This window comes from Dipteris shenzhenensis, chromosome 7, assembly GCF_047967505.1.
Source record: "Dipteris shenzhenensis isolate YYH24624 ecotype China chromosome 7, Dip_SZ_1.0, whole genome shotgun sequence".
In the NCBI taxonomy this organism is placed as follows: domain Eukaryota; kingdom Viridiplantae; phylum Streptophyta; class Polypodiopsida; order Gleicheniales; family Dipteridaceae; genus Dipteris; species Dipteris shenzhenensis.
The window spans coordinates 18,212,286-18,284,374 of NC_141602.1; the positions used below are offsets into that span (position 1 = coordinate 18,212,286).

The 72,089-nt window shown below is 43.5% G+C and overlaps 1 protein-coding gene across 2 annotated transcripts; it reads right to left on the reverse strand.

Annotated features, from left to right (window-relative positions):
- Nucleotides 1–1,428: 1,428 nt before the first annotated feature.
- Nucleotides 1,429–34,403, reverse strand: LOC147900036 (uncharacterized). 2 transcript variants are annotated; one of them, XM_087377460.1, is made up of 5 exons: nucleotides 34,017–34,403; nucleotides 33,194–33,351; nucleotides 32,825–33,091; nucleotides 32,547–32,722; nucleotides 1,430–2,328 (listed from the first exon to the last, which is right to left on the reverse strand). In XM_087377460.1, exons 1-5 carry the CDS (start codon nucleotides 34,249–34,251, stop codon nucleotides 1,845–1,847), a joined length of 1,320 nt encoding a protein of 439 aa, XP_087233586.1. In that variant the 5' UTR covers nucleotides 34,252–34,403; the 3' UTR covers nucleotides 1,430–1,844. The 2 variants fall into 2 exon arrangements, with proteins under 2 accessions (XP_087233585.1, XP_087233586.1); XM_087377459.1 differs by having other exon boundaries at nucleotides 1,429–2,328; nucleotides 32,825–33,351.
- Between the last annotated feature and the right edge of the window lie 37,686 nt (nucleotides 34,404–72,089).

The window sequence follows — 72,089 nt, forward strand, 5'->3', positions numbered from 1 at the left end:
AATAAGGTGGGTTTTTCAAGTACTTTGTATACATTGTGGGAAATAAACTTTGGAAATGTGAAAACCCCAAATGAACAAAAAATACCAATATGTGTTGTTTAGATGAGTTTAAATGAGCAATATAGAGAATGTTGTACATCTTAAAGAAACAAAATTTCTAAGAGAAATCATACGTCATATGGGGCATATTTGGTATTCAAGGCAAAATAATGCATTTTGGAAGGAACAAGCCATTGCTCATAGCTAGATAAGTACATATTCTAATTATAGATGGTATGGATCTAAACACAACACTTCCTAAAGATAAAGGAAAAAACTTTCTTTAAAGCCATTTATGTTTGCATGGTTTCAAATTTAATACAAAGCCATGGATTGATTCCTTAACCAACATAACAAAAACCAAGTGGTAACATCCATTATGCGAGCAATCCATAGCGGTGCATTTAGAAAAGGGACCTTCCACTTGTTTTGAGGATAAAGGGTAGATAATTGTTGGAGAGAAAAATAGGAATGTTTTTATGTTCTCTTTTTGTGCTATGCTCATTGTGCACATTAAATCTTCCCTGAGATCAAATCGGGCTTGTGCTTGGAATCTTACGCATGGGGCCATTGCTTCAGTATTTAGCATAGCATCAAGAGAACTAAGGCAACAAGATCTACAAACAATTGATGATCTCATAAGAGATGTGGGAAGTAGGTGGATACAAGGAAAGCACGCAATGCTTCAAACTCTAATAGACATACAATTGTAAGAGGTTTCTTGAAATACCTACAAAGAGTTGGTGAAGGCATGAGGGCATATTCATCCACACTACTTTCATTCCTTCTTGAAAGATGAGAAGACAATAATGTAGTTGTAGGACTATTCATTCAACAATAAATGGGACCCTGAAAATCCATACTGCATATTGACCTTAATACTCCCCAAAGCACTTTGCTCCCCAATGCACTCCTACCAAGGAGAGAAGCAATAGAGAAATGATGAAAATCGATAGAGAAATGTTGAAAATCGATAGGTTGCATGACTTCATTCAAGAAATTGCCAAAAGTATCCATCTTGGCCCTCCACAGACCACCACTAATGGTATAATCCCTGCTCACACTACAAGCATGTGTAAGTGGCCATCTGCATGGTAAGATCTCTTGGTCAAGATATGGACGTGAGGAAGTACCATACTTGTAGATTGAATTTGCAAGGCATTTCAATGATACATCCAATCTGTTAGATAACATTTCCTCTTCTTTTGAAAGCGAAAGCAAGGCTTCCCTTAGCACATACTTAACACCAAACTCATTTGCTCTATTATCAAAAGTTCTTCAAAAAATCAGAAAAAAGTGGAACATTTCAGCATTCAAAGAACATTCCACCAAACCAGAATGTCATCTATCATGCCATCATAGAACATCACGCCATTTAAATAACAAGAATGGGTAAATAACCTTTGACTATTGACTTCTAAATCATTGAATCAAAATAAAAGGTCCTTTAAAACTGCCCTTCCTGAAGGAACTCAAGAACCATGACATCCACCACAAAATCATGTCATCAGAGCAGACGGAGCCTTGGTGGCTATTTTTCAGTTCAGACAGGCAAATGCCCTGTGCAACATTGGCATGAAGGGCATTTTGATCACCAAGGAGGATTTATAGGCATCAACATATTAAGAAACAAATGGTGTTGAACTTATTATGAGACAAGATCTTCCAAACGTCTCCTATTGTATTGCACAATGCTATCAGCAGACAGCAAGGAGGGAAACTCCTTGCAGTGTGTATGCTGTGGGTTCACATATTGCAAAAGCAGTAAGCCTTCAATAATGGGAGATTGTGCGGATATAGCAGGTTCATGACAGAACCCATTGAAAAAAATTGCATTGGTCACCATCAGTCATAGTCCACATACCACAGGCAAAAAAGAGCTTGCCATAAGTGGGGCCAGGCTTTTTAACCATCCGCTTCCTGCTGCGCACACCACAGAAGCACAGCACAAAATCTTTGACTTTCACAGCACTCCCACTTGCAGTACCACTGGGACTTTGTGAATCATTACCACCCAGCATTACTTGCAAATCTGTTCTAGGCAATTGAGGTCGCCTTATTTTTACGAAGACTGGAGGCTCTTCATCAGCGTGACTCAATGAACCTGTAACTGTTAGAATTGTACCTCGCCTCATAAGCTCTAAGGCAAGCCTGGCTGTGTTCGTAGCATCATCTAATCCACAATGTGCACGCCCTGTCCATTGCAGTCCTGCTAGCTCTACAGATTTCCTCAGGTTGCATTTACGTCCCAGAAAAGCATTTTGAAACAGCAATTTGAGGTTAATCCATCTGCAACAAATCTCTTGTATGTTAAGACGGAATGGCACAACGTCTATGACTATGTTGGAAATCCAACCACATATCCACATCTTCAATTTCTATACTTTCCTTCCTCATGCATCCACACACAAATAGGCAAGCAAACTCACGTGCTACAGAAACCCAAAGGATGCAATCAATCATCACAGGACAAAGCAATTTACACTAGGACACAAAATAAATCTGCTCAGCTATTTCACCGAGATTATGAATATCCAAGCATAGAAACATGTCCTCAAAAAGGTCAAGAAGATTTTTATTTCTCGTAGAAAAGAAGTTTTTTGGACATTGTCAAGGTTAAACACTCCTTACCAGAAGATAGTAAATCCAACAGGGTGTATCATCAAGACAAGCACACAATACTCAAACATAAGAATATGGTTCACATCAATAAGGCAAAGACTCCAGAATCTATTTTTAATAAGTATCCCCAATCCATGATATCATATCTGATCGTGACCAGTTCCTGTTTCTCGATCTAGCTGTGCATACACTGTACACTACTAATCTATCTGCTCCCCTGAATGAGATAATCCCGAATGTCTTTACCAAAGCACTATTAAAGCACATAAAACAGAAAATGCAACTGTATGTTTCCACTTATTATAGCTGGCTTTCTTCCTGCCAGTGGAAACGTATTACTAAAATAGTAAAAGAAGCAAAACATAAGATGCCAGAGCCTAAGTGCCTTTAGCTACATGAATTTGGGAACAAGTCCAACAAAAAGAGCATCTTTAACCTCATGATTGTCACCGACAAGGTAAAACTCCCCAACTCAAGCACGCATAGCAGGGCCTTTCTGTACCTACAAAACGTCTCAAAATTAGCCAAGGACTGAGGAGAAGGTCCCTCTCCTGGTCAGGGGTGGGTCTACCAATATTGCATGCATCATATGTAAGATGTTATAATGGGATCACATATTGCTAACTTCAATCATTTACCTGTATGTGGCAACAAATTTCTCGGTTCAACTGCGCAACAAATTTCTCAGTTCAACTGCTTCTACGAAGCACTTGGAGAGCAAACAGGCTGATAAGTGGTGCTAGGAAAGGTAGACCTGTTTTGTGGTGCCAAGGGTCCACATCTTATCTGCTAGATGGAGGCACACTGTACACACCTTTGTGCAAGGTTTTGTCCTTCTTTGGAGCAATACATATTTACTATTTCTACTCTCATGTGGTAACTGTCTGCATCCATCTATATTCACCTATGTACACAATAAGGAAAAGAGTGAGATTTGAGTTAGCACTGTGTATTGGGCAAACGTTTACACAATCTTCCGTTGTTGCACGAGAGTTGGCTACAGCAAGCAACCTCTATCTTTATTTTCTACCACCTCTATATCAATGGGGAGACAACTCCATGCTCGGAAAGACCTTGGAGGCCATTGTCCCGTTGCGCCCAACCAATGTGCATCCGCTCGCCCACCATGTTGCCCTCTTGTCATGTGCACGGATTGGTATCTCACATGTACTTGGGTACACAAGACTAGCTCAAGTAGCTAGGGAGGCTTAGGGCTAGGCAGGCTTCATTCTCAGGTTGAGTGGCAAGGGTACGAACCAGTTAGAGGTCTTCATTATTTTTGGTGCATTCGGCCCAAGTCTATATAAGGGCCCAAAGGTTCAGTTCTCAGGGAGCCAATGGAAGCAAGTCTCGTTCCCAAGTGCTAGGTCTGATCCTGGATTGATTCGCGGTCGCACACATGCATCTTAGCGTAGCCCAAGGCCCAAAAGCAAATCCAAGGCCTCTAGGCGCCACCTGGTGGTATGGGACACCATGCTAGCTAGGATCAGGTTGGGAGTTCGTGCCAGTAGCTCATCCCGTCCAGATTCGAGATCACATCCCTTAGATGTCATGGTTGGGTAGCGAGCAACTTGCTCAGATTCCTCACGTTTGGTGTGGTCTTGTGTTTGCTTGCAGATTAGAGGTTTCAGGAGTGCTGGGGTCGTGTTAGTTGGTATCAAATCCTGAGCTAGGAATCTCTATTACAAGTAAATTTCGACGTAATTTTCTCCAGGTAGGCCTCAAATTCGAAATTCATGTTCATGCCCTGCAAGTGCTTGTTGGTTCATCGTTTCAAGGTTGTGGTTGTCTGGATTGGGAATGAAGGAAGGAGAGAGAGAGAGAGAGAGACAGAGAGAGAGAGAGAGAGAGAGAGAGAGAAGGGTGAATTCATTGCTAGAGGAGAAGGACTATGTGAGAGAGAGAGAGGTGTAGTTAGGAGGGAGCACTTAGGTCCGAGTGGAGAGGTGCGAAAGGAGCGGTTAGGCAAGCGTAGAGCTGGGTGGACCCAAGAGATCCGTGTACGGCTGGCTACGTAGGGAACGTGATGGCATGCAAAAGGGGAGCGCGGAGAGGTGCGCAACAAGCAAGGGCCAGATCGTGACCTAGGCCGAGAGCTATTCGGGGGAGCCTAGAGGCTAAGAAAAGCACCACCCCTCCAAAATTGGAAGGTGGGCTTTCGAAAAGCAGGGCTTTCTAAAAGCCTGCTTACCCACCTTATAGCTCGGACAGTTAGCCTCTTACCCCAAGCCCATGGACCGCGCATGCATGAAGCCTCTCACCGCCATCTTGTTCAGGAGCCTATCACGTGATACGGCCTATTGCAAATGACCGTACGCCATAGCTAGGGGCGGGATTAGCAGGGTTTAGTGATTCATGGCTGATCGTCAGCTTTGTACCAGCCTATCCTTCCCTCGGCCAGCCTTTCTTTTCTTTCGTCACCTCCTATCTGGCCAACTTTCACTCTGTTCTAGTCTCCTAGCTCTAAGCCCACCTGTTGCATCTCTTCTCTAGACTACTCTCTTCATCAGATTCGATTTCAGTTATGGCTGATTCAGTAGACCCCGGGCTCAGTGATCAAGATATGAATTACCACCATGCAGAGGATTGTTGGAGATATCATAGCCAAAGAGTGTGGTGAAGTGATGTGCTAGTGTGAAGTACTAGGTGATCTAGTACTAGTCTATGTGTATGAGTCATGTGTGTTTAAAGAAGGTCTTGCTGTGAATTACACGATCAGATAACCGTTGCATGCTACATTGGTATCAGAGCTTCGGACTGTATCCAACTTGACTACCGCGAGTGTATGGTGGAAAGGACACACAATCAAGCGCCATGGAAGGGGAGAAATACTACCAACAAGATACCCTTCTGCCAAATGCTCAAGAAGTGATGGCGAACCTTCTAGAGCAGAATCGGGTCCTGCTGCAGCAACTCGAAGAACATTCATCCCAGCTGGAAGAAAGCAGAAGACAGCTGAACCAAACAAAATAACGTCTGGAGGAAAAAGAAGCAGAAAAGCCACTGAAAGAAAGAGGAACCATAGATTTTGAAAAACCGCTCTTGTTGATGTGTGAGGAACGCAAAAATGAGGAGGCACTGCAACGCGCAGAGCTCACCCAGGCAGAGAGGCAACAAAAGCTAGAGCGAGACGTGATGCTTCTCCAACACAAACAGATGTTAGCTGCTATGCAGGCAAGTTTGAGCGCAACGGCCGTCTCCGCCACAGCTTCGCCATCGACAAAGGTAACACCACTCACTCGGTCCACTCCAAATTTTGTTAAGTATGATGGTAAGTGTGACCATTCAGCAATTTTGCAATTTATTCATCAATTTGTAGCTCGTTTTATGTTAGCGCGGATTCAAGATGAGCAAGATAAAGTCCACCTTGCAGCCCCTCATCTTACAAGTGAGACGTGACTTGGTGACAGCATTGGGCTAGTAAGCATACTGACCCAAAAACATTTAAGACGAATTTCGTTTGGGCAACATTTGTGGCCGACCTCAAAGCCCGTTTTCTCCCACCCCAACATATGCTTAACCTGGAGGATGAGTTCGCTAGTCTCTCCCAGAATGGTTTGCTGGTATTGACATACAGTAATAAGGTCATCACACTAGCGCAACAGTTGGGCGTGACGAAGAGCGCCAAGATGAAGCAATTCATTCGAGGTTTGGACACGAACATACATTTTACCATTTGAAACCTCGACCCGCCGGATTATGAGTAGGCGCTGACTCTCGCACAAAATCAGGAGATGATGCTGAACGGGGGAAAGCCCAAGTGAAGGATCGAATGAAAGAGAGAGTGCACGTAGCAAAGAGTCGCACAAGTCTTAGCCGTCATGTCAACTAGGATAATGAAAAAAAAAGGAGTACAAGGTACAAGTACCTAGACCTAGGACTAAGTGTCCTAGGTGTCACATAGGACTAAGTGTCCTGTGTGGCCTAAAAGGCACTAACACTACAAGTGCCTATATTTATGCCTACAAGGCACATACCATGGCCTATAGGGCATCACTAGAACCACCAGGAGATGGCCTACAAACCCCCCTTCATGGGATGGGCTGAAGTATTCTGGAAACGTCTCGGAATACCTAGTATTTTTTTATCATGGTGGCTCATGTTCATCCAAAAGGATATAGCCACCTATGAATGTACAAGGGATGTCAGATCATGTAACAAAGGGAACCAAGTGTAAAGCCTGTCGGAAGACTTCGAACATGGGACGAGGAAGTGCCTTTGTAAACATATCTGCTATGTTGTCCTCTGTGGGAAAATAGGACAACTCTATGTCTCTTGCTGAGAACCGCTCCCGAACATAATGATAGTGAACTTCAATATGCTTGGTACACGCATGAAACACTGGGTTACGCGCAATGGCTAAAGCACTCTGGCTATCAGTGTAGACAATAGTGGAGGATGTCTGGCGAATACCAAGATTTGTAAGTAACTGTCGAAGCCAAACACACTCTACTATAGCGGTGAAAGCTGCCCTGTACTCAGCCTCACAGCTAGATGTGGCAATTGTTGGTTGCTTCTTGCTGACCCAAGAGATACATGAATTGCCAAGCAAAAAACAATTGCCAATATGTGACAATCTGGTGTCAGAACATCCTGCCCAGTCACTATCTGTGTAAGCATGCATGGTAAGTGAACCCTGATCACCATAGAAGAGGACTAAATCATGAGTGCCTCTAAGATATCTGAAGACTCTCTTCACTGCTTGCCAATGCTGTGAATTGGGCATGTGCATGAATCTGCTAAGCTGAGATACTGCATACTGTAAGTCAGGTCTGGTGTGACATAAATAAATAAGGCATCCAACAGCCTGCTGATAAAGAGTGATAACACATGGTGGGCTCCCATCATGAGCTGAGAATTTGAAGCCAGGATCCACTGGAGTAGAGATCGGCTTGCAATCCTCGAACTGAAAACGATCAAGGAGCTGTCCAATATACTTGGACTGAGACGTCATGATACCCCCCTCAACATGAGCAAACTGAATGCCCAAATAATAATGGAGCTGTCCCATGTCTGACATGTCAAAAATCTGCCGCAAATCAGCCTTGAAAGCTGCAATTTGCTGAGTATCTGGGCCCGTGATGAGCATATCATCCACATATAAAATCAGCACTAAAAAATCAGATCCACTCTTGTGGACATAAAGAGTGGGTTCTGTGGGGCTATTCTGAAAACCAAGGGATAGTAACTGTGCATGAATTTTGGCATACCATGCCCTGGGTGCCTGCTTCAAACCATAAAGGGCTTTTCTAAGCCGGCATACCTTATTTTCAGAATTAACAACCTCAAAGCGAGGAGTTTGTGTGACATATACTTCTTCCTGCAGATCCCCATGAAGAAAGCAGTCTTGATGTCAAGTTGGTGCACTTGCCAATGATGATGGGCTGCAATGGCAATGACACATCTAATGGTAGTAATCCTGGATGTGGGAGCAAATGTCTCCTCAAAGTCAATGCCTTGTTGTTGGGCATACCCTTTTGCAACAAGACGGGCTTTGTATCGATCTATGCTGCCATCAGATTTCCTTTTTAATTTGTAGACCCACCGGGTTCCAATGGCATGCTTGCCGGGAGGGAGATCTACTAATTCCCATGTGTCATTTTTAGCAATGGAATGTAACTCAGCTCTCATTGCATCCATCCACTCTTTGCTGTCAAAAGCATCTTTATGGCACAAAGGCTCTTCATTGCAAGCTGTAGCAAGGAGTGCAAACTCAAGAAAGTGACCATGCTGTCTATTCCCTGATCTTGTCCAGGCAGCAAAAGGTTGATCTTGTTTGCTGTCCCTCAATGTATCAAGAAGCCATTTGGGAACTTGCCTTTGCTGTCTATTGACAGCTCTTTCTTCAATGACTGCATCATGAATAGTGGGATCATTTTGTGCCGGAAGAGAAACCTGCAAATCAGCATGAGGTAGTGGCTGATTATTGCTTGGTGGAGGGCCTGCAGGAGGCTCATGTTGCTGGTCAAAGTCCTCTTCTGAGGATGGCAGAGGTAACCAAGATTCAAAGGCATCAAACATGCCAACATCTGGCTTAGCTTTGCAGTCCACGAGGAGAAGCTGAATGTTCAGCAAAGATTACATCTCTACTGACAATAATCTTCCCAGTATTTGGTTGGTATAACCGATACCCTTTGCTCTCCTGGCTGTAACCAATAAATATGCATTTGATTGCCTTGTCATCAAGCTTATGTCTCAGCTGAGATGGTACATGAACATATGCAAGAGACTCAAAAACTCTCATGTGTGAAAGTGAAGGCTTCCTGCCTTTCCATGCTTCATAAGGTGTAAAAGTCTTCAATGCCCGTGTAGGTGATCTATTCAGCACATAGTTGGCGCACATCACTGCATCAAGCCAAAATTTATTGGGCAAAGACTTGGCCTTAAGCATGCATCTGGCCATCTCCATTGTAGACCTGTTTTTCATTTCAGAAACAAGATTCTGCTGAGGAGTGTAAGGAGTAGTGCATGAGTGAATAATGCCCTGTGAAGACAGAAATGCATCAAACTCCTTTGACATATACTCTCCCCCCCTATCTGTGTTGAGGGTGACAAGCTTGCATCCTGATTCATTCTCAACCATATTCAGCCACCTCTGAAAGCATGAGAAAACTTCAGATTTGGCTTTTAAAGGATATACCTAGCAATATCTTGTGAAATAATCAATGAGGGTCATGAAATATTTGTACCCTCCAATGGCATTTGTCCTCATTGGGCCACAGATATCACTGTGCACTAGCTGCAATTTCCTTTGTGAGAGTTTTGGACAATTCTTTTGAAAAGGAAATCGATGCATCTTACCCTTTATTTGCCATTTCAACCATAAATGGCATAGTTTCAAATTAGATAATTGTAGTTTTAAAAGGAGGGATTCAAGGAGAATGGTGACACTTATCCATTGTAAGAAATCCTAGATTTACTATATTTAGAACTGTGCTAAGGAACAGAAAAGAGACTGAGATAGCAGAGAACAAGGAATAACTGTATTGCTTGAATGTCTGTAGGGTGGATGTGATTGTCATCCATACAATTTGGCCTCTCTTATATAGAGAGTGAAGAGTCACACATGAAAAGGTGTGTACTCCAAAGGGTATGTGCATGAAGAGGTGTGTACCCCTTGTGAAGGGTGTGACCCTTGATGAGAGGGTACATTACAATAGGAATGTCTCTTCATTAGAATGTCTCTTGTGAAAGGTTATGCCTCATTAGGAAGTGTCCCGTCGAAAGGGCAAGTGTCCCGTCGAAAGGTCATACCCTTCCACAAGTGTCCATTCATTAAACCATCCATAAGTCTAGAAAGAGAAAGGAATACGTCACAGATCGTGACATCCCCTCCCACTCAAAAGAAGACCCCGGTGGAGATAATGAACTGATGTAGAAAATATCATGGTAGATTCTGAAAATACTGCTGTAAAAGATCAGGGTACTGCTGTAAGTCTTCATCAGACTGCCAAGTAGCGTCGGAGTCGTCCAAATCTCGCCAAAGAACAAGAAATTCCGTGATAAGTCGATGTCGAGTCTCTTGCTGTCGATGGTCCAGAATACGCTCAGGAATAAGGAGAACATAATCGTCTTCGATTTCTGGGACATAATCACCTGCAGGAGGAACTGCTTCATCGCTTGGAATGTACGTCTTTAGCTAAGAAATATGAAATGTTGGATGGATTTTACCCCATGATAGTGGTAATTCCAATTTATAACTTAAAGGTGAATTTTTCTTGACGATCCGGAAAGGTCCATAGTATCTTGGTCGCAACTTAGGAAACACAGACTTAACCGTCTTATAGCGATGTGGGGCTACAAATAATAGCACCATGTCACCAGTGTCAAATTCCAGGTGACGTCTATGTTTGTTGGCAGACCGTTGATACCGCTCTTGCGCTTTTCGCATATGATCCCTGACTTGCAGTAGAATGTCTTGCATTTCTTGAACCAGTTGATCAGCTAGGGCCACTCGATGTTGAAGTACAAAATTTGAGGGTACAATCGGAGTGTGTCCATAAGCTGCTTGGAATGGAGTCATGCTGATGGCACTATGGAAAGAGTTATTATAAGCAAACTCAAGGAGTGGGTAGATACTCTTCCCAAGCTGCTAGGCGTGACTGAACATAATGTCGAAGCATTTCTTCCGGAACTTGGTTGACTCTTTCAGTCTGGCCATCTGATTATGGGTGGTAAGCTGAACTGAACAGTAGAGTAGTACCCAAAGATTCGAATAGTGAAATCCAGAAGTGACTGGTAAACTTAAGATCTCGGTCGGATATGATATTCTTGGGTAATCCATGGTGTCGGAAGATGTGTTGTATAAAGAGTTTGGCTATGTCCGGGGCCTGTGCACTGCTTTTGCAAGCAACAAAGTGTGCCATTTTGGACAAGCGATCAACAATTACCATACTCTGAGTGTTACCTCGGGAAGATCGTGGTAGTGTTGTAATAAAATCCATGGAAATACTTTCCCACCTTTCAGTTGGAACTGGAAGAGGCTGAAGAAGTCATGTTGGAAGTCGTCGACTTGCTTTCATTTGTTGACAGGATAAGCAAGATGTAACCATTTTGATGACATCTCTTTTCATCTGAGGCCAGTAGTATGTTGCACTGAGTAACCGATAAGTCTTATTGATGCCTGGATGGGCAGCATAAGGAACTACATGATGCTCTTTTAACAAAAGACGTCGAACATCCTTGTCATGTGGTACATAGACGCGATCTTGATAATACAGAAGGTCGTCCGTATAAGAATAGGATGAGAAAATCTTTTGTTCGGAAGTCGAAGGTTGATCTTTTGAAAGAACCTGTACTGCTGTGCCGAAGTCTTTATCGTTGAAATACTTTCCTTTGAATGAATTCGGAACATCCACAGATAATGTAGAGATTACCATGGCTGATGCTAGAGGTAACCTGCTGAGAGCATCTGCAACTACATTGCGTAGTCCTGGAATGTACTCAATGGTCATGTGAAAGTTGGCCAAAAACTCAACCCAGCGTGCTTGTCGAGCATTCATGACTGGCTGAGTAAAGATGTACTTTAAAGAATGATGGTCTGTTTTGACCACAGAGTCGGCACCCATGAGATAATGTTTCCAAGAGCGATAAGCATGTACAACAGTAAGAAACTCCTTATCATAGACCGGATATCGGGTTTGGATATCAGAATGTTTATGGCTGTCAAAAGCAATAACTCTGCCTTCTTGCATCAAGACTGCTCCTGTAGCGATGTCGGAAGCGTCGGTCATGACCTCAAATGGAAGATTTGGGTCAGCAATAGCCATAACTGGTGTGGTAGTGAGTGCTTGCTTGAGTTGTTGGAAACTATACTACTCTGTTTCGGGAAGCCACTGAAAAATTGCTGTGCTTTTCAATAATTCGGACATAGGAGCTGCGATTTCGGAAAACTAATAGACCTTTGTATGGTAAAAGTTTGCCAATCCGAGAAAAGAGCGGACATCATGAACATTCTTAGGAGTAGGCCAGTTTCGGATTACCTCGACCTTCTTGGGATCCACAGAGATACCTTGAGCTGAAATAACATGTCCCAAATATTCCAATTGGGTCTTGAAGAACTCACTCTTCTCAATGTTGATGTAGAGAGAATTTGCACGGAGAACTTCAAAAACTTGGTGAAGATGTTGTTTGTGCTCAAGTAGGGATCTGCTGAAAACGAGGATGTCATCGAGGTAAACGATGACGAACTTATCGAGGAAAGGCCTGAAGATGTCGTTCATTAATGTCATGAATGTGGCCGGGGCATTGTTTAACCCAAAAGGCATGACCAAACATTCATAGTGTCCATACTTTGTTCGAAAAGCTGTCTTGTACTCATCGCCTTCTCGTATGCGTATTTGATGATAACCTGAACGAAGATCAATCTTGGAGAATTGTGTTGCGTGTAGAAGTTGATCGAAAAGGTCATCAATGCGAGGCAATGGATACTTGTTTTTGATAGTGAGCTTGTTGAGGGCTCGATAGTCGATGCAGAGGCGCATTGACTTGTTCTTTTTTTCCACAAGTAGTACAGGAGATCCGAAAGGGCTGTGACTGGGCCGAATGTGACCTTTGTCGAGTAGCTCGGTGACCTGTCTTTGGATTTCTTTATTTTGAGTGTGAGAAACCTGATAAGGAGGTTTCGACGGTGGATTACTGCCTGGAATAAGTTCGATTGGGTGATCCACTGGTCGTCGAGGTGGTAACTGCTTTGGCAATTCCTGTGGAAAAAGATCCAGGTAGGGTTGGAAAAAAGGTTGGTTGAGGTATTCAGGAGGATCCTTTGTTGGTGTCTCCTCTACTGCCGTAACCAACAGAAGTGAAGTCTTTACTTGGCGTTTACGAACCCACTTCTTTACTTGTAGGGCAGAGGCAACTGGGGTTGAAGGAGAGTCCCTAGAACCAGTTAGCTCAATAAGTTTTCCCTGGTGGACAAACTGGATAGTATGGCTGCGAAAACTGATTGATGGATCATAGTCGTAGAGCCACTGTTGTCCGAGTATGACATCGTACCGAGAAAGAGGCATGATGTCGAAGTTCAACTTGTCCGTATAATGTTGGATGCGAAAAGACAAGTTTTTAATCCTGGTGTTGCACAAGAAAGTTGTTCCATTTGCGAGTTCAATCTGATAGTCCATGAGACTAGGACTGGTGGTCAACCGAAGTTTTTCGACCACAGAACTGGCTAGGAAATTATGAGAACAGCCACTGTCGATGAGGATGGTGACCGTTGTTCCACGAATCGATCCTTGAACACAAAGTACTTGAGTGGCCAAGGAAGGTTCGGGGTTGCTGGCAAGGCTCAGGTGGATGGTATTCGCCATTCGAACAGCTTTGCCTTTCTTGTCTTGTGCTGAGGTAGCATCTTCTTTTGGGGAAGTGCTAGGTTCCATATTAGAATTTTGCTTTGGTCACTTGGGACAATCGAACCATCTATGGTCGCCTATACAGATGGTACAAAGTCCTTTTGTGCTGGAGTTGTTCTTCTTGTCAGTGGCCGCACCTTTATGTTGGGGCTGTCGGTAATGACTTTGTGAAGAAGAAGAAACACGATCCTTGGGGGAGTGCTTCTGTTGGAATCCAGCAAATGATTTCTGAGGCTTCTGGGGATCTTGAGACTGTCGCTGACCTTGATTACCGAAGTTTTTGCGAAACCTGGTGTTATCATGAGGGCGAGCACCTTTGGCCATAGGAGAGTTCTGTGTGCGATTAGCACTCTGCGTCATCCTCAGTTAAACCATCAATCTCTAGCACCAATGTGGTGAACTGATAGATATAAGAAGACAGGGAACCCGTTTGCTCCAACTGTCGAAGTTTTGATCGTGCTTGGAAGTCCGCATTGGCAGGTACAAACTGCTTACGGAGCACGTGTTCAAAACGTTCCCAAGTTAACACACTTTTTCCGTCCTTTAAGCGTCTTTGCCACCATAGAAATGCTGTATCCTTCAGGAGGGAGGCGGCCAAGGCGATCTTTTTGCCTTCCGTGAGGTCAACAGTGTCAAAATACATGCGCATTTTAGCGAGCCATTGGTCAACAGTTCGGCAATTACGTTGACCAGTGTAGGCTTCCGGAAGTTTGACGTCAAGTCGTTTTGTTTTGGAAGCTTGAAGTAATCGGTAGAGAGTACGCAGTTCAGTGTTTTCTACCTCTAGTGGGAAAGAGTCCGCATCGTCGTCGGGTTGCGTCACGTCGTCCTCTGTATGTGCTGGACTTCGAGAATCTTGGAGTTGTTGAACTTTTTGAACCAGGTCGAAGATGCTGTCCTGAAGCTGAGATATTTGAAGTTGTAATAGAGATTCACTTTGGACGTTGCCTTCAGGGGTCTTTTTGGGACTTGATTCTTTAATCTCGGGAGAGGCTTCACGCGAGCGGTGCGACATGTCGAAAATCCCTGTAAGAAAAGCGCGAACTTGCGCTCTAGTTTGGACCATTCCTGGAAGAGGATTCGGGCTGCTCCCTGAGGTTGCTCATATTGGAGGGGGCAGGCGAGGCAGGATGGAACCACCCGTGGAAATCTGGTAAGGGAGGTCCTCTCGGAGGTAACACTGGAGATTCTGAAAAAGGTGTTACTGCTCGTGATAAGACAGGGGTAGGTAGCAGAGTCCACGGATCTGAAAAAGGGTAAGGAGCTGCTGTCGGAAGAGGAGGATATCCAGGGGAGGGAGTGCCTTCAGGATGTAAATACTGACTTGGAGAGGGTACACCTTGTAGAGGAGGATATCTGGGAGCTGAAGGAGGAGGAGAGTACCCTGGGGATGCCGAAGGTGAAGGGTAAAACTCTCTCCAAAAATGAACAGCAAACTCCTGAGGAATATCGTGTTCCGGATATCTTCGTGTCTCGTGGAACACAACCTGTACTGTGCTGAGGAAATAATGTAATTGAGGTGCCTCACGCAGAAGGTAGAGGATGTGATCCAAGTCACTCGGAGGGCACGTGACACAGAAGACCCAAGATGCAAAGGCTCCAAAATGGGCTGGCTGTGCAATTTGAACATGATATTGTGTAGTAGCAGGTGCCTGAGGTGTCCTTGAATGGCCGGGTGAATTACCAGGGGTTTCCATGCTTTAATGTGGATTCTTTCATTTGCTGTAATTTGTTAAAAAGAATCCGTAAAAAGCAGATTGGAAAGACTCCACCTGGCAATACTTTAATCTGCCAAGTGATTGCGTAGAAGAAGGCTGCAAATCGTTGTCCGGAGGTCCATGTTGCAGTGTTTTGCGAGGAGTGCTCGAGGCTTGTCTGGTCTGGGCTGTCAACGGGCTGTCTTCATCGCGCGAAATGTGGCAACTAGTGCTGAATTGGCAGGGTGAAAATGGCGAAACAAGGAGAGGGCAGCAGACTGTCAGGAAAGGTGGTATCCAGGGCTGCAAATAGGGAGTGGACTGTCAGCGAAAATGGCGAGGCAAGGGCTGGCTGGCAGCGCAAATGACGAAACTATTAAAAATGGCAGCGGAAGATGCAAACAAACTGAAATTATAGAGCCATACAGAGAACACTAGAGATAACAAAATGTGCCACAACTGATCTGCTGTAAATCAGCCCTTAAACCAGGGCAGCAACTGAAATACAAGATATCTTGAATAAGATAAGAAAACAAGAGCTGCAGGAGAGGCTGAACTGAAGCAGAGGAAAGGAGGGGGCACAAGAAAGCTGCAGCCTGAGAGCACGGAGGCAGGAGAAGCCTGAAGCGAAGAGGCAGGGGGCCTGGAGAGAAGAGGCTAGAGGAGCCTGAACTGAGGAGGCAAGAGCCTAGAGAAGAGGAGGCTGAAGGAGCTTGGGTGAAGAGGCAGGAACCTTGGAACAAGGGAACTGTAGAGGCCTGGAGCGAGGAGGCAAGATCCCTGAAGAGGCAAGATCTGCTGCGGGAGTATGGGCAGCCAACTGAGCAGCTGAGAGGGGGCTCTGAGGGGATGGTCAGGAGCAGGCTGTGTACTTGGGCCTTGATGAGCTGCAAGGAGTGGTGAAGGAAGTGAAGGGAAGGAGTCCCTTTTATAGGGCAGGCCAGGGGGGGAGTCGGCCAGATTGCCTAGACCGACCAGCCTGGTCGGTCAGCCAACTGGGCCGACCAGCTGGTCGGCCAGCCTACCCCCTCTGGCCCCCCTGGCTGCGTGGGAGCTGGTCGGCCAGCCACCCCTGGAGATGCCTATTCTCAACACCCCCTCTCAGCTCCAAGGTGTGGCACAAGACCCAGAGAGCTGGAATGACGTTGGAGAAGGGGAGGAGAAACAGGTTTGGTAAATATGTCGGCGACGTTGTCGGAAGTGGTGCTGAATAGGAGCACAATGGTACCGTCAAGAACCTTCTCTCGCGTGTAGTGGTACTGAATTTCAATGTGTTTTGTCCGAGCATGGAAAACCGGATTGCGAGCAAGGGCAATACAGCTTTGATTGTCACAAAAAAGTGTGGTAGGAGTGGGTTGCTGAAAACCACAATCGAGAAGAAGGCGCCGAAGCCACACAGCCTCACAGGTGGCACTACACATAGCCCGATACTCAGCCTCGGTGGAAGATAGGGCGACCGCGGGTTGGCGTTTACTGGACCAGGAGATAGCCGCAGAGCCAAAGGAGAAAACATAGCCCGTGGTAGAGCGGCGAGAATCGGGGTCGCCAGCCCAATCGGAGTCACTCCAACCTCGGAGAGTGAGCGGGAAAGGAGAGGAACCACCGGCAGCATATAAGAGCCCGAAAGTAGAGGTCCCCTGAAGATAGCGGAGGAGACATCGAGCAGCTTGCCAATGAGAAAGCGAAGGGGTTTGCATGAAGGTACTGAGGGTGCCGACAGAGAAGCCGAGATCCAGTCGAGTGTTAAGTAGCCAGAGAAGAGATCCAACAAGCTGGCGGTAGAGGGAGGCATCAGGATAAGCAGTGGACCCAGAAGCAGAGAGTTTAGAGTTGGGATCCATGGGAGAAGTGATGGGCCGACAGTCAGCCATGTGGAAAGTTTCGAGGAGCTCGTGAACATAGCGTTGCTGAGAGACAAAATACCCCCTCTTAGTCTGCCAAATCTCAAGACCCAAGAAAAAATGGAGAAGGCCCATATCCGTCATCTCAAATTCAGTTTGAAGAGCAACTTTAATGGCAAGGATATGATTGGTATGACTCCCGGTGAGGATTAAATCATCCACATAAAGAATGATGAAAGTATGAAGCTGTCCTTCATGAAAAAGATAAAGATTGGGATCAGCCAGAGAGCGAAGAAGTCCTTGGCGGCAGAAGAAGGTATCAATACGCTGATTCCAGGCCCGAGGAGCTTGCTTGAGACCGTAGAGGGCCTTGCGAAGGCGACAGACCATGAAAGGAGAACGAGAATTAATGAAGCCGGGTGGCTGATCCACATATACCTCTTCATGAAGATCACCATTCAAAAATGCAGATTTGACGTCCATTTGAAAGATGGGCCACTGATGGTGGGCTGCAAGAGCAAGGATCGTTCGGATGGTGCTCATCCGGGCGGTAGGTGCAAAGGTCTCCCCATAGTCGATGCCGGGTCGTTGGGCATAGCCTTTAGCCACCAGCCGAGCTTCATACTTGTCGACAGAACCATCAGAGGCGTATTTTGTTTTAAAAATCCACCGGACACCAATTACGGAACGGTGTGAGGGACAAGGGACAAGGTCCCAGGTGTGATTCCGAAGAAGAGCATGAATTTCCGCTTCCATAGCCTGTTTCCAATGAGGCTGGGCCAGAGCCTGAGGAACGGTAGTGGGCTCACGAGTGGCGAGGATGCGAGACATAAGGGCGTAATTGACATGGAGGGGATCAGAAGAGGACGGTGGGAGATGGCGATGAGAGCGACGAGGCCCATCATCAGGGTGTGGTTCGGAGTAGGGATCCTCAAGACCGGAGGAGCGGAGAGTATCAATGAGCCATCGCGAAACACGTACCGAGCAGGGTTCCCAAAGGAGAAGCAGACGAGGGTGGAGCCGGAGAAGGAGGCGGAGGAGAGAGAATAGGAGGTGATGTAACGGGGGACGAGGCAGGTGGAGGGAGAGAGGACTCCGGGGCATCGGACGGATCTCCAAGAACAGGAGGAGAGTCGGAGGATGGCAGAAGGACCTGCTCATCGAAAAGGACATCCCTGCTCACGGAGATAATGCGGCGGCGAGGATCATAGAGGCGATATCCAGTGGAGACGGAGTTGTAGCCTACGAACAAGAGCTTGTGGGACTTAGGATCAAGCTTTCCACGATCAGATTTAGGAATATGAACATAAGCATCACAGCCAAATACCCGAAAATGGGAAACATCGGGCTTAGATCCATAGTAAGCCTGATAAGGGGTCATGCCTGGGACTGCTGATGTCGGAGAGCGGTTAAGAGTATGGATGGCGGTCATCATGGCCTCGGCCCAAAGAGACTGAGGAAGTTGACTGTGAGTGAGCATGGTCCGAGCCATTTCAACACCGGTACGATGTTTACGTTCAACCACGCCATTATCAGAAGGGGTACCTGTGTTGGCAAATTCCCGTTTGACACCATGACTACTCAAGAACCGATCAAACTCGAGAGAGGTGAACTCACCACCTTTATCAGCACGAAGAATTTTGAGGGAGTGATTGGATTCTTTTTCCACCATGGCTAGCCAGGTCTGGAAACGACTGAAAGCCAGATCCTTGTGGGAAAGAAAATAGATCCAAGAATAGCGACTGAAGTCATCAACAAGGAGCATGTAGTACGAGGCTCCCCCCAGTGACATAATCTGCATAGGGCCACATAGGTCGAGGTGAACAAGACCAAGCGGAACGGTGGCACGGCGAGAGGCATGATGAGCGAACGGCTCGCGATGTTGTTTGCCCAATATGCAAGAGGGACAGAGACCTTGGCGAGTGCCGACGTTAGGGAGGCCGAGGACAAGCTGATCACGGAAAGCACGATGGAGAGCATCAATGTGTAGATGACCAAACCGATAATGCCAAAGGTCGCCAAGAGAGGTTCCTGTAAGGGAGGGAAGGGCGACAAGCTTGTAGATACCATTAGTAGAATGGCCGGTCCAAACCGGCTGTCCGGTGGCACGATCGCGGATGGTGACAGAGGCCGCTTCAAACTCAACTTTCATATTGTTTTGACAAATCTGATGAACCGAAAGAAGAAGAAAGCCGAGAGACGGAACATAAAGAACACGAGAAGAGTGTTTACCCCCTTTGCCATCAGGAATAATATCGAGTGCTTATCGCCGATGCAGACACGACCAGAATGAGGAGTGAGATCCTGGAGCAGCGAGGAGGAGGGGGTCATATGCCGAGAGGCCCCACTATCAACAATCCATTCACGAGCATCGGAGCTATGGAGAGCCAATGACTCTGCTGCAGGAAGGGGTACCGAATTCAAGAGCTCAAGGTGAACAAATGCAGGAGTAGGGGTAAGGGAAGCATCAGCCGCAGCGGCCAGGGGTGCGTCAGCTCGTTTGTGTTTGCGGTAGGGACAATTGCGCCAATAATGGCCAGGAGTGCCACAGTGATTGCAATTACCTTTGGGAGCAGGACGGTCACTGGAGGGATCTGAAGGAGATGAGTTATTGGCAGAGGACGGGGCATTCTTGGATCGTGGTTTGGGACGGTGAGCCACAAGAGCCTCAGAAGAACCATCAGAGGTTTTAGTGAACTGTTCCTCCTAATCCATCATCATGGGGACAAGTTCCTCCCAAGTGATGGTGCTGAGGCGGCCAGAGGTAATAAGAGAAGAATAGAATGCTGCATATCGACTGTCAGTAATAACATGAGATAAGAGAGTAATAGCCATATCTTCGGAGGAGATAGCCTTGCCTGCATGGAGGATGTCCTGATGCATGCTCTGCATTTTGTTGATGTGGTCCCGTATGGAGGGGGAAGTAGTCGGATCGAGGCGACGAAGCTGAACTTCCAAGGAAATACGTTTCATGGGAGTGACGCGAAGATACATGCCATCAAGAAATTCCCAAATAGCACGTGCAGAAGTAAGATGCTTGATATGATTGAGAACCCCTGGTTGACAATTGAGAAAGATGAACGAGCGTACACGAGCATTCAATTTATCCCAGATAAGAGAAGCATGTGGCTCCTCCTCAGGTGACGGACGAGGGATCCCGGGATCAACAAACTCAGCAAGATCATAAGATTCCAATACAGACGCCATCTGAATTTTCCAAAGAGAATAGTTGGTCCCATCTAATTGCCAAGCATCTGGAAATGTAGGAAGAGTGGGAATACGTACAGGCTTGTCAAACTCTTGAAAGAAACTGGACATAGGGGAAACGCGAGGATCCGGAGTAGAATCCTTTGTTTCATCAGCCATAACTGAAACCAGGGAGTGGACAGCAATAAGGGGCTGAAGAGAACGGGGCTGGTGAAAAGATCAAGGTCTAGAACAGGGCTGCCGACAGGCAGCAAAAAAAAATATATAGGGGGGGGAGAAGAGAGCTCTGTAGTCAGTGGGAAGGAGAGTTGCTGACGAGGACAAACTTCTTCAACTTCATCAATATAGAAGTTCCGAGATCAGAGAGTATTCTGGTGCTCTGATACCATATTAAAAATGGCAGCGGAAGATGCAAACAAACTGAAATTATAGAGCCATACAGAGAACACTAGAGATAACAAAATGTGCCACAACTGATCTGCTGTAAATCAGCCCTTAAACCAGGGCAGCAACTGAAATACAAGATATCTTGAATAAGATAAGAAAACAGGAGCTGCAGGAGAGGCTGAACTGAAGCAGAGGAAAGGAGGGGGCACAAGAAAGCTGCAGCCTGAGAGCACGGAGGCAGGAGAAGCCTGAAGCGAAGAGGCAGGGGGCCTGGAGAGAAGAGGCTAGAGGAGCCTGAACTGAGGAGGCAAGAGCCTAGAGAAGAGGAGGCTGAAGGAGCCTGGGTGAAGAGGCAGGAACCTTGGAACAAGGGAACTGTAGAGGCCTGGAGCGAGGAGGCAAGATCCCTGAAGAGGCAAGATCTGCTGCGGGAGTATGGGCAGCCAACTGAGCAGCTGAGAGGGGGCTCTGAGGGGATGGTCAGGAGCAGGCTGTGTACTTGGGCCTTGATGAGCTGCAAGGAGTGGTGAAGGAAGTGAAGGGAAGGAGTCCCTTTTATAGGGCAGGCCAGGGGGGGAGTCGGCCAGATTGCCTAGACCGACCAGCCTGGTCGGTCAACCAACTGGGCCGACCAGCTGGTCGGCCAAAGCCTGGCTGGTCGGCCAGCGTACCCCCTCTGGCCCCCCTGGCTGCGTTGGAGCTGGTCGGCCAGCCACCCCTGGAGATGCCTATTCTCAACAGAAACAGGCCTGGCAGCGTAGGCTGATAAGGATCTGTGCTGTCCGTACGGCGTGTACGGTACAGGCTGTACGGCCTGTACGGCAGGCTGGTGCAGGGGTGCGCTGACCGTACGGCCTGTACGGTGCAGGCTGGTGGCTGTACGGAAGTACCGTACGGATTGTACGGTAGATGGCGCAGGCTGGTGGCTGGCCGTACGGCTGACGTAGGCTGGTACGGAAAATCCGTTGCGCAGGCTGGCTGACCAAAAATTCGTACGTTGCAGGTTTGTGGGGAAAATGCTGCGACGATTCGTTGGGCTGCCTAATGGGTTATTTGCCCCAAAAATTTAAATGGGGGTTTAGTTTAACTTAGGGTAAACCTAGGGGTAGGGGATGGGTTTAATTTTTGTCCCTTTTTACCCCTCTAGGTACCCTTTTGTAGGTAGTTGGGGCCTAGGAGGTGTGCCTATTCGAAGGGGTGTGACCCTTGGAATAGGTGCACCTATTCATGAGGGGATGTGTCCTTTTTGTTAAAAAGGGTGTGACCCTGCATGAATAGGTATGTCCCTTTGCCCACGATGGGGTATGTCCCAAGAGTGAGGAGTCGAGACTCGTCACCAAAAGGTGTGTCCCATGGTGGAAAAGGTGTGTCCCTTGGTTTCGGGACAGCCCAAGCACCTGAAAGGACACGATTTTGGTCGTGTCCATTCACATCAACTTGTGATGTGAGGGAGATGGAGAGGCCAGGATGACTTTAGGCCGGGTAGGCGTTTAAAAATTTTACGCTCATCCTCTCCATCTCTTCCATGCACAATGTGCACGGATGTCCTTCTAGCGGCAAAAATGTATCAGATCAGCGCTAGAAGGTGGGGGGCATTTCCTACAGGCAGGAGCGAATTTTACTCTGATACCACTGTAAGAAATCCTAGATTTACTATATTTAGAACTGTGCTAAGGAACAGAAAAGAGACTGAGATAGCAGAGAACAAGGAATAACTGTATTGCTTGAATGTCTGTAGGGTGGATGTGATTGTCATCCATACAATTTGGCCTCTCTTATATAGAGAGTGAAGAGTCACACATGAAAAGGTGTGTACTCCAAAGGGTATGTGCATGAAGAGGTGTGTACCCCTTGTGAAGGGTGTGACCCTTGATGAGAGGGTACATTACAATAGGAATGTCTCTTCATTAGAATGTCTCTTGTGAAAGGTTATGCCTCATTAGGAAGTGTCCCGTCGAAAGGGCAAGTGTCCCGTCGAAAGGTCATACCCTTCCACAAGTGTCCATTCATTAAACCATCCATAAGTCTAGAAAGAGAAAGGAATACGTCACAGATCGTGACATCCATTGTTAAGAAGGACTCCTTTGATATACTAATCTTTAAACCGAAGGTGGTCACTTTGTAAATATGTACAATAGCATCTTCATTCATGAAAGGGGATTATCAATATCTTCCCCTTGAGAATGATAGACTTCTAGGTCCTAACTTTCTTGGCTTCATCTATCTACTCTTGTTTTTGATTCTTGATGTGATTAACGTGGCAATTAATTGATTACAGAATGTACTAGATTCAGTATTTGCTCGAGTGACATATTCAATTGAGCTTTAACTATTGGCTTGAAAGAACTCACCGGAAAGGATAACTTGTCTTTCTGATTATCTACTTCTTTGTCTAGTGGCTTTGAGTCTTGGAACTGGTTTTGAAATCTATATCTTTGCTATATTTGACTTGAGGATGATTAGAGTTACTTGCCTCTTTGTTGCTCTAAATATTTTGAATTTCTTCTTGAACTCCAATTCAGATCTGATTCTGATCCTGCCAATTAATTGAATGATTTTTGTATTCTCTTTATTGTTTGTAGGTGCATATAGATCTAGTAACTACGATGATCTCAACTGTGTTCCTTAATTCTAAAATATCTTCTACTTGTATACACGTATGCTTATGTATGCACTCCTAGAAGCACACGAAAGACAGTGTCTATCCATTCTCGCCAGGCCACTTCTATGATGAGAGGACCTTGAGGCCCGAGGGCCTCCAAGAGTTCCTCATCAGTGAACTGCTGCCTACTCATGCTTCAAGAGACTACCGATGGAGTGTGTGCCTAGATTGTCTCCTAGGCTACAAGAACCTAGGGAGACGACTCCTCAAACTGAAAAATAGCTGATAGGCAATGGTCATCTTTAGAACCTCTTGAGGGCCCGAGTGCACCTGGCTTCTCTCATCTCACGAGTGCTCTAACTGCGTCCTTGCTAAGTGAGGGCCACTGGTCTGGAAGAACTACCCGGTCAACTTGTCTCCTTGCTGGACCCAACGTGCTTTGGAGGGTGATAGGAGAACTTGGCCCTACAAATCTCAATGGACTAGATGTTAATCTATGCACTCTCATACATGTTTGCGAGCCACTGAGATGTGAGATACCTCATGGAACCCAAATCTCATCTCAATGCTCTCTCCCACTCTTGAAAAAGGGTCCGTCACTGAAGTGCCTATGATTGAAGCTCCTCACTGCTGCTCTACTACCCCTATGGCCCAACCATCCTAGGAGGGGTTATCTAGTTGTTGCTAAATCCTGTTGCACAAGCTCCAACTGGTACAAAGCATCAAGCGTGCAGACCCCCTTCTGCAGGAGTCCATGACAAGGTCGCTCTAAGTACATCATGATTGAGAAGCATTTTGACAGCGACAATGATGCTCACAAGAAGATCAGACTCATGCATATTAGAATCTAGATTCACTAAATTTTCAAAATTATGGCGATTGCTATCACAAAATTATACATACATGCATGCATGCATGCATACATATATATCATTTATTTATTTATATTTATATATTGAGTAAGCGAGTGGCCATCATATAGAAGGATAGAGAACGAATGATGGAAAACTCGATGCAATGTCCAAAGGCAATTGAAGACAAAGGGAGGGTAGCAAGCAGAGTGGTGGACCAAGGCCTACCATGGCATAAATATAAAAAAGAGACCTTATATACAAGGGCAATTAATGAGACTTAAAAAAGAAAAAGAAACAAATTGTTCCTTCTACCTTGCATATGATTTAAACTTTCATTTCTTGCCCCTGTACTTGCAACGGATGTTTTCGACACTCCTGTGTGTATTAGAATGTCTAAGGTGATGTCCATCCATGACATAACAGTCAACAACATCTATTATGAGAGGACAACCCTCACACACATGTTTGGAAACTGTGTGAGTTTGAGGTACATCATTTGCCATCTACTGTGAATGTAGCTTTGCAAGAGCTCTATAATTGAGATGGCCCATTCTCTCATGCCAAAGATGAGTTTCAGCAAGCTGTGAATCTGAAATAGCCAATGCTTCAATAGAAAGTGCAACTGAGTGATGATCAAGGTGATAAAGCCCTTTTTGCAAAGTGCCAGTGAGAACTATGGCATTGTCATCACGATGATCATAAACTAGGCATCTGTACCCATAAAAAATAACTCTGAAACCTGAAGTGGCAATTGCTGAAATTGAAATCAAGTTGACTTCAATTCCAGGCACAAAAAGAACATTTGTCAGAGTGACAGGATGGCTTGAAATGGATGTGAGCTGCACATCTCCATTCCTTTTACAGCATATGAAGCATTATTAGCACATGTGACAGTCCCCCCTCGAGGTGCATCAGCTAAAGAATGAAACAACTGTCTGCAAGATGTGACACGCTTGGAAGCGCCACTATCAAAGTACCAGGACTGAGCATCATTAGCAGTAAAGAATGCATCAGCTTTGGAGGGATCAAATAAGCAATGGACATCCCATGCCCAATCATCCTGAAGAGCATGTGCATGTGACGCATCTTCTGGCTCATGGGATTCAATAGCATGAGAGGAATTAACTGTCAATCCTGCTTTCTTTTTCTCCGAAGCAATGCGCTTCCTGCATTCTGAAATGTCATGTCCAGGCTTGCGACAATAGTTGCATCTTTTCTTCTTTGACTTATCTGCTGTATTTTTAGATGCATGGGAGGAATTGCAGCTGCTATGCGCAGATTTTGGCTTGCCCATAGGCTTGGAAGCCTTGCCTCTTCCTGTCTGCTGTGAAGCAAATGCATGATCAGGAATAATGGCTTGTCTATTAGCTCGACTTTGCTCTTCCTGCAAAAGCAAAGTAACTAGCTCATCAAAAGAATAGTGGTCTGGATTACCCATGGCCACTAATCGAAGGGTTGTAGCAAACCCTTGATATGTATCTGGCAGTCCATTCAATGTGGTACTGACAAGCTGTGAATTTGGCACCACCTCATCAATGTTGGCAAGTTGTTCCATGAGGTCCTTGACCTTTGTCAAGTATGCATCCATAGAGTCACCTTCATTCATGCTGACTTCCTGTAATTGCCTTCTCAAATATGCAACGTGTGCTTCATTGCGAATTTGATAGAGAGAAGCCAATTTATCCCAAGCATCCTTTGCTGTCCTGCAAGACCGGATGTGTGGAATAATGATTCTCTTGCATGATAAAGCAATGCATGAATGTGCATTTGCATCTCTTGCATCCCATCTTGACTGTTCCTAAGTTGGAAAAGTAGTAGTAGGAGTGCTAGAAGATGAGGCATCAGGAGGAGTACCCCCTACAGAGGGACCAGCAGTAGAGGCAACCACTGTAGCATTGGCTGGCCTTAGATCAACCCCAGAAACAATATTCCACAAATGCTTTGCAACAAGAATATGTTTCATGAGATAAGACCACATCAGATAGTTGGTGCCATCCAACTTATCATCTTCACGAAGAACGCCAAATAGATCTTGATTGTTCCTAGCCATAGCAAATGTGATACCCTGAAAGAGACCAGAAAACCCAAAAGCCTCAAGGCTATCACTGCAAAAAGCTGGCTGTCCAAAAATGACAGCAAATATCTGCAAATTTCCAACCCAAAACAAAGGGCAAATGCAGATCTGACCCAAATGTGACTGGGTCAGGCAACGTTCACTGCAAAAACAGCAAATCTAGCAAAACCCCCAAATTTAATGAGGGCAAATAGGCCAAAAAGAGGGCAAATGCAGAAAAGCCCCAAATTTTGCTGAAATTTCTGCAAATGTGACCCAATGTATGCGAATCTGACTCAATGTCCTGCAGAAATCAACCTCAGCTCTGATACCACTGAAGGATCGAATGAAAGAGAGAGTGTAGGTAGCAAAGAGTCGCACAAGTCTTAGCCGTCACGTCAACTAGGATAATGAAAAAAAAGGAGTACAAGGTACAAGTACCTAGACCTAGGACTAAGTGTCCTAGGTGTCACATAGGACTAAGTGTCCTATGTGGCCTAAAAGGCACTAACACTACAACTGCCTATATTTATGCCTACAAGGCACATACCATGGCCTATAGGGCATCACTAGAACCACCAGGAGATGGCCTACACCAAGCAGGTCTAGAAAAGATTCCAAAGCCCCGCACCAGTCAAACAACAGGATCAGAAGAAGGACAATCAGTTCCAAAAGAAAGACGGCCAGGCTTCTAGCCAAAAGAAGGAGTCCAAGCCAAAGATGACTCCGGATGAGAAGGCTAAAGCGGGTATTACAGGAGGCTATCTACAACCCGACGAGCAGAAGCGGTACCACCAAGAACATCGTTGCTTTCATTGCCACCACATCACTGGGCATGGCAGAAGGATTGTCCGAAGTGGCTTGCCGAAAAGGCTGCGAAAGCACCTACTTCGTCTGTCGCTAATCTATTGGCTCTTCCAGCTCTACCTCCATCCTCAACTACGATGTCGTCTTTCCTACTTTGAACGCCGTTCCCACGGTGGTCTTTCAAGGTAAGAAGGAGGGCGACTTCTCAAATCAAAAGAAGGCGCTCATTCGAGCGTATAGCACAGCTAACGGACATCAGTTTATTGTCCTGTTCGATATGGGGAGTTTAGAAGATGCCATCTCCCCTCAACTTGTCAAGACAGTGGGGTGCACCTTCGGGCCTCACGAGCTTGCAGTGGACGGGTTCACGCCCGGCTTGCGCACACACATCACATATAAGGCCATCCAGTTCACTTTTTCAGTTCAGAAGGCCATGTTTACGTGGGATTTTATATTGACTCCTTTGATGGGGTGCGACATGATCCTCGGGATTCATTGGTTCTGTGAGCATGTTCCAATGCCTGATTGGCGGTAGGACACCTTCACGATTGTGGAAGGTTTACCTGAGCCGCCGTGATACGCGGTGATCGGAGCATACCAGGGATTCCATTAATCTCTCATATTCAAGTAGGTCGTGCCGCCGGCAAGGGTGCCATGTGTGCACTTGTCTATGTCCAGTGCCAGATCAATGCAGTTCAAGGCGCTCCTCCGATGGGGCAAGCAATGGTGGATCTACTCCATAAGTTCAAAGACATCATGCTCCGGGACGATCTGCCACCCCGGCTACCTCCCAACCGACCAGAAGACCATCGCATTGACCTACTTCCGGACTCGACACCTCCAAGTAAGTTCCCTTATCGACTTTCAAAGTCTATGGAGGGGGAGTTAGAGCAGCAATTGTCTCAGTTACTGCGCGCAGGGTTTATTAGACCTTCTTCTTCGCCTTTTGCTGCACCCATTCTATTTGTGGCAAAGAAGGATAAGTCCGCACGACTATGTGTCGACTACAGAGCACTCAACAAGCTTACGGTAAGCAATAAGTTTCCTATGCCTCGCATCGAGTACATCTTGGAAAGACTCAATAGTGCAAGATTTTTTTAAAAGATTGACCTCAAGAGTGGCTACCATCAAGTCCGGATTTTTAAAGCTGACATCCCAAAGACAGCTTTTCCAACTGAGCGAGCTCATTACGAGTTCGTCATCATGTCCTTTGGTCTAAAGAATGCACCACCAACATTCAACAAGATGATGTCCCGGGTATTCGCAGAGTATATTGGGAAGTGCCTATTCATCTTTCTCGATGATATCCTTATCTTTTCCGCGACAGCCGAGCAGCACACTAAGGATGTGCGATGTGCCCTACAGTTATTATGTGATAATCAGCTATATCTCAACGCAAAGAAAAGTGAATTCGGATTGCTGGAAATTCAGTATTTGGGCTACATCATTAGTGCTCAAGGGATTCGATCACAAGTTGGGCTGTCCCCACGACGGCCCAGGAGATCTGATCCTTTGTGGGTTTGTGTCAAGCATACAGCTCGCACATGGAGTGTTTCTCGACATACGCAACCCCTCTTACAGATTTACTCAAGGGAGTAAAGACACGCAGACAAAAAGTTCAAGTCACACGCAAAGCTTTGCAGGCCTTCCACGACTTGCAACGGTTGGCCACAACAGCACCAGTTATGAAGATCGCCTCTTGGGATGATCCATTTCTAGTAATGTCGCCATAGGGGCAGTTTTACAGCAAGAAGATAGGCATGTGGCATACTACAGCAGAAAGCTTAACGATGCCGAAAAGAACTATTCAGTGTATGATAGAGAGCTCCTCGGTGTCATCCAAGCATTAAAACATTGGAAGCCTTTCCTACACGGATGGACTTTCACGGTGAAGACAGATCACCAAGCCAGCCCTTAAGTGGCTTCAGACAATGCCTAGTACGCAATGGAGTGATCGACAGCAACAGTGGAGTCAGATATTCCAGCAGTTTGGGAGAATGATCGAGTACGTTCCTCGCAAAAACAACCCCGTTGCAGACGCTCTCAGTCGGAAAGGTTCCATCCAGACCATTGAGCAGGCCACTGTGCTCGAAATCAAAGAAAAGATCTTGATAGCATGAAGGCACAGTATGCGGAGTCAGCAGAGTTTTACACGCAGTTCCGGTTAGCCATGACACTTGCTCCAAGCCATTACTCATTAGAGGATGGTTGACTTTTCTATAAGAAAAGGTTATGTGTACTCAAAGACAAACAACAGGTGCTTCTTCATGATGCCCATGACGCCCTTACCGGTGGTCATAGAGGTATCAACGGGACTTTGGAGAAGTTGGAGCGCTATTTCTATTGGCAAAAGATGCGAAAGGACGTATACGGCTATGTGCAGAATTGTCAAATATGCCGAAAGGTCAAGGCTTCCGACAAGAAAGCGGCAAGCTTACTTATGCCATTGCCAATCCCCGACGGTCCTTTTCAGGACATAGGTATGGATTTCGTGGGGCCACTTCCAACATCCGCAGATACGCGTAATACTCAATGTCTTACTATTGTTTGTCGCTTTAGTAAATATTGTATGCTCATTCCCTGCAAACAAACCGCCAGCGCTGAAGATGTAGCTCGTTTGTTTATCAAGTATTGGTATCCCATTGGAGGGTTGCCAAAGACCATCACATCCAACAGGGACTCAAAGTTTACGTCTAACTTTTGGCGAGCCTTGTTTGATGATTTTGGTACTAAGCTGCAAATGTCCAGCGCTTTCCATCTGCAATCGAACGGCGAGACGGAAAAGTATAATGGTATGGCATTTGGTATTTTGAAATCATATTGTCATGATGCTCAAGGAAAGTGGGAGCAGTTTCTTCCGCTTGTGCGGGCCGTTCTGAACGATATCTATTCTTCGAGTATTGGTCGCACACCTTATGAAGAATCAATGGTAGAGATTACGGAGTCCGTGAAAGGCCGCATCGCCAAAGCTCAAGCATCGTATACGCACCAGGCTAACAAGTCCAGACGAGATGTCTAGTATAAAGAGGGTCAATGGGTGTATTTACGCATTATCAAGCAAAGATTGAAGCAGGTGGGCAAGCGATGCCCTAAGCTATCCTTTAGGAGCTTCGGACCATTTCCTATTATTCAAAAGATCAACGATGTCTCAATGAAGTTACGCCTACCAGACAGTTGGACTATGCACAACGTGTTCCATGTAGCTTGGTTGAAGCCATATTTTGGACCTCCTCTTTCAGAGATTTCCGACGAGCAACAACCTGAAGTTCTTGATGAAGCCGAAGTTTTGCAGCCAGAACAGATCCTTCTTCATAAATTCAAGCATGGGTCAAGACGCAGGATCCGTGAGTTTTACACTAAGTTTCGTGATCGAGGTACCCATGAAGCAGTGTGATTGGACGAAGATTTTTTCCAGGAGTTTCCCCAGATATGGGCGAACTACTTGAAAGCAATGAACCAACCGCCAAGTTAAGGAGGGAATGTCACATGCACCCCTGCACTTGGGTGCAAGGTGACACACTGGCTACATCAACAAGTGCATTATAGTTCCCAGATAGGAGATTGTCGTATGCATTGTGTGACCCCTTTGTGAGCCCTTGTCCAAAGACAGTCAGGCACAAGCTACATAGGTCAGTCTCTTAGCCTTAGGTCAAGTCAGTAATTCAGTTGTTGTTCACTAGTACCCACTGGAGAATGGTAGGTTAAGTGTTTCCATCTTATAGGTTAGGTCTTAGCCTAGGTTCGGAGCCTTAGCCTAGGTTAGGAGCCCCTTTAGGGCCCCCAAAGGTTAGACAGGTAAGCAGAGAAGGCAGCCTGCAAAGGCTATATACCTAGAAGAATCCAAGCTCATTCCCAAACTCATCCTCTAAAAACACAACATAGTGTAGTTTCAATCTCACGATAGTCACTCATAAGATTGAAAACCATAAACTCCATCACGCATAGCAGGGACTAGCTACTATGACATCCCCACTGACATCATCAGCGCCCAACAATGGGTGTAGACCATAGTATAAAAGTATACTCTCACACATACAAATCCACACACCCACACATACTTGAGCATCCATTTATACAAAGTCTTCGCACTGAGTTTCTGTCGGCACTCCGAAGGTGAAGGGCAAACTCAACCATGACGAAGGCTAGCACTAAAGGAGAAGGCTAATCAAAAAGTAGTCCAAATCTCTTCATTCAAGCTACAACTACTTGTGAAGTCTAAACAATTTCAGTTTAGTCTCTCCCAAACGAGCATCTAAATCTAAATCTAGCCGATAGGGCAACGCACCATTTCAGATAGAAAGAATTATCGCAATACCAGCAGCCGCAACTTGGACGATTAGCGGACATGCAGGACATGAATATACCTAGATGAATCCAGGATCATTCCCAAACTCATCCTCTAAAAACACAACCTAGAGTTTTTGCAGGCTGCCCAAAAACTCCCCTGGCAAATGAGCCAAGGCGGGCTTTTATAGGCTGGTTGTAGGCCACCCAGTATATAAAACAGACCGACTCAATCGGCTGTTTACAGACTGGGTTGGCTCAGTTCCAGCCCTATAAAAGGGCCCCTTGGCTGCCCTCTTTCCTCATTCAGTGCTCCTGCCTTCAGCTCTCCTACAGCTCCACTTCAGCCTCCTTGTGCAGCGCCTGAGATCCTCAGATCTGGACCTGCTCTAGCCTCAATCCCTTGGCCATCAGTTCAGCCTGATCTGAAGGTGACCACGCAGCACAACAGTCGGAGGTTTGGACCAGCAAACAGAGAGAGGTTTGGACACTGTTTCCTCAGCTTTCTCAGCTCTCTTTTACAGTTTACACAGCTCGCTCTCAGCTCTATATTTCAGTCATCTCTCAGTTCTCTCATAGGATCTATCACTCCTAGTTTTCACTCTCTCACTCACGCAGTAACCCTACCTTCCGGTAGACAGCACAAGCCTCTTCCTTGCCTTGCAGAAGCATCCTACATCGTCAGTGTGGACAGCATCAAGGTCTCAATATTGGTCGGCGTTGCCTCTCAAGTCTTTGGGTCTGCTATACGTGTGCATAGTGAGCTCTTCAAAAGCGCGTTTCGTGCTCTCTTGAAGAGTGTTCTTTGTATTTCTCAGTTCTCCAAGTATAAAGCAAATTCTCCCCTGATTGGGGAAGGGGGCCCTCAGTGGGTACAGGGACCCAATCGGTTGTCGACTCTACTCTCTCTCTACCCTCCTCTCCTTTCTCTCTCTATGGTAAACAACACTCGTTGCCTCTCAGGTCTTTGGGTCTGCTATACGTGTGCACAGTGAGCTCTTCAGAAGCGCATTCCGTGCTCTCTTGAAGAGTGTTAATTGTATTTCTCAGCTCTCCAAGTGTAAAGCAAATTCTCCCTTGATTGGGGGAGGGGGCCCTCAGTGGGTACAGGGACCCAATCGGTTGTCGACTCTTCTCTCTCTCTACCCTCATCTCCTTTCTCTCTCTATGGTAAACAACGCTCATTCCTCGCTAAGGGTTTAAAGAAGGTCTTGCTGTGAATTACACGATCAGATTTACCGTTGCATGTTACATTGTTCTAGTTGACAATCTGAATGTATATCTCTATAACAATATTTCAGATTACCTGTTAAAATAAGAAGGCTTCTTTAGACCTTTCCACCTGCATTCAGATTCCAGCATCACCTTGCAATCCCAGTCTGACCATATCAAAATTGCAAAATTCTTATCCTTTACACCCTTTTCTTGTAGCCATCTGTCATGCTTATCTAGAGCTTCTACGAGAGCAACACCACTGTCAACCTGACAATATAGAAAACCTGTTAAATTAGGTCCACGGTCCAAAATTTGTATGAAAAAAACAGCGTAAAACAATCCTTGTGTTCCCTTGAAGGTACTACCAACCTGTTTTTGTTGAATGCCAGTGAGCTGCATGCAGAATTCTGTGAGAATCGGGTGATGCACTGGCTTTACATAAGTTTGGAAGAAGGCTTCAAGCTTTAATCCTTGGCAATTTACCAGTACAGCTGGGAACTCAATTATTTCTTGTGGTCTCACGTTCTCCATGTTCTTGTCACACGTCGCCTCAAAGTCAATAACGACTACATAATCAAACTCCTGGGTGATTTTTGTAGGGCTTTGGCCCTTTTGTGCATCAGCACGATTCACATCCTGAGAATTCAGTAAGTCGATTGAGTTATTTATCATCATATCATCTGTTTGCATACACTTGGTTTCCTGTGAATTCCCCAAGGGTGAAAAACTAGTTGAGACCTTTTGTGCAATGTGTGAGTCAACGACCCCCGTTGAACCTGTAAGTTGGCCTCCAGATTGAACACAGAATCCAGAAATCTGACATTCCGTTTGGTTCAACATGGACCTCCTTATATGGAGACGTTGAAGCGCCTTTTCACGGTTCCTTATCATTCGTGCTGACATGGCATAGCATAAATACCAAAAGTTAACGTTAAAACAGCCATACAACTTGAGGTACACATGGACAGCATTGAGAATTTGAACAAGGCAAAAGCAGCCTCAACCCTAATCCAGCCACAGCCGCTAACCTAAATCAACCAATTGTACATACAAGAGAGATGAGCAGTCCGTCTGAAATGTACCTTAACATTTAAAACAGCACCATGCGCATTGATGTATTCCTAGAAGTCCAGCAAAAAGACCAAGACTTTGTCATTAACTACAATTATTTGCGGTTTCTCGATTGGATTTCAATCGCTAATGTTTGCAGCGCGGGATATTCTTGTCAAAGCACAAAACTCAACCCACAGAAACAATTGCAAAGGCCATTGCAAAACATGTGCTACTTCAGCATGACAAGCTTGCAGATTCACCTCAAAGGACATCCGTGCTTGTTCAAAATTACATATTACTCCAGGACAATACGCAATTACGCCGTCAAAATCAGCAATGGCAAAGGGCAATTTCTTTCTCATTGTCACGCACGTTAACAAATTGCAATGCGACCCAACACGCAGGAGTGCAAAACATCCACCTCGTCAAAAGGGCGATGGCAAAAGGCATCGCGTTCTTTCAAAAAACCAATCTTGCAGCAATGTGAAGAGAAGAGACGCAAATCTACCTTTTTGAGCCTCGTCGATCATGGGAGGGGGGCAGAGGCCGCGGCTGACGATGGGACGCTCGAGAAGGGGGCCTGAGGCAGCTGCTTGGACCGCTGCGGGATGGCAACAAGGGTGCAAGCTCCAGAGATGCTCGTGAGTTCTTGTAGAAGGCCGTATCATTGCTGCTAAACGGGACCTGGCTTGAAGCTTAGGCCTGAAGAAACCAGATTGTCTTGCACTCAGAAGAAACTGCATTCATCATCATCATCAGAGAGCAAGGTGGTAGTGGCCTGCTTCAAATTGGAAGGCGTGAAAGGAGGATATGGGTCGAGAGAGCAACATCTTGCACGGTGAATCGCCTCGATGTAAAAGAGCATTGGGTTGGGTTTAGTTGGACTCGAACATGCTTGTTCCTCAAGAAAAAGCAAGAAGTACAAAAAGCCTATGAGGACTTAGCTTTTACAAACAAGATTGAACCAGGTTCAACTCGCCTGCCTTGTAGTTTTTCTTTTCTGTCACGACAACATGTTCTCTCAGGTGCTGAGCACTGGAAATGTCTCACATGCATGCACAAGCGAGAGGCAGATCGGGCGACATATGGAACGTGCGAGTTATCCTGCAAAAGGGAACTCAAAAAATAAAGCCCCCAAAAATAATTTTCTCTTTGGTTGCAGGCCAAAAACACCTCTCTCGACTTGCTTTAAAACACAACATAAAGCACGCCCTGGTCCGAGTGCATGTGTGTTGAATGTGTTTGTGCTCGATCACTAGCCCCAGGGCAATCTTGTGCCCACTTGGTCCAGGGCGATTGGCCCCTATAGGGTCAGGTTGAGGGGTGAGTAAAAGGTGAGTTGGGGGAGGAAGCGGGGGGAGGGGGTGATACAACACAAAAAGCACATGAGGGATGCATATATAAGCACATGAAGACTCCTTCAAAGCAGAGTGGAAAGCACATAAAAAGCATATGACTGTATAAGAAAGCACACTATTTCAAAGTACATAAAAGGAGGTTAGGTGCTCTGATCTTAGCTCCAAAGTCTTCAGTTGGGTTCAATTGGATTGGGATACACCAAGATAGCACAAGTGCATGTGGGCGCTCCTCGAGTGGTAAGCGGCGCTTATGGATGCACAGGGGAAGCAAACTATTTTTTTAAGTGCGTTGGCTATTAAAAGACAATTGGTAAAAGCATGTAGAATGATCTTCATAAAGCAACCCAACTTAATAAACATATGGAAATTCACAAAGAGAATCCATTTAAGTATTGGAGTGGAAAGTGCGAATGGAGGACGTGGCTCAAGAAGAACATCTTGGATGGTGAATCACCTCGATTGGGTTGGCTTGGTTTGACACACAATTTCTAGTACTTAGATAAAACATGTTGGGTGGCTCATTGCAAAACTCCCGTTATGGATGAGGCTTTCCAAGTGGAATCCGAATGTTTTCCCTCTTTGTCTATTATGCAGATTTAAGAAAGAGATGCACTATCATATACTGTGGGAATGCAATAGAGTGCGGACAGTGTGGAGTAAAATAGGCCAGTGGTCCTATAATGATGACATTGTTTTCAAAATTACATGGAAGCTTGCACTGTTGGGGGACGAAGGTAAGCTTAATGATGCTACTTGGGATGTTGGCAGCTGATCCAAGCGATTACTCTGCGCTCTATTTGGAAGGTTCATAATAAGATGCTCTTTAAAAAGATTTAGAGAGATGCATGCATGTTGGAGGAGTTCGTAGAGAACTTAAGGGTTACAATGAGATTCTATGCAAAAAAATCAAGCTTACTTAGCAATCATGAGAAGAAATCAGATTAGACCCTAGGCCTATCTTATAGTTTTCCTTCCTAATACAGGAGGCTATATTTTCTCTACTTTTTTTCCATACTCCTAATAAAATTTTGGATCTTTTATTTGCCCCCCCAAAAAAAAAAACTGTTGGTTGGGGCACTCCTAGAAAAGGCAAGTGTGTAGGTCTCGACGGTGACTTACGTGTTGTGGGGATGTTGAAGAGATGCTGATGGAGCCTCCACTCCAGAGATCCAAGCTACTCCTTGTGAGAGCAATGCAAGGCACGAGTCGTCTGCAAGTGTCACTCAAGCGGCCTCCGGATTGTTTCCACGAGAGAAAGAGGGAAGGGGGAGAGGGGAGAAGAGAGGGGAGAAGGGAGGGAGAAGGAAAAGGGAAGAGAAGAGTGAAGGGGGATGGAGTGGCAAACACAAGGGCACTACAATGGAAACAAAAGAACACCCAAAACACTCTTGGAAGAGAAGAGGGAGCTTGTATTCAAACTTGTGCAAACAACAATGAAGACTAAAGTCAACACTTTGGCCTTTTATACATGTCACCTTTTGACGAGAGGGCCAACCCTTTTCCTTTTAGCACTCTCCCTCTCTTTACAATAAAAGGCTCTTGGGCCCATAGGGTGCCAAGGCATATTGCTATTCTTTCCATCTCTCCCTACTAGCAGAAATAGCGCTTGTGTTAACCATATAAGAGCACTTGGGACAAACCCAGCATTAGGAGGTGTTCCTAACCAGCCCCCAAATAGCACTTTTGTTAGCCTCGCGCCTCCAAGGCTTGGGCTATTTGGGGCTCAAACTCCCTGAATGCCCTCAAGCCTTAAGCCATTTGTGGTTCAAGCCCCATGTACGAGGCTCAAAACTTGGAGTGGTGAGGCTTAACTCCCATGAGACACTTAACCGCAGCTGCAACTGGAACATACAACCTGTGCATGTTGCCTGCACTCTTTGGCCTTGGGGTATTAACTGCTCAAACATATAATCTGTGCACGTTGCCTGCACTCTTTGGCCTTGGGGTATTAGCTGGAACATAAAATTTGTGCACGTTGCCTACAATCTTTGGCCTTGGGGTATTTGGGATTGAAACTCCCTGAGCTTGTACTATACTCCTTCCATGGTTGTATCCGTTGAAGTAAATCATGAAGCCTAATCACCTCTAATCATTGATTACCTTGCATTCGACAACTGTACTCTATGGATGTTAGCATGCCCCCCTTCTTGTTGCTGATCTGCCCTCGGGTCAGCCACATTGGAGGAGGTGTTGTGTGGTGAGGATTTTCTATAGGATTGCATAGCAGTCCAACTATTGTGGAGTGAGCCGAGTGAGGTATGAGCGATACTTCCACAAATGGGTGGCGTGCATATCCTCATACGTGTAGATGTGGTGTTCGTGGACACGGAGGTAGAGGCAGAGGTCCTAAAATTGCGTAGGACCAATGTCAGGATTGAAGACAATTTGTTGTGTTAGATTGTGTAAGCGATCGTTGATGGGGCGACTGTGTGCGGGAAGATCGCGGAGGAGTAAGAGGAGGAGGTTGAAGTGGACCGCTGCGAGACGACGGTGGGATCGGGTACTGAGTCGTACGTGTCGTTGAATGACTGGAGGTGAAGCAAAATCCCTCTTGGGTCATCTCTTTGGGGAAGTTGTACTTTGGCAAGTTGTACAACATATTGGGGTCCTTTTGCAGGAGCTCTCTGAATTCTGCCCAAGTCCATCACCGCTCCATTGGCATATACAGGGGGTGGATTCAACGATCGACGTGGCACTGCAGTAGTATCGCGAAAATTTCTCCAGCTTTAAGAAGGGAAGGTGCCAGCGTGGCTGTAGATTAGCATCTGCATCGATCGCAGGGACTGGGGCATCGAGGGCGAGGTTGTATCCTCCTCTTGTGTGCTTTGGATGCACGTGTCGCCAGTTGTCAAAGGACTAGGTGATGAATTGTGTGAGGGGGCACACCTCTAAGATTTCATAGAGATGGAGGTGGGAGCCCTCAAGTTGGCGCTTCCAATGGTGCATAAGCGCACTGTCGAGTAGCTCTTGAAATGACTGCAAGTCGGGGCCCTACAGGACATTCTCTTGCGGGGAGGAAGGAGCGGGCGGAGCATCGTCATCTGCAATGAGCATGGGCTCTGGCTTTGCTGTGCCTCCTGGCATTGTCTCTTCGACTGCCTGTACAAAATTGGCTGCTTTGAGCAATGTGTTGAAGGCCTCGTCAAGAAGGTCGACCGGAGCAGTAGAGAAGATGGACAGGGAGGTCCCATGTTGTGCAGTGGTTGGTTAGAGGTGTTGGAAGAATACTTGGGTAGTGTTATTCGAGGGAGGGGAGGTTAGGTGGCTTGTTGGCTGGGTTGGGCGGGATCTAAAGCAGGTATTTTAGCAGGTGGGGCAGTAGAATTAAATAGGGTGACGGCTTCTTGGCCTTCTTCCTCGATGAATTCCTTGGGGTATGCCACATGAATTGTTTCAAAATTGCTCACCAAGGACTCAAGTGAGTCTTGGAGAACTTGTAGCACCCTGTTGAAGAGGATTATTATGCCGAAGGGGTTGTAAGTGGTGGACTGGAATGCTGTAAGGTGCCCTTGAGATTGGATTGTAGAGGCTTGGCCATAGGTTTGCATCCAATCAATGTCTGCTTGTTGTAGACTTTCGAGGGTGCAGACCCACGGCATGAGTTCCTCGGGCTTTGCGATTTACATCACTTTATCATCCATTGGATAATTAAGGGACTTCATGATGATGGCAACACCAGGCCTGGAAATTGAGAAGGATAGGATGGGCGGCTAGAGTCTAGAGGTCAGAGGGGCGCAAGAGAGAGAGAAAAGTGGGTTGGAGATCTAAAGAAAAATATGACATGGCTAGGATGGGGCGGCATTGGTCGGGGTTACGGCGGAGGATTGTTTGGAGGGCGTTAGGAGGGAGTGGAGCTATGAGGTATAGGTGGAAGATGAGGTTTTGTGCATGGAGTGCATTGTATTGCATTTGTAGTGTTTGGGGGATGGTGCGTGGTGCGAGTGTGTAAGTGGCGAGCCCCCTGTACATCCAAAACTCCTGTTGCTCCCAGTCTTCCAAACCTAAGTCTTCAGATTGACCAGGGGCACACTATCATTCATTCTCTTCTTGGAGGGACACTGTCAGTGCCCGTTCTTGTGCTAGGAGATCCTATAGTGATTGGATATGTCACTCTTGGTTCTCCTGTGTCTTGGTGTACTGCACCTCTATCTGTGCCTTTTGTCCAATGTGATTTGTAGGCCAGACTCCGCCTTGTTGACCTGGTCCATGAGAGTTTGGACCAGGGATTTGCTTGTGGCAAGGTCATCTTTGAGTTTTGTTAGAGCCATCTCGAGCTCTTCAGCTTTAGTTATGTCTGAAGGAGATTTGCTGAGAGCTATGAGACCTGTTCATGTCTCCTTTGCAAAATCGTGTGTGCCACCTGTGAAAGCTATGCCATGGCTTTGAATAAGTGTTGTTCCATCAAGTCCGCACGCGAGAGTTGCTCAGCTGACATATGGCTATAGCCACCTGGTGCCCTAAATCGGGGTGCACTGCAAAATTGTAAAGCCTCTACTAGGCTTTCCCATGGAGAGGAGGAGGTGCCAATGGGCGAAGGATGTGGTCTCTTAGGCTGTTGTGGAGACCGAGACATAGGGCACAACGGGAGTAGCCAGCGTGGCTTTGGCCCTTGGATGGAGGCCAATGGTGACCGTTTTGTCACCTGGGAGGTCCTCGATTAGTATGGGCTCCTGGTGAACCTGTTTGCCCTTATTCTGAGGTTTCGCCTGCTAGAGTCGCAATTGTCAGCTTGTGAATTCTTGCATTTGGTGGTCCTCGTATTGCGCGAGCAACTGGCTTGGGTCTGGTTGCACAAGGCGGCCAATTGGAGTGGCGCTAGCCTCTGTCCATGCTCGCTTGGGGTTGACCTTTGTCTCTTCTGGCCCTATCTAAACTAGCCCCATGGCAGATTTTTTGGCCAACCCATAGCCGTATGCTGCTGCAGCAAGTAGTATAGAATCGGCATGTAGAGCATTGGGTTGCTGATTACTTCCCTGTGCGTCTTGAGGTCATCCCTCATCTTGTTGCAAAATAGTCTGTCCAATTTGTAACTTGGGGCTCCACCAAGCACAGCAAGAAATTGGGCACGATGGACTGACGGCGGTCTGTGTGCTTTACTTGTGTTAGCCATTGCAAGACTCTTGCCGGTCTTTCCAGCTCTGGCTTGTGAATGGCAGTGAAGTGGATTTGGCCTTTGCTCTTCTGTCAGTCGTAGTGGTAGACCATGCTAAGGGCTTCCAACTTCTTCTTTGTTGCATATTTTTTGCCGACGACTGGAGACCGAAGGCAGCCCATACCACATCTTGATTGAGTTGGTAGGTGTGGGGAGTGCTTGTTGCATCTCGCAGGATGCCCACATTTGTGTTGTTGTTGTATGCCTGGAGGAACTCTCTTAAGAGTTTCATATCCAGGTGGCACGGAAGGAGTTCTGCCACTCTGTTGAGGCTTGCAATTCTTAGTGCAGCCTGCACCTCTAGCTCCTTAAGTGCTGCATAGGTTGCCGATGTATGGTAATGGAGGGTATAATTGTGACCCTCAGGCGAAGCGCGAGTGCATGCGCCTAACTCCTGGAGCCAGGCTTCTCTGAGCGACGATTGCAATTGGGAGCGCATGACCTTGTATTTGCCTTCTGTGGGGGCTGAGGTGCGCTTTCTTGATCTCGAGGGGGGCGTGCCTACCACTGTCGCACCCTCTTGGGTGGCGTGTCTATTGAATACTTCCTCCTTCAAAGGGCATACGGATTGTTGCCAAAGGCATGCTTTGAGAATCTGAGGGGCCAGTGGCCTGTGGAATAGGGCAGGGGTAGAGTTCCAACTCAGTTTCGAATTCGAAGAGTAGCGAAGGCCATTTTATGTTGGTCTTGCGGGATGATAGACACTTGGTTGTAACCCGAATATCCGTCTAGGAAGCTATAGGCTTCCTTTTCGGCTACCCTTTCTAGAACATGTTCCATGAATGGCAAGGGGTAGTGGTCACATCTAGTGGCAACGTTAACTTTTTTCAAATCCACGCATACTCTAATTTTTCCATTTTTCTTTAGGACTGTCACGATGGGTGATACCCAGTCCGTATGCTCAATCTCGTAGATGAATCCTGCATCTATGAGATTCTAGATTTCCTCCCTCACTATGAGTGAGTATTTGGGATTCATAGGGTAGGGGTGTTTGACATACCAGTCTGGCATCGTCTAGCATGGGGATTGTGTGTTGCACTACTTGCACCCCTTTCATGTCGATGTACTTCTAGGCCATGCAATCTTTGTACTCTTGTAGGAGAGATGTTAAAGCGTTCTCCTCATTGGGGGTGAAATCATCGACGATGACGAACACGAGTTGGGGGTCTTGCCCTTTCGAGGCTAGGTTTACCTCCTTGACTAGGGCTAGCCCCCTTGGGAGCACCCGTCTTCCAAAGACCTTTTGGCTTGTTGGTATAAGATCTTGCGATTCTCAATCGTGTAGGCCTTGTAATGGGCTGGTACCTACCGTAGGTCCTCTTTTTCTTCAGCCTCCTCCTTTCTTTCTGCCGGCGGAGCAGTGGTCCTTTTGGACTTAGCTGAGCTTTTGGATACAGGGAGTTTCGAACCTGAAAAGGGCTCTTCCATTGCGCTTATAGAACCGATGGGGGAGGTTATCTTACTCACCCTAGCTCCCCAATTGGAGGAGAACTCATGGTGAGCAGTCATGGCACATATGATAGCCAGTGGAGATCAGATTTTACCCTTATGGCTCCCTTGCTTACCTCTCGGGGTTTGAGCATGTGAAATATTCTTAGGGGAACCATCGGGGTCAGACCCTTGAGCTCTGGGGTGGTGACCTGGACCCTATTCTCTCTGGGACATCTATATTGGTGCCTAAGATGTGCATCCAATTTTGAGAGAATTCCGGCTTGGGAAGAGGTGCATACCAGAATTCATCAGACTCCTTTTCATCCTCTTCCCTGTCACAAGGTTGGAATAGCTTCACGAAGGTGGTTCGGGCAGTGGTGTCGGATTCTGCGGTGAAAAGGTGTCCCAACAATGGGTGGGCCTTGTAGGTGTGCAAGTCCACTCGCATGATTTGCTCCTCATGCTGCAAGTAGATGTTATCTCAGTATGCCAGTCGTGCATGAGCCCGGACATTCGTAAGAAGGGCCTACCTAGGATAGCTTCATATCCCAACTACCGAGTGAAGTCCATGACTACAAACCTAAAGGGGTACGTGAATCCAAATACCTTAATATTTATGCATGTAAGCACTCCCAAGGGCTCGACAATTCCTCCATCAGATAGCTTATATTCCAAGAGTGCAACATTGAGTTCATTGGAAGTAGAATACCACACAATTGGCACAATGATTTCTTGGCACTTGAAATTCAACGTATTAATGTTGCTACAAAAATTCACCCAAACATATTCACAGTGAATGAGCAATAGTCTATATCAAGAGGAACAAACATTAGCCAATGTATGAAAACTTTGGGAAGTTTGTCGTCTAATATATCTTCAACTTTGAATGAGATGGAAAGCCAAATTTCAAAATTTTAGAACTGTTAAAAGCCAATCTAGAGAGCTCAAATAAGCATACTTTGAGTGAAAGCCACTAACCATTTACTTCCTCAAGAGATGAGCTTAAATGTATCATGTTGATATTGCAAAAGGGAAAAATGCAAGACAAATACCATGAATTAACTTGGAAATGTAAATAAAGAATATGTTTCATTTACATGAAATATGGGCAAAAGTGAAATATCATGACTTTGCTACAGAAATTATATACTTGAGCCAAGTACATCACTGCATACTCTTTCTAGAATCACCTCTTTAGGAATCCATCATGAGACATAAGGCTTAAATGAAATATTCACAAGTCTCCATAGTTGACCTTTCCCCATTTCACCCAACATTCCTTGGTACAGACACTCACTCCCGCTCCCCCATCCAGGATGGCATCAACCTTTTGGTGTTGATAGATTATGGGGATAGCGGTGTTCGTGTCATCACCCTTGAAGTACTGGCCTAGCTTGTTGATGGGAAGCTTGGGTTGGTTCTACCCCTTTTCTTGTGATGATTGGTTGGGCTTAGGGCTGGTAGGACTAGGGGCAAGAGCGGTCTGTTCATCCAATTGGATAAATTATGCCACAGGATGGGATTTCCTCTTAGCAAGGAGGAGATTGGAATTTTTACCTTTGTCGATAGGAATGTAGCCAACTCGGCACTATCACAGGGTTCTTGTGAAGACTCTCCTTCCATGGATAACATGTCCTTGAAACCGTAAATGTCTCCTTCCTCCTATAGGTTTTGCAACACTAGGTCTTCTTGGAATATTTTCTGCATCAGATCCGAAGCTTCTGATTGATCGAACCTGAAATGTTCCTCTTCCTCCACCCTTTTTGAAACCTTCAGCAATTTCGACCCTTGGTGGCCCATAAGGTAGGTGGGCTGGATAGTATCTGACCCTCTGCTTGCTTTGAGTCACTGCTCGAACTTCTCTTGGTAGTCCCATACCAAGTTTGAGCATCTATGAGGATTACCAAAAAGTGAGCGGAGAAAAGCGAGCAGCCCCAAATAAGCGAGCAAGATTAAATAGGTTTCAAGCGAGCGAGAACCTCATCCAGCATCTTATTCCCCTCAATATCATTGGAACAATTGATGTGATCATAAGCAAATTAAACATATTCCAACAATGAAGGCATGCCTGAAACTCACAACTAACTTCTCTTTCATCCCCATACTATCAATTTGAGTCATTGTGGAGAGGTAGAGACATAACAATACATAAAATTTGCGATAAAAAAAGCAAACACTACTCAGATTGAACATCCACGATAGATCACAAGGTAGAATATATGACTGAAAATATGTAAACATGATCATGTGCTACATATACATATCATGTCTTTTATGCTTGCAGAAGATCATCCATACATTCGATCCAAAAACATGGAAACAGAACTAACTATGTCAAAAGAAAAAAAACACATTTTCATCATAAGGATTAATTTTGCTTAGTGAAAATACCTATGTAATCTGGACAATACCATGCTTTAAAAAACTTAGGGAGCCAAAAAAGGATTTTAGCCCTCCATACTTCTATTATGACCAATGTCTGAATGATAGTTCTATCGGAACTAGAAATGAATGCATCTAACCACTATGTTGAGTGCTCATCCAGTATCCTATAGACTATTATGTTAAACTCAATACATGACCATAAACTCAAACATAAGAGGAGCATGATTCAAGTGAAATAATTGGCCGACACTCTATAACTAGTATCCTACTGCATCTAATGAAAAATATGCACCAGGCATTAACAAGCTTCTATTTCCACCCCTATAAGCAAACTCGTATCCTGTAGTATGAAAACATTGCACTTAATGCATCAATTAAGCCAGTGACTACTCATGATGCACAATCAAACAATCATCAAGGAAAGTCTAGTCAAGCAAGTTGAAGCAAAAAACCAAATATCTATTTGGATCTATGCCGTGGTGTATCTGGCAACCATGAGTAGCAAAAAAACCTATGAAAAAAGCAAAATAGGGATTATGCCACTCTACCATGATCACTTCCATGCTACAAATAAGGGAATACATAGTCGTTTTAGGGTACTTTTAGGGTTCATTCCCAACCACTAAAAAGAGAGCCAATGCTATCTATTTGTATTCATAAAATCTTTATGAACATTATCATGTTCAATATAAGGATAGGAGCCAGCTCAATGGGTAATCTTAAACAAATATAAATACTATTCGCATTTTAACCTTATGCAAAAGCTTTTTTTTAAACACAAAGTAAAACTTCATTATACATATAGATGGGAATCAGGTCACCATTGTAAGTATGTATTTAGTAATTAAGTTGAAAATATTCCCTTAGAAAAATAGCTCAATCAACATAGTACCCATATTATATATCCAAAATTTATAAGATCTCATTCATACCATTAGATTGTTTTCATCACTTGTCATGAGTACTAACCTCAATTGGCATTATGTATTTGGGTCAAAATAGTTTTTAGTATAGGATATAATGGAGCAATACATTTATGTAATATCTAGTGATCATAGTTTCTGATATAGGATAAAATGGAGCATAGAGTAATCTTGTCATTCAAAAATGATAATATACCTTCCTTGACCATATACAAGTATCATGCATTCATAAAAAAAGTTAGTCATAAACTGCAATATAATGTGCCCATAATGCATGTACATTAAATCTTCACATGTTAGAATGTGAGAAAGGGAATAATTTAACTATGAAATCAGGGATCAATGTAGGAAATGGTCTTCTATGCACACATATATGCTAAGGGTCCATCTAATACAATATTGGAAATTGATGTGAGTATAAGTGTATGCATCCATCGATGATGTATATGAGTGTATGCATCCATTTGTGATGTATATTGTTGTACTAATCCATGGTGCTTTACCGCTTGAGTTGTTTGTAGCGCAATTAATCACAACAATGTTGTATTTTTTAAAAGAAAAATGCCATAAAAATTTCATGCTGCAAGACACACAAAAAAAAATGGCATTTGTAGCATTAATCCAAGCATTTCCTACAAGCAATCTCCATCCCTCCCTTTCCTGCTTACTCTTTTGGCCACCTCCACCCTCTTGTTGCCCTTCAAGACTGCCTCTTGCCTCCTCGCCTCCTTGCTTCCTCACCTCCTCACCTCCTTGCTTCTTTGCCTTCTCACCTCCTTGCATCATGCTTGTTGCTGGCAATTCCAAGGCTGTCCCTCCCCTCATTCGCCAGCTCCTCTACTCCTCACATCATCCTTCTCCTCATTTTGGTGTCTCCAATGAATAGCTTGGGGGTCTTGTTTTTGGAGGGGGGAAGCATAAGAATGGCAACACCTTAATGCGCTGTCATTTTTCGTGCTTTTGCCACCCAAAAACAAGACCTGCAAATCCCTTGCTTAAGCTTGAATGAGCCTCTTGATTTTGGGCGTGTTAAGCCATTTTTGACCATCATACCTCCAAAATCAAGAGGCTCATTCAAGCTTAAGTAAGGGCTTTGCAAGCATTGCAAGTCCAGTAAATGAAATCAATCAGATTAGGAATTGGCAAACTCAATTTGGGAATGGTCAGAAATACTTTGCCTTTGAATAATGCCTTAGATCATGGGATGGGGTCCCATGAACTTACTGCATGTGATGACGAATGGTTCTGCCCTCGACTAAAGGTGATGTGTATAGTAGTAAAAGGATAGCTCTCATGGAATCTCTAAGGGGTCTTGATTTTGGCCATGATTTGCACATTCTAGCACTTGAGCCATACATCAATTTCCAACACTTGAGGCATATAGTGGCTTTGCCCACGCAACGTTTCCAGCTGCAATCCAAGCATCAAGCAATCTCATATTCTGTATCCAGAGACATCATGAGGGGTAGAGCCTCTTTTTGGTAGTCTCACTAGCAATATGTATTGAAAAAAAATGTATTCAATTATTATATTCTTCCTTGCTATATGAATGCTCTTAATGCATCCAAATTGTAGAACTACTTCAATACTACTTCTTAGTTATATTGTATAATAACCTCCATATGTATGCTCGTGAGACAACAAAAAGAGACCTGGCAACCCAAAAATGATAGCGCATTGATGTGCTGCCATTTTTGGGCTACCAAGCCTCTTTTTTAATGTCTCCTAAACATAAGAACAAGCACTTGTGTTCCTTACCTTTCTTTCCAATGAAGGTCTTGATTTTGGGGGTGTATGCCAAAAATTGATAAACAACATTATTTGATGCATATAGCTTTATTAAATCGATAAAATAGTCATGAAAACATCTAAATTGGCTCTTGCCATTTGATTTGATGCATGACATGACCCCATTTGGATTTGTAATTCCAAAGATACGGGGTCTTACTTTTAGGGCTTGAATGCCTAAAATAGGCAGCGCATCAATGCACTGCCTATTTCATACATTTAGGCCTCAAAAGTAGGACCCCATGTAGGACCAAATGAGGTCCTACTTTTGAGGCCTAAATGCATGAAATAGGTAGCACATTGACAAGCTACCTATTTTAGGAATTCAGGCCCTAAAAGTAGGACCCCGTATCTTTGGACTTACAAATCCCAATGGGATCATGTCCTATATCAAATCGAACGGCAAGAGCCAATTTAGATGGTTTTCATGCCTATTTTCTCCATTAATCAAAACTGTATGCATAAATATATACATCAAGATATGCATCAATATATGCATCAATATATACACATGTATGTATGTATATATATATATATATATATACATACATACATACATGTGTGTGTGTATACACACAAACACACACACACACACACACACACATATATATATATACACATATAGATATATATGTATGTATATACATACATATATACATACTTACATACATACAGCAAAATGGGGGTCTTGATTTTGGGGGGGGGTATGCCAAAAATTGATAAACAACATTATTTGATTACTATAGTTTTAGTTGATGGAGAAAATGGACATGAAAACCATCTAAATTGGATCTTGCCATTCGATTTGATATATGACATGACCCCACTCGGATATACAAGTCCAAAGATACAGGGTGCTACTTTTAGGGTCTGAATGCCTAAAATAGGCGATGCGTTAACGCGCTGCCTATTTCATGCATTTAGGCCTCAAAAGTAGGACCCCATTGGCAACACAATGGGGTCCTACTTTTGAGGCCTAAATGCATGAAATAGGCAGCGTGTTAACGCGCTGCTTATTTCAGGCATTCAGGTCCTAAAAGTAGGACCCCGTATCTTTGGACTTACAAATCTAAATGGGGTCATGTCATATATCAAATCAAACGACAAGAGCCAATTTAGATTATTTTCATGTCCATTTTCTCCATATATCAAAATTGTATGCATCAATATATACATCAATATATACATATATGCATCAACATATACATACATACATACATACATACATACATACATACATACATACATACATATATATATATATATATATATATATATGTATGTATGTATGTATGTATGTATGTATGTATGTATGTACATGCATATATATACATACATACATACATACATACAAACATCAAAAGTAAGACCCAATTGGTTTTCCATGTCATGCATTTTGTTGTCTCATGAGCATAAGAACAAGCACTTGTGTTCTTTACCTTTCTTTGCAATGGGGGTCTTGATTTTGGGGGGGTATGCCAAAAATTGATCAATAACATTATTTGATGAATATAGTTTTAGTTGATGGAGAAAATGGACATGAAAACCATCTAAAGTGGATCTTGCCATTCGATTTGATATATGACATGACCCCATTTGGATATGCAAGTCCAAAGATACGGGGTACTACTTTTAGGGCCTGAATGCCTAAAATAGGCAGCGCGTTAACGTGCTCCCTATTTCATGCATTTAGGCCTCAAAAGTAGGACCCCATTGTGTTGCCAATGGGGTCCTACTTTTGAGGCCTAAATGCATGAAATAGGCAGCGCGTTAACGCACTGCCTATTTCAGGCATTCAGGTCCTAAAAGTAGGACCCCGTATCTTTGGACTTACAAATCCAAATGGGGTCATGTCATATATCAAATCAAATGGCAAGAGCCAGTTTAGATGATTTTCATGTCCATTTTCTCCATATATCAAAATTGTATGCATCAATATATACATATATGCATCAACATATACATACATACATATATATATATATATATATATATATATATATATATATATGTATGTATGTATGTATGTATGTATGTATGTATGTATGTACATGCATATATATACATACATACATACATACAAACATCAAAAGTAAGACCCCATTGGTTTCCTATGTCATGCATTTTGTTGTCTCATGAGCATAAGAACAAGCACTTGTGTTCTTTACCTTTCTTTGCAATGGGGGTCTTGATTTTGGGGGGGTATGCCAAAAATTGATCAACAAAATTATTTGATGAATATAGTTTTAGTTGATGGAGAAAATGGACATGCAAACCATCTAAATTGGATCTTGCCGTTCGATTTGATATATGACATGACCCCATTTGGATATGCAAGTCCAAAGATACAGGGTACTACTTTTAGGGCCTGAATGCCTAAAATAGGCAGCGCGTTAACTTGAATATAGTTTTGGTTGATGGAGAAAATGGACATGAAAACCATCTAAACTGGATCTTGCTATTCGATTTGATATATGACATTACCCCATTTGGATATGCAAGTCCAAAGATACGGGGTACTACTTTTAGGGCCTGAATGCCTAAAATAGGCAGCGCGTTAACGCGCTATCTATTTCATGCATTTAGGCCTCAAAACTAGGACCCCATTGTGTTGCCAATGGGGTCCTACTTTTGAGGTCTAAATGCATGAAATAGGCAGCGTGTTAACACGCTGCCTATTTTAGGCATTCAGGCCCTAAAAGTAGGACCCCATATCTTTGGACCTACAAATCCAAATAGGATCATGTCATATATCAAATCGAATGACAAGAACCAATTTAGATGGTTTTCATGTCCATTTTCTCCATATATCAAAATTGTATGCATCAATATATACATCAATATATACATATATGCATCAACATATACATATACACATATACATACATACATACATACATACATACATACACACACACACACATACATACATACATACATACATACATACATACATACATATATATATATACACACACACACATATATATATATATGTATGCATGTATGTATGTACATACATATATAAATACATACATACAAACATCAAAAGTAAGACCCCATTGGTTGCCTATGTCATGCATTTTGTTGTTTCATGAGCATAAGAACAAGCACTTGTGTTCCTTACCTTTCTTTGCAATGGGGGTCTTGATTTTGGTGGGGTATGCCAAAAATTGATCAACAACATTATTTGATGCATATAGTTTTAGTACACATACATACATACATGTGTGTGTGTGTGTACATACATGTGTGTGTGTGTGTACATACATACATGGATGCATGCATGCATGCATACATACATACATACATATTGATGCATATAGTTTTACTAGATGGGGAAAATAGGCCCCACTCCGATTTTTGTGGAGAGACACAACTAGACAAATAGAGCAAGTCCAAGGGGTTGCTAGGGACACCCCCCCGGCAAATGGAGATGCCCGGTATGCAATTTTAGCACCAATTTTGGGATGTAAGCTGCATAGTCATGTCGAAAAAAAGTTGTCAATTCTTGCATTAAATGTAGGGTGGTGAATATATCCTATTCTGTCATGGGGCCGGAGAAGACAGAGGCAAAAAATTGAACCTCCAAAAAGACTTCTTTTACCAGTTTATGGGGACCGGCTCTTACTAGTGTTGAGAGTGGACAAGACAGCTACCGTTGGTGTGATATGGGAATCTCCCAGTCTGCAATTTTAGCACCAAGTTTGAGATGTAAACTACATAGTCAAGTCCAAAAAAGTTGTGTCAATTCTTGCATTAAATGTAGGGTGATGAATATATCCTATTTTATCATGGGGCCTGCAGAAGACGGAGGGAAAAAATTGAACCTCCAAAAAGACTTCTTTTACCGGTCGATGGGGCCTAGCTCTTACTAGCATTGAGAGTGGACAAGATAGCTACCACTGGTGTGATATGGGAATCTCCAAGTCTCAAGTTTTGGGGTACATGAAATTAGATCATGCTAACGGTAACTCTAAGAGGTTCCAAAGGCAGGCAACATTCTTCATCATAGCTAACTCAAATGCAAGGCAGTGAAAATGCCAGGAGAGTTGCTAGGTAGCATTGATTTTGGGAAGGGATATGATGATACTTTGTTGTGTTATGTAGGATATTAATTTCCATTAAATTTGGGACATGTTAGATATAACTTCATAAAATCCTAAGTCATGAAATTAATACATTACAAGTTCAAGCATAAATAATAGTCGTGAAGTTAATGCATTAAATATTCAAGCCTAAAGAAGAATTAATCAAGACCTAATGCACCGTACTAGAGACTTTGGCCTTACCCTCATTCCATAGACTTGCCAACATAAGGCCAAAATTTTCATTCTTAAGAATATGTGGAAAGACCTTACATTTGGCCCACTTTTGGCGAAAAAATTTCATTCTAAAGAATAGGTGGAGTGAAATTGTGTTTGATAAATACAAATCAATGCTCAAGTTTGGACATAAATAAAGGTATCCTTTTGAAGATATTAGAACACATGAGAGAAATAATATTGAAGATACATGAATTTTTAGACATACTATTAAAGACAAATGAACATATAATGGATGAAATCCTATTGATGATACATGAATTTTCAATAGAACTATTATTCAAAGATTTGATGGATTGAATGTAGCTTTAATACATTATCCCTTTTACAAGGGTGTTTGATTTTGAGGCTTGAAACATAAGAATGAATCTGTGTTGAAGCCTAGTGGTTTGTTAAGGATATGTGAAACTTAAAGTAAAAGTATTTACAATGGAAGGGATTATATCAAGATCCTATTAAGGACATGTGAACATATAGTAGAATAATTCTACATAAAATCAGTGGATCAAACTTAATGGCTCAAAAGCAAAAAAGGATGATGGTGCAACCTAAGGGCTACTCTACGGCACTATGGCAGCAATCTTTGTAGTTACTATCAAAGGTAGTGTAACTTTTTTGTCAAGGAAAGAGACGCGAACCACTCCACATGACCTAGATATGTATGACCTAGGTTGCACCGACTTGTTTCTTTCATGGATAAAAAGTGACCCTTAGGTGATGCTATAGCACTCCCTTTTTTGGTCCATTATTATAGCACAATTGGGGCCTTTTAACCTAATACTAGCTACCCATCAAATATTTGTTGTAGATGTTAGGGGTAATTACCAAACTACTAGTGGTAGTTTTATCACCACCATTAGTAATTTTATTTGAGTGTTCCTTAATGGTAGTTCTCCTACTACTACATACAATATTACCAATAGTAGTCCTAATCCCAATGATAGTACACATAATATTATTACGACCATCCAACTTTAATCATCATTATATCTATAAATCCATATATATAGGTCTATCTATATCTATACCTATTTATTCCTCATCCAATATGTTTGCATTTATTTTTGGTGCTTTGCTTACTTTGAAACTAAAGATAATGTGATTTCATTATTGTTTGCATTCTTGTCAAACATGAGGAGCTGGAATGCATAAGAGTTGGGAGGCACATTATAATTTTTGTGCAGATTTGAGCCATTGAATAGCCTATTGATTCTGATTGTTTTCTTTCTTATTAAATCCTTAATTTGGTTATTTCACACCGAACATCGCCATATCAATTCATATTTTTTTTGTTCTAGTAATGTCCTATTGCAGCATAGTCTAGGGTTGATCATACAAGATAAATGGGTGCTCACATTTAATATATTTTTGAGAGTCAGAGGATAGTGGATGTAGACTACAAAATCATCACTTTGAATAAATTTGGCAAGATTCTTCTGATAGAAGGAATAATTTCTATTGCATTAACGATGAAAGAAAATTATCAAAAGGTTGATACAAGGCTCAAAATCACACTGGTGCTACTAGGCTTAATAGTCGTAGGCTAGTAGTAGTACTAGTGTATTTACTAAGTAGTGTGCATGCCTCTCCTCATTAAAATTCATAGTCTTCAAAAATATATAATACATAAGTCAAAATATTCTAATTAGTTTTATCATCCTAATGTTGAAACTGACTTAAATTCATAGTCTTCAAAAAGGTATAATACATAAGTCAAAATATTCCAATTAGTTTTATTGTCCTCATGTTGAAACTGACTTTCTCTTCCTTCGTCTCCTATGAGCTTCAAACCTTTAATCCATTAATCTCTCAAATAGTAAGAATGGTCTTGTATTAAGAGGCGATGATATCTAAAGTGATCTACAAATACTAAGAATGGTCTTATATTAAGAGGTGATGATATCTCAAGTGTTATACAAACCGTAAGAATGGTTTTGTATTAAAAGGTGATGATATCTCAAGTGTTCTACAAATAGTAAGAATGGTTCAAGTGTTCTACAAAAGTATTAGGTACCTCTTAGTGGCTAAAGGGAAGGAGTGATGATAGCTCAAGTGTTCTACAAATAGTAAGAATGGTCTTGTATTAAGAGGTGATGATATCTCAAGTGTTCTACAAATAGTAATAATAGTTTTGTATTAGGAGGTGATGATGTCTCAAGTGTTCTATAAAACTATTAGATACCTCTTAGTGGTTGAAGGGAAGTGGTTGGAAGTATGGGCAAAATCTCTAGGAACTACAGGATGGTTGCAAGAACAATTTTAAATGTCATAAGTGACACTTGGGTTTTTCAACATATGGGTGAACTATTTTTAAACATTTTCTTTCATGGTTGATAACACTTTCAATAAGAAGAACCATTTTGAATGTTTTAAGTGTTCATGCAATCCCATGCTATGAAGTCTATAGACATTTTTTTTTCCCCGCATATGGGTGAAGTGATGTTTACGTTACTAAGTTCAACATATCAAGCAACACATTTGTTTTGATTATTGAAGGAGTTTGATAATAAGACCCATTTCAAATGCAAAAGATTTGTTGTATCAGTAATGGAATCCGCTTTGGAGTGGAAATTCGGTTTCTTTCAAACCCACATATTATTGTTGCATAATGTGAGTATGGCTCCAATTGGAAGTTAAGGTAGACTATAATTCGCAATATTGGTATAGTTACACATAGTAACATAAGTTTTATTTTCGACAATCTTCCCAAATAGTGGTTTCCACAAAGCTATGTTGAGTACCTCGATAAGGAAATTGTAGAAAAGCTCGCTCGCTTTTTTGGGCCCGCTCGCTTTTCCTCGCTCGCTCTATCAACTGCCTCAGCATCTATTACGTATTGCTTTTCTAGGATTGAGTCAGGATAGGTCTCCTTACAAGAGGGTGAGGGTGCTAGGCCTTGGGCCTGCACTGGCTTGTTTACCTCTAGACTCGGTGGTACCTTAGGGTCACCCAGGGTGGAAGCACGTTCGCAAGTAAAGGAGGTGGCGAGAGTGGCTGTCTCCTCATCAGAACCATCTTGGATAAGCATCTGGTCAGACGCATCACCTACCCTTATGGACTTCATGGACCCAATTAGGGGATGTTGAGGGATCTCAGGGCCTGGCAATAGGGACCCTTTATATTTCCTTTCTAGTTTCCTCATTGCCTTGCCTAATGCCTTGGCTTGCATCCTTGTGATGACTTTTGGGGGCATTGCGGCCACCTGGCCTTGTTCAATGCTAAGTAGGTTGAGGCTAGTCCTCTTTTGCGGGATGATCAGGGTTGTCGATCTTCTCACGGGATAGTCTTGGAATAGATGCATGGTCCCACAACCTGCACACAAGGGTGTGGTTGGTCGTGGGTGGAGCGGTGGGGGTACGATCCCTATAGGGATAGTCCTTCAAGAAATGTGGCCCCTGGCACTTGAAGCAGGACACCGGAGGGTTCAAAGTACCTCGACAGGGGCATTCACTTGCTCTGTGGGGGACCTGGCAGGTGTAACATTAGAGTAAGGGCCTTTGGGCGACTGAGTTTAGGTCTCTTGCCCTTGAATTCATGGGAGCGATTTGGAACACAACAACCTACTGATCCTCTAGAGGGAGGAGTGGCTTAGGGTGCCACTTCCTTCCTTGTAGGGGTAGTAATCGTGAGGTCTGTGATTTGGATCCCCGTCTCCTCCCAGTCATTGGGCACTTCCTCTACCAGCACTTGATTGACCGGAGCTATATGAGGTAGTGGAGGTTGCAGGCCCAATGTGGGTGGTGGTAGTGGTGTTGGTTGAACTCTGTATTGGCTTGAACTAGCCAAAGGACCACCTTGTGTGTTCAGAGGGTTAGGCAGAGCCGTTAGGGCTAGTGGGGGTCTCAGTTGATACACGGTTTGGGGAAGGGACCTCGGAAATCGACATTGGGAGGTATCATGGTTTCCCCACCTATGGTAGTGTGCGCAGTAGAGTGCCAACATTGCCCTTAGGCATGGACACTCATTGGAGGGATGGTTGTCATTGAATACCCCACACCAGATGCTGTCTCTCTGTGGCAACAAGTGGGGGTTTCTCAATGCCTCCTTGGAGGTTCCTGTCCTCCACTACTAGCCTAGTTGATTTAGCAGATTGGAGGCTAGCTCACTCATATCCAAGCCCTTGGGCTCGGTCTCCTTCTCGATCGTTTCTACACTTGAAGACCTAATTGATGGAGCTATTTCTGAGGGATTCGAGGTTTTATTTGAATTCGCCTTGTCCATTATGTTGTCACTTATGCGGATGGCCACCTTGCTGCATGGATCAAAGGAAGTAGGATTCATCACCATTAGGTGGTCGTGCAGCTTCAGGTCTGCCAATCCGATGAGGAAGCAGGGCAACATTTGCTCATTGCTCATCCGCTGGTACAGTTCACAGAGCGACCATTGAGGTGCTTGATCCTGGCAATGTAATTCTTAAGGGATTCCTTGTCGTTCTACTTTACCTCATACAATTGATTAATCGGGCTCCATTTATGGCTGTTGGGGGTGAGAACCCCACCTTTCTTAATGTCTCCCAGTTGACTTTCTCTTCTAGGTTGAGAGCCCTATACCATTGGCCGCCTTTGCCATCCAACTCAGACCAAACGCATCGGCCATTTCTAGGTCCCTGGGAGCACTAAAAGCTTTGCAAATTTGCTCAAATTGCTCCACGTGGGAGATCGGCAAGGAACTTGGTCATTAATTTGGAGATAGCTATGGGTTGACTCCTCGAGGGATTCGCAACCCCCCCTGCAAGAAAGACTGGGGCGGGTGGAGGTGTTGTGCCCCTTCCTAGGGCATTCACCAAGATGCGCATTGCCTCATCAGTTAACAATGTTTGAGTAGTGGGTGAGGGCAGAGTTGCTATGGGCCTTACAGGATGCAGGGTTGGCCTTGCTTGGCCTTGGTGGTGGTATCCACATAGTTGCTAGTATCGGCATTGGGATGGATGTGCCACGACATACATACATTGGTGCAACGAATATGGATGGGAAGGGACGTGCTCTCAGAGGAGGTGGGTCCTGGGGCATGGGAACATTGGTTCCATGCAATGGGTGATAAGGTGGGAGCTGTTGCCCCATAGTTGATGAAAGTTGGTGGCACATGGGCTGTTGGGGGTTCATAAGGCACCCCAATCTTGCCCTCAGAATTCCCTCATCCATGGATCTTCATCATCCATGCATTCCCATTGGGGAGGTCTTGCATAGGAGGAGAGTCATGGGTCTACGAAGGTGGTTTCCATCCTGGTCTGTGGTTTAGGAGCTAGATGTTGCTAACCTTCCCTTCCTGTAGGCATGCCAACGAAGGGGTTCTCCATGTCTTTGATTCTGTTCAGCCTAAACATCCAACATGTTGGAGAATGTACCTCTCAACCTAGATGCAATCAAAGGTGTGGGAGAGTTGGGAGAGGCCACACTAGTGAATGGGGCTTCGAAAGCCCTTGGACCCGAGGGGTCTTGCATTACTTCGTCCAAGCTCTCCATCTCATCGGAGATAGATCTTCCTGTCTGGGGCCTATTACTGAGTGGGGGCTAGGAATCGAGCTTCCAGATCCCTAGCTAGGGCAAAAGGTGGGCTAAGCTTAGCTTGAAGCACTATCTTCTAGCACAGGATCCTTGGACAAAATTCTTTCGAACCTCAAGTGCATGTTTGAGACCTCTAGCTAGGCACACTCAGGCTAAACTGTAGTTCTGGAATTTGTATATTCTGAACTACCCCAGAGGTATCCCAACAGTCGTAGGGATAACTCTATGGTGACAAGCATGGGGATAAGTTTATGGCGACAGTTGTAGGGATAGGGTATCGCATCTGGTGGTGGGATACCAGTAGAGCAACGAGTGATGAGCTAGGAGTAACGCGACGAGCAGCGGAGTAGGCATAATGCATCGGTCGACCGAATAGATCATGCCACATGTTCGATGGGATAAGATGTGGATGGTATCCCCACGGACGTAGGGATAAGTTTAAGACAACGGTCAGAGGGATAATGGGATCGGCGGGATACTGATCAACACATCGGTCGATGGTATATTCATGGCAACGGCGGGTGTGGGGATAGAAAATAGCAACGGTTGATGGGATAACTGGGCTGGCGGAATAATTATAGCAATGATGGCGTGATAGGAATAACACAACAGGCGACAGGACACGAATATGGCCACGGATGTGGGGGTGGGCTTACTGCGCCAGTAGGCGGAATAACGAGATAGCAACCATCGCAGGATAGCTCTATGGCCACGGGTCAACGGCTGTCAAGTCGGTGGGATAATTAACTCTGACACGCATTTAATCCATGCTATGGGTTAGGCTATGGTTAGAAGTTAGGTCACTGAGATACGGCCAACACATCGGGTCAATGAAGTTTGACCATTGGGATACGGCTAACGCACCGGTTGGTAAGATAGCTCTAATGCACCAACCCATGGGGATAGTGAAACACTACATCACCGATTGGCTTTTGTGGATTTTTGGGGGATTTTGAGTTTCTATTCTAGTTTTTTTATGTTAGGGGGTGCTACACTTTCTAGTCTACCTACTCCATGAAAGACTTGAAAAAAAAACAACTTTTGCAAGCCAAAATGCAAGATTTCTTGAGGGGTGAGTTCTACCACATAAAACAACTTCAAAATTCAGCAAGAATCATCATTTTCTGTTGTTTTTTGTGTGTTTGGACATCACACACTCTTTAGCAATTTTACCAACTAAGTTCCTATCAAGTCAAAATATTAAAAAGCATAAAAAACATGGTTCAAATAATCCAAAATGACTTTCCAATAGAAAATGAAAGCTTTCCTAACTATGTTTGAGAACTTACAAATTATGGCTTAATTGACTCTTATCTCTAGATCCCAAATGGGATTGTTCCACTTTCTCCATACTCGCTATAGCAAACTCACACTTTTTCTTGTGCAAGTTTGGCATCTTCTCGAACTCAAAATCAGCTTTCTTCCAATCCTGCATGATTGATTCTCTGATAGCCCTTTGAATCAAATCTATTTGAATTTCCATAGCTTCGTAAATTTTGATAACATCTATGAACTATCAAATACATGTTCCTTAGCTCCCACTAGAAAGTCAACATGCAATTGATTAAGCACATCATTTTTTTAAAGAGCTAGCTAGTGTTTCCAATCCATCATTACTTGTTCAAATTCTAATAATTGCATCTTTTTTTTGGGTGTGTACCAACACGTTAGAGTTTGTCTACATGTGGTAAATCATGCTACAAGTAAGACACACAAGGTTTGAGGCACCTAAGAAGGCTTTATGACACATGCCCATTCTAGCACGCATACAACATATGTTCTAATGTGCATTTTCTTGACTTTTGGGCTAATATGCCAGAGCCATTCCATGGATGGAACATTAAGGATGTGAATTGATGAAAAGGGATGGAGATATGTGGAGAAAAAGTGGCTAATATTCAAGTACAAGACTTGTCATGTATGGCGATGGATGGTATGAATAATTTGTTCATCAATCCACATACTAGACTCCTTGACTAGTAGCACTGTGGTGAGCTACAACCTTTTTTAAAATTAGTTTCAAATCATGGTGAATGAGCTTTTAATTTTATAAGAGAACATATACTTTCACAAGCCCCACAAAACTTTTTTTTATTAACAAAAAAATCACACCCGAGTGTTGCCTAATCCAATCCAACTAAATGCAATGGAATGCTCTCATGTTTGGAATTGAGATTTGGGCACCCAACCTACTCTTATGTCATTGATTTTATACATGAAATCATCTTTATTGTAGGCAACCTAGAGGGATGAGCATACACAAATAGAAATCATTCACCATACAGAAGAAAATGATTTGCACAATTATGATATCCATGTTCTTCAAACAATAAATTTATATTCCCATGAAAGAGAACTATTTGGTGACATCATGATATGAATTTATAAAACTACATTTCTTTAGAACAAGAGGAGAAAGAGCAGGAACTACATACCTTCTCCTTCTTATAATGCAAGGTTGATTTCGATTATTTAATCAATTTTTGTTTCTTAGAGCTCTCGTTAAACCACGTGTCAAATCTTAAGCTTCATTTTCAAAAGATCCAAAGGTGCTTTATTTTGGGATGATTGCATTTGAAAAGCACTTGGCCTATTAGAATCAAATCTTTTACACATTGAGTTCCAAGGGCTTACCTCTCGCCTTATAGGTTCAAAAGTGTAACAGAGGCTTTAGAGATGTTCGTTGTTGCCGCCGCTGATCACCTTCCCTTCACGGAATGTATAGATGCTTGCACGGAATATCTTGCATCAGCCTAATGGTCTTAGGAGGAGGAGTTCTCCCTTAGTTGATCTTGCTCCAAGGCAGATAGGTAGCGATAAAGTAAGTAGTGGGAGAAGGTGGCAGGACCTGGTTGGTAAGGACATGAGCCATGGTTGGTAAGGACATGAGCCATGGCTCGAGCGATAGTACAAAGGTGGCGATGTTCAAGTCATGTCCCAATTTCATAACTCAACTGCCAGTAGTTCTTCAAATCTTTTGACTTTGGGATGGAAATCCTATGTCCATTGCATTGTTTGACATCAGAGCCCAACATAACAAACATCGGAGACGTGAAATCTTGACTAATAGCAAGATCTTCAACAATGCATGTGGCAATTTTTATTCGTGTTCTAAGTTTCTTTATCGATTCTAGCTTGAGGCCTATTCTCTTTCAATCTGCTCTAGCAAATTTGTTATTTGTCCTATAGTAATGATTCAATATAATTTTATGTTTAAGCTTTGATCTTCAATCTCTTCTTCAAGCGTGCTCCCGGCAGTGTTGGTCATTCAATAGATTTTTCAAATAGGTTATGTCTTGAAGTTGCATATAGGACAATGAAGCCAAGAACTTTCAGGTTGTGAGCTATAATGATTTAAAATAATTTATTTGTGGTTCCTTGATCGTTTGATTGATCTTGGGGTTCCTAGATTGTTTTTGGAGTTCTATACAAAAAACTCTTCCTTCTTGAGGTGATTAGTTTGTGCTTGCTACTTGGTCCACAGTCTAGGTGTTGGCTTCCAAGCGAGATAGCATGAGTTTGGTAAAATATAGGGAGCGATGAATGAATGAATGCCAAGGATAAACAAGGGAATTGATGACCATCTCTCAAAGCATTGTGCTATTTTGAGCCATTTAAAGGGACATAATCTTGCAACACTCTATTTTTTGGTGATGTGCTAATCTCTATCTTTTTCCTAATGTTTGTGCTTTGTTGATGGCATCCAATCTACTACTCTAGTCTAAAGGCTGCCTACCCAACCTAGTTAGAACTCAACCAAATATTTTTGTCCCTACTAAGGGTTTATGGAAAGTTGGGGATTTTTTCACCAATCTCAACTGATGGTTTGTTTTCCTTTGTACTTGGTCAACACATTGAAGTTAGTGTTAAGTATGGTGTTACTTTGTTTACCTAATCTATACCTAGTATGAGTTGTTACTCGGTCGGCATTAAAAGCTATCTTTGTTTAGTAGTACCCAATTACTCTTCCTTTCATTAAAGTAGGGCCATTTTCCACTTTCGGAAGTAGTTGTTAATGGGCATCAAATGTTGCCTTTTTGTAGTACAACCTTAACTACTCTTCCTTTCATTAAAGTAGGGCCATTGTGGTTTTGCCACCTTATTCCATTGAGGGAGTTCACCTTCTTCCATGAATGCCCTTTCCATTGAGCTTATCTCTAATTTTTAATTGGGAATGTAACATTCGACCACCAACTTGATGCTTACCCTTGAAACTATATTTTGAACTCAGCCAAAGACAACCTAATGATTTCTCCATGGCGGCACTGTATGCCCAATCCAATTGAAAGTAATGGAATGCTCTTATGTTTAGAATTGTGATGTGAGCATACAACCTACTCTTATGCCATTGATTTTATATTTATAATTGTCTTTAGGACTAAATCACCTGCTGTTAACATCCACAAAGTACAATCGTCGAATGCAAGGTAATCAGTGTGACGAGAGATGATTAAGCTTCATGATTTACTTCAACGAATACAACCATGGAAAGAGTATAGTACAAGCTCAAGGAGTTTGAGCTCCAAATACCGCAAGGCCAAACATTGCAGGCAATGTGCATAGATTATATGTTCCAGCTAATACCCCAAGGCCAAAGAGTGCAGGCAACGTGCACAGGTTGTATGTTCCAGCTATAAGCTACGGCGGTTAAGTGTCTCGTGGGAGTTAAGCCTCACCACTCTAGGTTTTGAGCCTCATACATGGGGTTTGAACCACAAATGGCTTAAGGCTTGAGGGCGTTTAGGGAGTTTGAGCCCCAAATAGCCTAAGCCTTGGAGGCACGAGGCTAACAGAAGTGCTATTTGGGGGCCGGTTAGGAATACCTCCTAATGATGGGTTTGTCCCAAGTGCTCTTATATGGTTAGCACAAGCACTATTTCTGCTAGTAGGGAGAGATGGAAAGAATAGCAATATGCCTTGGCACCCTATGGGGCCAAGAGCCTTTTATTTGTAAAGAGAGGGAGAGTGCTAAAAGGAAAAGGGTTGGCCCTCCCTTCAAAAGGTGACATGTGTAAAAGGCCAAAGTGTTGACTTTGGTCTTCATTGTTGTTTGCACAAGTTTGAATACAAGCTTCCTCTTCTCTTCCAAGAGTGTTTTGGGTGTTCTGTTGTTTCCATTGTAGTGCCCTTGTGTTTGCCACTCCATCCCCCTTCACTCTCCTCTTTCCTTCTCCTTCTCCCTCCCTTCTCCCCTCTCTTCTCCCCTCTCCCCCTTCCCTCTTTCTCTCGTGGAAATAATCCAGAGGCCGATTGAATGACACTAGTAGATGGCTCGTGCCTTGCATTGCTCTCATAACGAGTAGCTTGGAGTGGAGGTTCCATCGGCATCTCTTCAACATCCTTACGACATGTAAGTCACCATCGAGACCTACACATTTTTGGCGCCATGGCTGAGGAATAGAGGTATGCTTTTGCATTGCACTAGTCTTCCTTCGTTATCTACCCATTGCACAAGGCTTCAAGCTTAACTTGGAGCATTGTTAGTGGAGTTATAGGAGAGGAAAGAGTGAAGAAGTGAGAGTTTTGGATTCGTGTACAAACATAATAATGCCTTGGAATTGCATGCATTTGATTGAGATTGTGTGTTGTACTTTGAGTGCTAGCTTATGAACAAGGATTGAATGGAGTAGGAGTATAGATATTCTTATAATAATGGGATGAATGCATTCTTCAAGAGAATACACAATTCCTAGGAAGACATTGTTTGCTTTAAAACTTCATCGATGTTGTGCTTCTAATTGTAACCCTTTTTGCACTAGCTTGATAAAAAAGAGTACTGTACTTGGATTCCTATGCTAAATAGGAATGGGATTGTGATATGATGTTGAAAAATGCTCAAAACTAGATGGAAGGAGCTAGTGGTAGGGATGATGAAAGTGAGGAGGAAGGCAAAGGAGAGGACATGGGTTTGTAACAAGAAGGAGATGGCTCTAATAGTGAGTAGGTATAGAGGTCCTCTTCATCTAGGAGCTATTTTTTTGGTATGAGTAGTATGTACTTATGATGGTGGACTCTTCTCTAGGTATAGAGGGACTCTTCATGAGGGAGTACGTATAGCGGTCCTCTTTATGTGGAAGCCATCTTTTGGGGATGAGAAGCATGTAGCTATGATAGTGGACTCTTCTCTAGTCTCTTCCTTCTTTCTCTCATACATTTACTTTTTCATATAACGTTTCTAGCATGGAGCGATGATAGTGGACTCTTCTCTAGTTGTAATGCCTTTAGCTACTTCCAAATTCTCTCATGGGTCATTACACACACACACACACACACACACACATTCCTGACAATTATGGTCAAATGGATGTATTTTATAACCATTTCCCATATAAAATAGATTTTTAAATGCAATAAGTCAAATGTGCATGACCTATATATATTTGTTCAAAGGGCACTCAACCACAAAGGGTTGTAAATTGATCAAGACTTGGTAATAGCATGAAATTAACCCTTGCTTATAGAAGGGAGAAAAAATTTGTGCATTAGATTGGCTCACTCACTGGGATATCAAAAATTAGCAAGTGACCCTTAATTTTTTGGGCAAAGGAATGGGAAATGAAAAGGCAAAAGGACCCTTAATTTCTGAAGTGACCCTTCAATTATAGGGGGGGAACTTCTACAAATACCACCTAGCCTTCCATAAGGTGAGCATCACAAATCACCACATGGCTTTTAAGAGATTGGCTATTAATTTGGATCGTGGGTGGCGTGATAAGGTAAGGGGATACATATACTACCTTCTTTTTTCAATAGCAAAGTCCAATTATTAGTTAATGCAATGAACAAGATGCAAACTATTACACTACACTCTAGGAGCCGCCACTGAGTCACATCAGCATCTCAATTTCTGGCCCTCCTCCCAGTGCATGAGCCTTGGACATGAGTCGTGCTGGTTTGTGGATTATTTATTGTAGGTGTCGGGTGTAGAAGAGGGGTGATGGTGTGGAGTTCAAGACACATGCATGAATGCATGTGTTCATAGTAAGGTGGGTCAGTGGCATAAGCATGGAGCCTATAGCCTTAAGGTCTCCAAGGCATTAAATGCCACTATAGATAGGGCTCATCGACTTTGCCTACACAGTCGTGCCTTCCAAGGTAGCATTGGGCTTCACAACACAGTCATGGGCACGAAAAAATGCGCTAAGCCCATGCCCACATGGTCATGCCATTTAATGGCATGTCTCAAAATGCGCAAGATGGTGCATTGAAGGGATTGGCATACTAGTCCATGATGACCGTGATGCCACAATGCATGTATTGCCACATGGTAGGCCCTTATACTTTGGTCCTATGGCGTTGGTCCACGAGAGTGACACACAATGATACCGGGGATCTGAGCTAGCAATCTAAAAGCCTTAGGTCCTTTTAATTTGGACCGTAGGACCTTTTAATTAGACTTTAGGACCTAAGGGCCCTATGACCTTTTAAATGGACCTTAGGACCTTAGGACCCTTTAATTGACATTAGGACCTTGGGCCCCTCTAAGTGGACCTAGGGACCTTTAGACCTTTTTCCATGGGGACCCTTTTCCACCCCTTTGTGCATTAAGTACCTTATGGCCCTTTGGGTTTTTTTCCAAACTCCTTATTAATTCTTTTTCATTATGTTTTAGGCAATACATGGGCCTTTTGGAAAAAAAAATTTGTGAAAAAGAAAAGCCTTACCACTTTTGGGTGGAAAAAATAAAATTATAGGCCTATACTTTTATAAAGATATCATTCTTTGTAATGAGAAAAATATTTTTTGTGCATGTGTGGTGATATTTTATGTGTGCAAGGATTAAGGAATTTTCCAGTCCATTTTTTAATGTGGATTAATCTTTTACTTTACTTTGGACATCGATAACAAGTCCAGTAATGCTATAACACCTATCTTCCCTTTTGGTTTAAGTATCCTAACTTAAGCATGTTGGATGGTGGTAGGTATCAGCATTGCTGGTTGAAGTTTTGTGCAAAGGTTCTTCCATGGAAAACAAATGTGAATCCTAAAAATATTTTCTTTTGGGATTCAACTACATCTAATCTTTATAAATATCTTTTTCATAATAATCATTTTATATTAAATGTTATTCATATATTCTTGGACCTTCTTGAGGGGTTCTAATCTAATCTTAACAACACACAAATATTGCCATCAGGGTTTGGTCACCTTGATTCCCTGAATATATGGCTAACACTACATCTTATGACTATTCTTCACATGGCTCTATAGTCGCACACTGATCTTTTGAGTTGGGATACTCTGATAATCTTCCCATTCCTAGTCTTGTGGTACAAGCTACTCTTGCTCTTATCAATAATAAAGAGATTCACAAAAGATTATTGAGCATGACTTGGTGGCTAAGGAATTAGGTAATAACACACTATTACACACTCTTGACATTGAAGAATGGACATTGATCCTTGCTACTACCAGAAGAAGTACAACTAAAGCCCATTCACTCCTTTTGGAAATGGAAACTAAGATTGATGAAATTATTTCTAATGATGATATAACCGTTCGTCATCATGAAGAAATGCTTCCTAATTGAAAAAGCTCTATCTTCTACCAATATATACCAAAAGTCACTACAAAGCTCCCATGGTTCAAAAAAACTACTCTTTCCTCATTTGAGCAATAAAAGTTGGATAATTTGAGAGTGCTCTCAACGGAAGCAAGAACGGAAGAAGGAGAGAGAGACACAGAGAGCCACACAAGCTTTGGTGGGTGCAGAACCACCCTAATCTTCTTTTTCATTCATTTATATATGTTTTTGAGTATTGTACATAATCGGGGTAAAGGCACAGTGACCTTTAACCCCCACAACCTCCCACTTAAAGGACAATGTGCCTTTAAGGGAGAACAACTAGTGAGCATACTATCCAATGCCCATCAATACATGACAATACTCAAACGGCTGACTAAGTAGACTCTTCGTCAGCATATCTGCAGGGTTATCATCTGTATGAACCTTGACAAGCTCTATGCGCTTGTCCTCAAGTACCTCCCTGATGAAATGGTACCTGACCTCAATGTGTTTGGTCTTTGCATGAAAGACCGGATTCCGTGCTAGCTGAATAGCACTCATGGAACCACTATGCAATGTCGGTACACCTGTATGAATCCCCAAATCTCCCACTAGCCGATCAAGCCATATAGCCTCCTTGCAACCCTCTGTGGCTGCAACATACTTAGCCTCAGTGGTAGACAAAGCCACACACTTCTGTGCATGAGACATCCACGACACTGCACCACCTGCAAAGGTGAACACATAACCAGAAGTGGATCTCCTACTATCCACATGCCCTATATAGTCTGAATCTGTGTACCCAAGTACACGCATGTCTCCTTTACCAAAGCAGATGCACATCTCCTTGGTACCCTTCATGTACCTCATGATGCACTTAACTGCCTCCCACTCCCGTGCAAATGCAATGTCTGGTTTCGTAGCTATCATAGCATACATAAGACTGCCAACCGCTGATGCATAAGAAACCTTGGCCATCATGGCCCTTTCCTCATCTAATTTGGGACTATCTGTATGACTCAGTTTCACATATGGAGGCAATGGAGTACTCACTGCCTTCCCCCCCTCCATATTGAAACGCTGCAATACTTTTGTAACATACTCTTTTTGTGAAAGCCAAAGGAGTTTCCTACTCTGATCACACGTGATGCGCATACCAAGAATATGACCTACAAGTCCCAAATCCTTCATATCAAAGGGCTCATGCAACTTGGCCTTTAATGCATCTAGCTCATAAGTATTCTTGCTAGCCAATAGCATATCATCTGCATATAGTGCCAAGATTATCAGGCTATTATCCTGTGGGAGTACTTGGTGGTACCATTTCTTGCACATTTGGTGCATGGACAGCTTGCTGTCTATCAACATATGCAGGAGGATTCACATCCTGGAAAGTGATTCTCCTCATTTCCACATCCCTCATGGGTGCCTTATGCATCTTCTTCTCATTGAAGACTACATCATGGCTGCGTATGATCTTCTTTGCTTCTGGATCCCAGAGACAATAGCCCATCTCTCCACTTTCACCATAACCCAAAAAGATGCATTTTCTAGACTTAGGATCTAGCTTCTTTCGAAGCTCTTTTGGCACATGTGCATATGCCTCACACCCAAATATACGCAAATGAGAGTAAGAGGGCTTCTTGCCACTCCATGCCTCTTCAGGAATACCATCCAAACTCTTACTAGGTGATCTATTGATCACATGCACTGCAGTCTTCATTGCCTCAGCCCAAAAACCACTGGAAAGACTTGCATTGGAAAGCATGCATTGCAACCTTTCTTGAATGGTACGGTTCATCTTTTCTGCAACTGAATTTTGCTCTGGAGTATGAGGGGATGTATGTTCCCTCTTAATCCCACATGTATCACAGAAATGTTGAAAGTCATGAGAGAGATACTCTCCACCATTGTCAGTCCGTAGGCATTTAAGCGTTCTACCTGACAGATTCTCAACCAAGGCCAGCCATTTCTGAAATACTTGGAACACATCACTCTTCCGAGCTATATCATAAGCCCACACTTTCCTAGTTGCATCATCAATGAATGTCACATAGTATTCAGCCCCGCCTAATGACCGTGTAGGCATGGGACCACATACATCTGAATGCACCAAATCAAGCTTTTCAAACTCTTTCTTTCCCCTTCTTTTATGGGCTGATTTAGTCTGCTTCCCATAGAGACAATGCTCACAAAATTCAAAATCAGAGAAACTCAAATGCGGTACATAACCCAAACAGCATAAGAGTTTCATTCCATTCTGGCTCATGTGCCCCAACCTGCAATGCCACAAAGAAGTGCTTGGCTGCTCGATTATTGCAACAACATGATCAAATACCCCTGATACATGTAAGGGATACAAAGTCCCACACTTGGCACCCCTGGCCAAAAGCATAGAGCCCTTCTGAATTTTCCAACTCTGAAAGCCAAAAGTGGTGTGAAAACTAGCATCATCTAGCTGACCCACTGAAATAAGACTCTTGGTCAGCTTAGGCACATGTCTCACATGTTTCAAAACAAATGCAGACCCATTTGCAAAAGAAAACTTTATGTCACCTGGTCCCACTATGTCACATGCATAGTCATTTCCAAGATGCACACAACCTGTCTTTCCACTGTCATAAGTGGAGAACCATTCCCTATGGGGAGTAACATGGAATGAAGCACCAGAATCCAAAATCCAATCCTGGGAATATGCATCATCTGAAGTGGTAAGCAACTCTGCAGATAAACTAGACATGAAGAGAACGTCATTGTCACTATCATGTGTGACTGCATTGATCTCCTCGATCTTCACTTTTCCTTTGTCCTCCCTTGGACTCTCTTCCTTTTGATTTGCACCCCAATTTGCATTCTTTTTCTTATCCTTTTGCTCTCTTTTCAGCTTGTAGCAATCCTTTTTCATATGGCCCTTCTTGCCACAGTGGTAACACTCAATGTTCCGTGCCCTGGATTTGCTACGAGACTTCCCTCTTTCTTGGGACTTCCCCCTGAACTGTGATCTGCCCCTTTGCACATTTAAGGATGCATCCTGCTTGTTGCCATCCATAGACTTCCGTCTAATCTCCTCGGCCAACAAGCTACCCGCAACATCATCAAATTTTAGTACTCCACCAGGTGTAGAGTTACTGACAGCTGTACGGAAGGTATCCTATGAGGATGGCAATGAACATAAGAGAAATATTGCCTTAGTCTCCACATCAAAATTCATCTTCTGAGCCTGAAGCTGGCTGAAAATAATATTGAATTCATTCAAGTGAGAAGCAATGGAGACCCCTTCCTTAATCTGCAGCTCAAACAACCTCTTCATGAGGTAAACTTTATTAGAGGCAGTTTCCTTCTCATAAGTGGCACACAGTTTCTTCCACAAATCTTCCGTAGTCTGCTCATTTACTATTGTGAAATAAACTGACTCTACAAGATGAAGTCTAATAGTAGACTTTGCTAATGCATCCAACTCATTCCAATCATCCTCAGACATATTTGCAGGCTTAGCTTCAATCCCTGCCAAGGGTTTAATCTGCTTCTTTTGAATAAGCACATCCCTTATTTGTGCTTTCCACAAAGAAAAGTTTGTCCCATCAAACATTTTAATGCTGAAAAACTCCTTTTCAGACATGGAAGAGGATGCCATGATGCAAATGAAACAAAATCCCAAATGCTAGTGCCTGCAAGAGAGAATCACACCAAATACCAGGTGCACCCAAATGTGTATGCCACAATAGAGTGAAATATCACCAAAACTCAAAGCTCAAAGCATCAAAAGATGCATCTGACTCATGTGCATATACTATGCATCCATATGAGCAAATCTGGCCCAAAAGAAAATGCCAACTGCAATGGCAATCCAAAATGCCAATAAGTGCCAAATGACTCAAGCATAAACACCGTCCACTGGCATATGCATCAATAATATCTCATCCAAGAGAGCATAGCACTATCAGTGCATCACCTGCAATGTGTCAAAGCTGTCCCTCAGCATAAAATAGCATCCATGTGCAAAGCGTCCATAAAAAATAGCATCCCATAAGGCAATTTGGGCCTATTAGCGCATCCAATAAGGACCGCAATGCATCCAAATGGCCTATAAATCATCCACTGCAACCTAATGCACACCACGAATGAGCGCACACACTGCTCAAACTGCAACCAGAGTGATCTGCATAAGGTATGCTCAAGAAATCATAGTCCCACGATAATGACTGCTACTGAAAATAGAACCTAAGATGCCTCAAAACATGGGCACCATTGCATAATCGGACTCAGCAAGAAGATCTGCAAATATCTCTCTTCTGCCAGAACTCCAAAATCCCAACCGATGAGTGAGAAATGGGAGTCAACACTTATCCACTACCATGTGGCATAAATCTAAGGTTTCAAAACCTTAGAATGAAAAATGCATAACAGAGAGATGAAATCGAATACACAGAGATCTATAACTCTGAAAATCCTCCACCAAATTGCACAAGAACTAACAGGTAGGGGTTTTTGGGCATCCGGAACGCGTGGTCTCAATCACAGGGTCCAACACACGGACTGAAAAACGTTTTTGGAAACAGAGCTATTTGTAAACTCCACCGGAGTGCGAATGATGAGCAACATAGGAGTTTTAGGACCTTCTGAGTCTACCGGAACTGATAGATCTACAAATGGTTGCTCCAAACCGGGCAAAAAACGCAGAAACTGACACAATGATTCAGAAATCCAATGAAATGATCCCAGATTCAAGAATGAAGGTGTTTCCAAGCTCCTGAAGTGAAGTGGACACCAAAAGCAAGCAATAGTTGCCTCTACAAGTCAATACGGAGTCTCTGTCATCGAACGAAACAGGGAAAAGCTCAAAAAACGACTTTTTCTTTGAAAACACTTTCCACAAAGTCCCTCAGGTATTCCTTGAATACCATGATCATCATACGTTGGAAGCTAGTTGGGGCATTGGTTAGACCAAAGATCATAACCTTGGCTCCATATACTCCCCATTCGGTAGCAAAGGCAGTCTTATGTTGATCTTGGGGGGCAATTGAGACTTGGTTGTAACCCAAAAACCCATCTAGGAAGCTATATGCTTCCTTTCCGGCAACCCTTTCTAGAACATGTTTTGTGAGTGGCAGGGGGTAGTGGTCACGTCTCATGGTCTTTCTTCAAATCCACGCATACTCTAATTTTTCCATTCTTCTTCAGGACTATCACAATGGGCAATACCCAGTCTGTATGCTCAATCTCGTAGAGATGAATCTTGCATCTATGAGTTTCTCGATTTCTTCCCTCACTGTCAGTGCATACTTAGGATTCATAGGATAGGGGCATTGCTGCATTGGCCTAGCATCATCCATCATGGGGATTGTATGTTGTACTACTACGGCAAGTACTCCTTTCATGTCCGTGTACTTCCAGGCCATGCAATCCTTAAATTCCCGTAGGATAGCTATTAAGGCATTCTTCTCATTGGGAGTGAGGTCATCGGTGACAAATATGAGTTGTGGGTGCTGGCCTTCCAGGGCTAAGTTCACTTCCTTGATCAGGGCTGGTCCGTCATTGGTGAACCCTACATTATGAGATAATTTAATGACCCCAAACTTAGATTACACCAAAATATCGAGGTCAAAGTAGATTATTATGAGATAAATCATTGACCCCAAACTTAGATTACACCAAAATCTAGGGGTCAAAGTAGTCATATCATAAGTTATCCATTGTACTTCAGTATTGATTTATGATATTATAGGAGTGGTATAGTTTTTAGGGCTTACAGTTTGGGTAGAACTTTGAAATGGAAACATATAGCCTTGCACATGATCAAATTTTCATGAATCAAATCTTTGCATACTATCTTTCATTAATCAAATTGTTGCATCAAATATGTCATTCCTACAAAGTCATGAAAGATAGTGGATGCTTGAATGTTTAACAATCAGTGAACCCTCCTTTTTAAGACAAATTCATACACCTTAGCTTATATTACACTGAAGCCTAGAGGTGAGAGTGGTCATATCATGAATTATCCATTACAACTAAGTGTCAGTTCTTGAGTTGCGTAGATTTCATCAGTTATGAATAGATTGGTAGTTTTGACAAAAAACAAAAATTTGAGTGAGTGGACACCCTCAATCCAAGGCTTCCATTGTTGTGTCATTTCTTTGACCAATCCTAAGATTGATTAGGTAAACAAAAGCATCATGATGGAAAAGCTATGGCGTTTGTGCTCTTTTTGGTCTTTGTAGTAGAAGGGGTATGTATTCGTCGTGGCTATTCCTTTCCTTCCTATTAAGAGGAATAGGAAGTATTAAGTCTAAGGATTCCATTGTGGCTATTACTTCCTTTCTAATGAGACAAAGATGAAATATTGGGTCAGAGGATCCCATTGTGGCATTTTTGCTTTGTCTAATTGACTGGGGTAAGAAAGGTGTTATGGTGGACATGCTATGGCAATGCCGCTCTTATTGGTCTTTGAAAGACAAGGAATTGGATATTCATTCTGGCTTTGTTGGTAGGTTTTCTCACATGAAATGAAAAATATAATTGATGTACACAAAATGAATTTAAATGGTTGACATGAATTTAGACATCAATTCTTTGGCTTATCATGTGGTATTCCCACTAGATTAACCAATCCAGAGGATATTTGTTTTCATCTCATGGATGATAGAATAGTTAGGACATGAATTTAACTAGTATATTTCCAAGAGTTCAAGTACAATTGATACTTTCAAGGTACAAGGGCTACTCTAGCAAATATGTAGACTAGATCAATGTTAGCTCAATGACCAGGTCTACATGACATTAACTAATGTCTACAATGTGAACTAGCTAATCTTGTTTAGTTTCCAATGCATTTCATTGATTCATCCTTCACCTCATTGTAATTGAAAAATATAGAAAGATGGGACCATGAACCCATGATAGGCATAAACATCTTTCATTATAGCTTTTTATTGTATAGTAGTAAATTTCATTCAGTTTGTTAGATGGCATTTCTTTGCTTCATAACTTGTCTCACCAAGAAATCCACCTTCTTTTTTTAGCATCATCATATTAAGTTGTAATTTTGGTGCTTCCCAAAGCAAAGATTTCATAGCATGGGAGATTTTAAGGGAAATATGTGGATGGACTTCCTTGGGAACAAACTATAAACTCTGAAGCGACATCTAGCAAACTAGATTAAAATTTGCTAGTGTACAATGGAAAGCTATATGATGCTCATGGAGGGAG

Bases quoted from the DNA above. Each gene is read 5' to 3' on its own strand.
- LOC147900036 (XM_087377459.1), bottom strand. From the start codon at position 34,251: ATGCAGTTTCTTCTGAGTGCAAGACAATCTGGTTTCTTCAGGCCTAAG. The intron at 33,352-34,016 runs GTAGATTTGCGT...ATGCCATGTCAG, and splicing joins GATCGACGAGGCTCAAAAAG to CACGAATGATAAGGAACCGT. The intron at 32,723-32,824 runs GTTGGTAGTACC...CTATATTGTCAG, and splicing joins CTGGCATTCAACAAAAACAG to GTTGACAGTGGTGTTGCTCT.